The sequence below is a fragment of the Quercus robur genome, chromosome 6 (assembly GCF_932294415.1).
Source record: "Quercus robur chromosome 6, dhQueRobu3.1, whole genome shotgun sequence".
NCBI classification, from domain to species: Eukaryota; Viridiplantae; Streptophyta; class Magnoliopsida; order Fagales; family Fagaceae; genus Quercus; species Quercus robur.
The window spans coordinates 52,533,462-52,603,010 of record NC_065539.1 but is presented as its reverse complement, the minus strand read 5'-3'; the positions used below and the strand labels follow the sequence as shown (position 1 = coordinate 52,603,010).

The window sequence follows — 69,549 nt, the reverse complement described above, 5'->3', positions numbered from 1 at the left end:
GGGGTTTGAGCCCAATCCGGTTTTAGGACCAATCCAATTTCAGTCCTTATAATTGGCACCGTCTGTGGGAAGAGCTTGATCTAGGCTAAAGGAAATTCGGTTACAACGTTCATGATGGAGGAGGCAGGTCCACACCAAGCAGCAGCAGGACCGCACCAGATAGATGCTGACCTACACCAAGCAGAGTTAAGGGGTTCCCAGCATGGCAATCCGCACTGGAGCCTCGAACGGAGAGGGGGCCGTGAGGGAAGTGTGCGCACAACTCATACCAGTAAAAGTTAGTCTCAAGGGAAGAGTCATGTCTCCCATGCAAAGAATGACAGAGACATGCAACGTGAAATTAACGAGTTGAAAAGAGAGTTGCGTCACGCTCGGCGAAGATGTTCAACGCCTAGCTCCAAACCGTCCTCCGAAGAGACAGATGGTGCTAGTTATAGACGGAGATCCAGAACTCTGCCTAGCGAGACTTTTTCCTATGAAGAGGAGCACCACCATCGACGTAGGTACAAAAGTCTGCCTCGCAGAGGCTTAGGAAACAACACCATGAACAAGGCATTGAGTCAAGTTTCCAAATTGCCCTTCACACGGAACATAAAGGATGCGAGTCTTCCTCGGCGATTTCATCAACCTACATTCACCATATATAATGGTCGGACAGACCTAGTAGAACACGTTAGCCATTTCAGTCAAAGGATGGCTATTCACTCCAAAGATGAGGTCTTGATGTGTAAGGTCTTTCCATCTAGTTTGGGCCCGGTGGCAATGAGGTGGTTCAACGGTTTAAGGGCTAACTCTATCGATTCCTTCAAAAAACTCACCCGGGCTTTTGACGCTCGCTTTATTACCTGCAACAGGGTTCCTCGGCCTTTGGGGTTCTTATTGTCTATGTCCATGCGGAAGGGTGAGACTCTAAAGACTTATTCGGATAGATACTGGGAAATGTTTAATGAGATAGAGGGAAAGCATGATGATGTGGCCATAAGCACTTTCAAGGCCAGTCTTCTAGCCGAGCATGATTTGAGAAAATCTCTAACTGGTAAACCTGTTACTAGCGTACACCAATTGATGGATCGGATCGACAAGTACAGAAGGGTAGAAGAAGACCAACTGCAGGGAAAAGGGAAGGCTAAGGTGATCCCTCAAGAGATGAGGGATTTCAGGTCGGACCGGTACAACAATAATCGACCTCGGAAAGACTTTGTTGGGAAATCAGGTTCTGCCAACACCCAGGCTGTTAATGTTGTGTTTTGGGAGCCAGTGCAACAAGTAGTGGAAAAGATCAAGAATGAGCCATTTTTCAAATGGCCAAACAAGATGGCAGGAGAGCCTATGAGAGGCAACCGAAATCTTTATTGTCACTATCATCAGGATCATGGACACACAACTGAGAATTGCAGGAATTTATAGGACCATTTGGACCAGCTAGTCCGAGAAGGGAAGTTGAAGCAACTCTTGCATCATGCCAGTGGTCGGGTAAGCCAAGCAGGCTCTGAGATGCGGGGAGATGCTTCTTCGAGATTCCCCCTTGGCACAATAAACGTTATTTTTGCTGCCCCAAGGAGGACTGGATTTTGTCCTTCCAGAGTAATGTCAGTATCCCGATCTCCAGCCGAGGAGTATAGCTCAATGTCTAAAAGAGCCAGGATGGACATCCCGTTGGTTTTGAGTTTTTCAGATGAGGACAAGGTTGGAACCATACAGCCCCATGATGATGCTCTTGTGGTCACACTGAGAATTGGCGGGTACGATGTGAAAAGGGTGATGATTGACCAAGGCAATGTTGCTGATGTAATGTACCTTGACTTGTATAAGGGGCTAGGTTTGAAGTCTGAGAACTTGGCGGCCTACAGTTCCCCTCTGGTGAGTTTTGAGGGAAGACTGGTCATCCCAAAAGGTCAGATCAGATTACCTGTGCAAACCGGTACGAATGTGGTGGAAGTGGACTTTATTGTTGTAGATGTTTTCTCTCCATACACGACTATTATGGGCAGACCTTGACTTCACACTCTGGGGGCCGTCTCCTCTACTCTACACCAAAAGGTGAAATACCCATCTGGAGGCCAGGTTTGGGAGATAGTAGGAAGTCAGGCTGCAGCCCAACAATGCCTGGTAATGGCTATCCAACATTGGCCAGAGGCAAAGACCTCGGCTACTACCGATAATGGTTTATAGCAATCAAAAGTCCCAGCATTACAATTAAATGGACTAGCAGACGAGGCAAAATGCGAAGATCTGGAGAGGGTAATCGTTGGTGATGATCCGGAGAAATTCTTTCAGGTTGGGGCTAAACTGCCTTCGCAAAAGAAGGGGTAATTAATTGAATTCCTCAGAAAAATTGTTGATGTGTTCGCGTGGAGTGCATTTGAAGCTCTGGGTATAGATCCAAGCTTCATCGGTCATCAACTCAATGTTAATTCCTCCGTCACTCCGAAGAGATAGCCACCTCGGCGCCCATCAAAAGAGCACACCGAGGCTATCAGAAGTGAGGTGGTTAAGCTTAAGCAGGTAGGGGTTATCAAGGAAGTTTTTTATCCTCAATGGTCAGCCAACACGGTGGTGGTGAAAAAGAAGACTGGGAAGTGGCCAGTGTGTGTGGACTTCACGGATCTCAACAAGGCTTGTCCTAAGGACCCCTATCCTATGCCAAGGATAAACCAGTTGGTGGATGCAACAGTAGGTCATCCTCGGGTGAATTTTTTGGATGCCTTTCAAGGATATCATCAAATACCGTTAGCATTGGACGATCAAGAGAAGACAGCTTTCGAATCACAACTGGGCAGAAACATTGAGGTCTATATCGATGATATGGTTGTGAAGAGCAAAGTGGTGTCCGAGCATGTGGGAGATCTTACAAGCATTTTTGGAATTCTGAGAAAGCACAAGCTACGTTTGAATGTTTCAAAGTGTTCCTTTGGTGTAGGCTCCGAAAAGTTCTTAGGGTACATGGTGACTCACAGGGGAATTGAGGTGAATCCAGATCAGATTAAGGCCATTAATGACTTACAAGCACCTCGAAATCCGAAAGAGGTACAGAAACTGACAAGAATGACTACTGCCTTGAACCGATTTATCTCTAGGTCAGCTGATAGATGCAGACCCTTTTTCCTTTTACTGCATAAGTGGAAAGAGTTTGAGTGGACTGAAGAATGTGTCGTAGCATTTCAGCGGCTGAAAGAATACCTATCTCGGCCGCCTATCATGTCCAGTCCTGAAGTGGATGAGGTCCTGTTTGCCTACCTGGCAGTGGCTACTCATGCAGTAAGTTTTGTCTTGATATGAGAAGACAGTGGCGTCCAGAGACCGGTTTATTACGTAAGTAAGTCACTTCATGAAGCCGAGGTGCGGTACTTATCACTGGAAAAGGCCATCTTGGCAGTAGTGCATGCTACACGAAAACTCCCACATTATTTCCAAGCACACATCGTAGTAGTTCTAACTCAGTTACCGCTCAAGTCCATACTTAGGATCGCAGATTATACTAGGAGGATCGCTAAGTGGGGCATGATCCTAGGGGCTTTTGACATCAAGTATATGCCTCGCACCTCTGTGAAATGCCAAGTTCTCGCCAATCTAGTAGCCGAGTTCGCTGAGCTTCCAGAAGAAGCTGAGATGAAGCAACATGGCATGGATGAAAAGTCGGTTGGCCTAATCTCCACACAAGACTCCCCATCCTGGAAAGTACATGTCGATGGAGCAATGAACCAACGGGGAGCAGGAGTGGGGCTAGTTCTGGTATCCCCTGAAAAGATCATCATTGAGAAGTCCTTGAGGCTTGAATTCTTAGCTACGAACAACGAAGCGGAATATGAAGCTTTGCTGGTGGGAATGACTATGGTCCAGAAAATGGGTGGAAAGGAAGTGGAAATGTTTTCAGATTCAAGACTGATTCTCAAGATACAAGAATGCAGGAGTATTTGGGTCAAGTCAGGCGTGTACAAACAAAGTTTGAATCTTTTGACTTGTCACATGTCCCCAGAGGTGAGAACACCCATACAGATTCCTTGGCAATGCTTGCCACCTCCTCGGCACGGAATTTGCCCCGGGTGATAATTGTTGAAGACTTATACACCCCTACCCTGGCAAGGAAAGACTTGCTCCTGATTCATCGAGTCGACTTGGGGCCGAGTTGGATGGACCCCATACTCCTATTCCTCGAAAGCGATATATTGCCTGTGGAGAGAACAGAATCTGAGAAAATACGAAGGAAAGCTCCTCGGTTTTGGTTGTCCGAGGACAGAAAGTTGTATAAACATTCTTTTTCAGGGCCATATCTGCTCTGTGTACGTCCCGAGATGTCAGAGTCACTCCTAGAGGAACTGCATGAAGGAATTTGCAGAAGTCACACGGGGGGAAGGTCCCTAGCTCACCGGGCCATTACTCAAGGATACTGGTGGCCAAATATACAGAAGGAAGCACAAGAGTATGTTAGAAAATGTGACCAATGTCAAAGATTCGCTCCAAACATCCACTGGCTTGGAGGAATTTTGAATCCTCTATCCAGCCCTTGGCCTTTTGCTCAGTGGGGTTTAGATATTGTAGGTCCTTTTCCTAAAACATTAGGGAACAAAAAGTATCTGCTAGTCGGCACAGATTATTTCACTAAGTGGGTCGAAGCTGAACCTTTGGCTAACATCAGAGACGTAGATGTTAAAAGGTTTATCTGGAAGAATATCGTTACTTGATTCGGAACTCCCCACACCCTTATCTCGGATAATGGCCTTCAATTTGATAGTAAAGTCTTCAGGCAATACTGTTCTGACTTAGGGATAAAGAATAGATATTCTACTCCGGCCTATTCTCAAGGGAATGGGCAAGTTGAGGCTATCAACAAGGTTATAGTCAATGGACTTAAAAAGAGACTGGATGAAGCAAAAGGAAAATGGGTGGAGGAATTGCCACATGTCCTTTGGACGTATCGAACAACACCTCGACGATCAACAGGAGAGACTCCTTTCTCAATGACATATGGAGCCGAGGTCGTCATCCCTCTGGAAACTAGTTTCCCAACGTTGAGAACTAGTGCATTTACCTCGGACAGTAATGATGGGTTGTTGGAAAAAAGTCTGGACTTGATCGAAGAGCGAAGGGAGAATGCAATGGTCCAATTGGCTTATTATCAGCATAAACTCAAGCAAAGTTACGATACCAATGTAAAGCTGAGGCCGTTAGCTGTAGGAGATTTGGTGCTGAGAAAAGTTTTGGGAACCACCAAGAATCCAGCCTGGGGAAAATTGGGGCCTAATTGGGAAGGACCGTATCGGATTACTTCAGTGGCCAGAATAGGAGCCTACTACTTGGAAGACTTAGATGAAAAAGTTGTACTCCATCCTTGGAATGTAAATAATCTGAAGAGATATTATTATTAATAAAAGTAATCTTGTTTAGCCTTCCTCTAATTTATGTCAATCATACATCATGTGTTTCTACATCTATTGAAGTATTAAACAGAAACTAAGTTATGTCAGGTTCCTCAGACCACAAATTTAGTGGAAATTAATACCCTTTGATATCTATTGAAGTATTAAGCAGAAACTAAGTTATGTCAGGTTCCTCGGACCACAAACTTAGTGGAAATTAATACCCTTTGACATCTATTGAAGTATTAAGCAGAAACTAAGTTATGTCAGGTTCTTTGGACCATAAACTTAGTGGAAATTAATACCCTTTGACATCTATTGAAGTATTAAACAGAAACTAAGTTATGTCAGGTTCCTCGGACCACAAACTTAGTGGAAATTAATACCCTTTGACATCTATTGAAGTATTAAACAGAAACTAAGTTTTGTCAGGTTCCTCGGACAACAAACTTAGTGGAAATTAATACCCTATGACTTGTATTGGAGCATTAAATAGGTTCAATAGAAACTAATACAGCCTCTTGTTATTAAAATGCTAGTGCCACACAAACTTGGGCATTTCAAAGGAGTAAACCCTTAAGTCCCATTCTCGGATCACAGGGTTTTTAATTACCTAGTAAAGATATAAATCCCAATAAGCTTGTGAGCATCATTTAATGCATATTGAGGTGCTCTAGACTTAACTTTATCTGGCTTTTGAACGTCTTCTTAAGGTTCAACTTGTTAGAATGGATATAAATGTATCCAAATTATATCTATGTGATGTTATAGACTCAATGGTTATCATCCATTTTAGCTACCAATTAAAAATGTGTGTAAATTATGTTTTTTTTTTCTCTTATATAAACAAAGGGCAATCAAGATGAAATTACTCAAAACCAAAATGACAGAACGAATAACACAAAAATGGGATAAACAGCAACTCAAAACGAATTCCAAAAAGTAAAAATGCATACTTCATTAAAATATGTCTAAAAAAAAAAAAAAAAAACAACAACAAACAACAAAATCCCTTGCAAAAGTCCTAATTGTATTACAAAAGAAAGCTCATTTATTCAGCTTAATTTGAAGCTTGGAAGTTTTATTGGTTGGGTTATCTGCTTTCGAGGTAGTTGTTCCCTCTTTGTCTTTAGAAGCTCCCTCAGCGGGCATGATTGTAGAAGCCAAGTCTTGCTGAAAGCCTTGGGAAGCTGCCCCTACCTCCGAAACGGTTGCAGCCTTATCCGAGGATACTTCTTGGGAAGCATCGGTCTCTTTTGCTGGTCCTTGCTAGCTGGGAGGAGGAGGATCCTGAGGCAATACTTCTGGATTTGGATCAGCAGTTATGGAAGCCACTTCATCTTGAGTGGAAGGATCCGAGGCTCGAATTGCAGAAGGGTAAAACACATTCTCTGCTTTCCTCAACTCAGATGAAGCCTCAACCCCAGCTCGGTTAAGGGCTTCATCCCAAGTTTGGGCGCAGTAAATGTGGCACACCGCTGGGACCTCTGCCCTAAGAGTTTCCTTGGTCTCAGCTACTCCAAGGTCATAACCCTTCTGCTCGACCTTGTCCATTGCCTTCTTGGCCTCAACCCTTGCCTTCTTGGCCTCAACCTTGGACTTCTCAGCTTGATCCTTTAACCTTTGGGTTTCCTCCAATTGCTTTTTAAGGGCTGTCATTTGCTCCCTGGTAGCATTCAATTTTTCATTTGCCTCGCGTAGGCGCCTCCTTTGGTCCTCGGCTTGCCTTTCTGCACCTTCCAAAGCCGAGTCAGCGCTACGGCAAGCCTGCTCCTTAGCAGTCAATTTTTTCTTCAGCTTGGCAAGATTATGCTTAGATATGGTCAATGTTTGTATGGCGGCCATCCATTTTTTCCTTTCATCTTCCAACTGCTGGTAACAGTTATTGGTAATCTCTTCCAGTCTGAAAGTATTTTGGATAGCCTAAAAGGGAAGGATCAACACCATAGCCAATAAAAAGTACATATCAATAAATAATAATTATAAATAAAAAAAAAAGAGGGAAAAGAGTTAACACTATACCATTCTCAAATATCTTTTGCAATTAAGGAAGACTTCATTCTTCCTCATATTCTTCAGCTCGGCCATATCTCTTGGAAGCAACAAAGCCTCCTTCACGGCCGAGGCTACGTGGCACCCAATGCCACCATTGAAGTCCCTGAGTGATGCATCATCCTTCAGGGGCTCCCCACCGTGCATGGATGCTGGGAGCCAGGCTTGTGGCTCAGGAGGCTGAGTATCCGACCTCTCCAGGCCCCGTTGTGATGTGTGGCTGACCTTCTGCTGCTTTGCAGCTCGTTGGGCCTCTTTTTCCTGGGTCAGACGGGATCTTCCAGTATCAACCACATCTTTCCCTTTCTACTCCCTTCTCCTTTTTAGATCAGCAGCTTCAGGTCTGACCGGCTGAGGTTGGTGAGGAGCAGGAGGAGGAGATTTGGTGGGAGGAGGGGGAATCTGAGACTGTGCAGATCTCCCCGGTGCACCTTTCCCAGGCTGGTTCTCTATCAGCTCCATTAGACTCCTTTGGGGTTTCCTTTGGACACCCATTTCGTCGAAAGCGTCCTCAGAGTGTATAGTCTGATTAAAAACCTCGAATTCGTCCGAGGAGTCTGTCAAATTTACAACTTCCTCCGGATTTCTTTCTTCTTCTTCTTCTTCTCTTCTGTCCTCCTCTTCTCTAAGAACGAGTTGGGATGAGGATGCTCCTACTAAAGTAGTGGCAACGAAAAGTGGCTGGGTGCGGAGAGTGTCTCTAGGGAGTGGAACACCCTCTGGAACGACGAACTCCTGGTAGGCAACACTGATACGGCGGAGCCGAGGGTCACGAGCTTTGATTACGTATTTAGGAGCTTGGAAGGCGAACGAGAGAAGTGTGTATCCGAGGATTAAATGGGCTGCTCAGAGTTGACTGTCAGCTTCGTTCACATATATTTCGGCTTGCAATACCCTATCCAAGCTTGCTTTATTGACCAAGTTGAGTTTGGGTTTGGTAGAACGCCTATCTGTAAAATCATTGAATTAAAATGAGGTTTCATTAGAAACAAGAATATTGAGGCACAAGACAAAAAAAAAAAAAAATGTAAACTAAAATTCATGAATCTACGGCTATACCCCCACCTGGTTCTCCCTCCTCCGTTGGGCAAGGTAGGCCAGGCCATCGTGCCATTCCTCGGAAAAGATAAGGAAATCCTCCTTTAAGTTCTTGTTTAAAGTGGAAAGGCATTGGATTAACCTTATTGCGGGATACCTCGATTTGAGGTAATATCCCTGCCCCTTCAAATGGTACAGATTGTATACTCAATTCACATCATGGTGGGTCAGGTTTAGATTCATTCTCTCGTTTAAAGCTTCTATACTTCCCAAGACCCTAAACATGTTCGGGGCACATTGTGTGGGAGATAATCTAAAAAACTTAAGGTAATTCCTAATAATAGTACCCATGGGAATGGTCATCCCACCCTCTATGAAGGCAATCATGGGAATGACCACCTCCCCTGTTTTCCTAGCGCCGACCCACTCCCCTTGGGCTGCATACCTCACACCCACTGTTGGTGGGATCCTATACTTAGCCCTGAAACTTCTCATACCCTCCTCGGACTCAACCAAACATTGGAACATACCCATTTTTCTAAAAGGTTGCGAAGAAAATAAACAAGTTTAAGATGAAAACTAAAAAGGTTTTAAGAAGACTTACAGGTTTGAAAGAGGGTTCTTGGACAAAGTTCTAGTATTTGTAGACGTACAAGGAAATGAAAGAGAGAGAGAGAGGTTCAATGTATGAGCTTTAGGATTGCGTGATTGTTGAAAGTAGGAGAGAGAATTGATTTGAAAATCTATTTATAGTGGCATAGAAGTTACAAGCGGGAAAGTTCTCGCTCGCAAAAAAAGAAAAACCTTCCACCGTTAGATTTACATCTTACCGTTGAACGTGGGGGATAAGGGTGTTGCCAAAATTTAATGCTGGCACGCTCTGGATGCCAAAGCGTCAGGAGCGTGCCCTGAGCAGGCGAAAAGACGCATGGGAGGTCAGGAATACAGAATAGGACCAAATGCAAGATGGGCTAAGGATGTCAAAATCATCCTTTCCTCCCGAGGAGTCGAAAAGTAAGATTTTGAGGGGTTATTGTGGGGGCAAATTAATTAGGAAGTACTGTTAAGACATTGTTAACTGGGCCTATGGCCCAATCCGAGGACGTTAAACCATCCGAGGAGGTCCAGATAAGATTATAAGGAGAACGGAAAGAAGAGAGGAGTAGAAACAATATGAGATAGGTCAAACAAGTGTCCGAGGACAAAAGCCCTCTCGGCAACATGTGTCCGAGGTTGATCTGAGTGTCATATCATCACGGACTTACTTCGAATTTACATCATCACTAAGGGTTAGATGTCGGACAAAGGATAAGAAAGGAGAAAGGCAACAAATATCTTCAAAAAGCTACTACCTTCGCATTAAATGATTCCCAACCAACTCTCTGGACGCATTAATATGGAAGTGACGTCTAAACAATGATGAAGCAACCTTACAGCTACTAATTGATGGTTCTAGGAAGTGCTAGATGGGACAGAAACGAGTTCTCCGAATCTAACCTACACGTGTATGGTAGGGATGGCACTAAGGCTGGAATATATAACATGGAAAGATGTATTGAAAGGAAGGGAGGAAGAAATCAAGGATAAGGACTGGAACTCTTGTACAATTTTATTATTCAACAAAACCATATGATACGAACTACTTAATCTATTCCGATGATAGATTTTCTAATCTTACTTGTGTCAAACTATCTTGAATCGTTAAATCTAATCGTTTTTCTTCTGGGATAGATCTAGTTCTTCTATCCACGCTCTACAAATTTATTGTTTGGGCCGCTGGGGTTTGAGCCCAATCCGGTTTTGGGACCAATCCAATTTCAGTCCTTACAAAAGGAAAATTAAGAAATAAGAGACTAAGGACCTTCAAGCAATTGTACTCTTTTATTTATATTCTAAGATAGCTCCCTTTTTATTTATTTATTTAATGTGCATATGTGCTTACTTCTTTCTTTCTTTTTTTTTTCCCTTTTTTTTTTCTATCAATATACTTCAAGTTAGTTTTTTCTCAAAATTTGATGGGATGGTAGTAGATCCAATGCATGTATATGTTTTTACTTATCTTTAAAAAAAAATTGTACCAATTGGTTGATAAGTAATAGAAGTTCAATTGCCTACCAACTCATAGAATAGTTATACTTTGTGTTTACTCTTTCAACACTGCCATTGTAACTATTAGAACAAGAATTTTCATGTATTAATTTTTAATCTAAGTGTATTCTTTATTCTTAAATTTCAAAAACAAATTGGGTTCAAACTTTGGCCCCAAAGCTGAAATTTTGGTTCATCCTTATTTGTGTGTGTACATGCATATGTGTGCTCATATGTGCACTTAAGTGTGTGTGTTTTGGATTTCTTTTAACTATTATATCAATAAGTTGATCCTTCCAAAAAAAAAATTCAAAACTTCAATTTTGCCAACAAGCATCACACACACATGTGGTTATCCATGTTGCAAGAGTATAAGATCATTTTTACCTCAGTCACTAAATCTGACCCTTTCTTTAGGAATTAAGTATATTTTTGACTTTTGAGTACAAAGAATTGATGATAACTTTCCCACATGTAAAAGAATTCGAAAAGCTTTTGCTGCATACAAGGGTATGTGTATGCAAAAAGAAAAGGATAAGTGTCTAAGGTCTAACTAGTTATGTATATTGTAATCATATGCATTGCACATGACCCTTGAACACGTATCCCTTTCTTTTTATTGCCACATATCCTTGTATGCAATAATTGCCAGGGGCGGAGGTATGTACAAGGGTGGGGGGCCATGGCCCCTCCCCCCCCCCCCCCCCAAATTTGAATTTATATATATATATATATAATTATTTTAATGTTTTCAAAATTTAGTCTACAAAAATAAGTCCAATGATGCTTTAAAAAAAAATGGTTTAATAGTTATAGAGATATAACTTTATTTTTTGCAATTCTAATTTTTATTGTAAAATGTGTTTTTATATCTGTTAAATATTTGATAAAGTTTGGTATCAAACATGTTCAAATCTATCTTTTTCAACCCGTTATGTGACGATTAACAAGTCATTGATTCATTAAAAAAATCTTGTCACTAAAACTACACATGAAATGTGTCTTTAGTTGCCACATAATGGATTAAAGCAAGATAGTTTCAAATATGTTTAGAGCCTAAGTTATTCCTCCAAGTTTTGGATCATTTATGTTTTTGAGAATTTCATTAGTTGAATTGAAAGATTTTTTACTTACTTTAGTATAAAATTTGATAATTTGTGTTTAAAATGAAATTTTTTAATAATTTCATAATGAAAATGGAAAAATTGAATTTTATTTTATAAAAGATCACCATCAAACATAATTTTGATTGAAAATACTACCACTTGTATTTTCAATCAAAATACTACCAACATGAGTAACCTAAAGGAAGGCTTCTACCATAATAGTTACGGACTTTGGAAAAATGATCTAAATGGTTTAAGTTTCGATTCTCAATCCCTTAGAGAGTGGGTCTATTAAGAGGGAGAGAAAAAGTGGTCTATTGATGCATGCTTCTATTCCTACCACTTGTATCCCATTGGTTTTTTTGTACGTTCTTTCTTTTTCTCTATTCTTTCTTTTCTTTCTTTCTACCTCTCCTTCCTTCTCTTTGTTCTTTCATCCTCCTTCACTATTCGCAGCTACCCCTTTTTATACCATCTGCCATTGTGGGATTTACCATTTTTTGCCCCTTAACTGCTTTTGGCTCCTTATGGGTGTTCTTCCAAGACTGCCCATTAGTCTGTTGGCTGCCCAGCCACTACCTTTGCTCAGAATGTGTTGGTTGCACCACTCTCCATTCCTAGACAAAATTACTTGTCTTGTTTCTTACCTCTCTCCATTTTTCACTTCACTCATCCGGATAAGGATTAAGCCTCCTCATTACTTACCTTTATGACATGCATCAAGTGGTCTTAGCCCATACTTACCTCTTTTGGGTGAGATATCATCCCAGCAGGATATCTCTCCCAAAGAAGCTTAAGTGAGAACTCTAGAATAGACCCCTTTTTCTCCCTACCGCCCAACCACACCCTTTGAAAGCCTTGACCCGTGACCCACCTCTTATGTATTGACTGGGTACAAGTAGGTGGTACCCTGGCCCTTTGTGCATGCTCCACTCTGTCTGAATTTGTTTCTTTCTGGTATTCACACCATTTCTGCTGCCTCCGTGTTTGTTTGATTCTGCCGTATGTGCTAGTCGGTGTTTATCTTTTGTGGCGTGAAGGATATGTGGGCTTTTGGGCACGTATTCTCTGCCTTTTACCCCTTCTTGGACTTGGTGTTGCTTGGACAAAAGCCTTCATCTTCCTGCCAAGCTCATCATTTCCTTTTCTATGAAAGGCCTTTTGGCTACTGATCCTACCATATCACTTCATCGTGCCTGCTATAACTTTAACTCTCTTTTTATTTCTTGTTACCCCATAGGCTTGTGGGCTGATACTCCTGCCGTGCCAACCCACTTCTTCATCAATCTTTTGTTCAGGGCTTCCTTGGCCCACTTTCCACATCTTTACCTCTTTTGGGCTTTGTTGCCCAACATTCCTGCTATGCCAACCCATTTTACTACTTCATTTCTCGAGATTCCTCGACCCATTTACTCTTTCTTTACCTCTTTTACTCCTATGGGCTTTTTGCTAAATTCTTTGGACTTCCTTAGCCCAATTACTACATCTTTACCTCTTATTACTTTTCGAGCTTATTGGCCTTTAAGCCAATCCAATGAGTTTACTAATTCATTTTCCCGGCTTCCTCAGCCCATTCACTTCCTCTTTACCTCTTATTATTCCCATGGACTTACTACTTCATTCATTGGGCTTCCTCAGCCCATTTACTCCTTCTTTACCTTTTTTTTTATTCTTGTGGGCCTGCTAGCCATCAATCCTGTCATTTTAGCCTATCAGACTTGTTTCCTTATTCCCTTACCGTTTTCCCCTTCTCACCATCTCTATTGTTGGGCTTCTTCTGCTGTTGGGCTCTTTGTCAAAAATGGGCATCAACAAAGTTTCTCAAAAAAAAAAAAAAAGTGTGTATATATATGTGTGTGTGTGTGTTGGGGGGGGGGGTCTGTCTTGATAGATATATTAGTGTCGCAACTTAGCCGCCTCAAACAAAAATTTTTGGCTCTGCCCCTGGTAATTGCTGCATAAAAGTATGTAGCAAAACTTTTCCCAAAGAATTTTTTACAACGTGAAATAGCTTTTAGAAATACCTTTGCTTTCAGATGTACTCTACTACACGAAACCATACAAAGAAAGAAATGAATTATGTTGTAATATAAAGTTTTAAACTATGTAATAAGTAAATAGGTAAGTTTTTTTTTTTTTTTTTTTGGGATAAAAAATAGGTAATATATTGATTCTTCACTAATTCATGTAAATTTCGAAAAAACACCTACCCTCATATTTTATACTAGCTTTGTTTAAATACTATAAACTTATTATTTTTATTTTTATTCATAAAAAATAATGCGACTGAATGAACTTTGATGAGACATTGTTTCATCATAGTTTTTCCTTTAACTAAATGGTTATACAAGTGATTGCGTGTATATATTCAATAAATACTCTCAAAGGAAAGAAACAAGCTAAAACACATAATCCCACAAATAACAATAAGCAAGTGATTAAAGCTGAGATTTTGTCTAAAATTTTGCAAGTAACTCTACTTTATCAACAAAAAAATATATATATTTGGTTGTAAATCTTCAAATGTAAAGTAAACATATACCATTAGCATTGCCTTTCGAAAGAGGAAATTGAGCAATACCACTAAACTACAAATTTTTTTTTTAAACTTTCTTTAATGTTAGTGTATTTTATAGTATAAATGTACATGCATTGATTATCATATCTTTTTTTTTTTTTTTTTTTGATCTTCAACTTATAATTTCATTAAACCGAAATGGGAGCCATACAGCTTACATCATTTAGCACTTGATTAACAATCATAGGTGGGGTATCTTCCACCCATATATCACATTCGTTTACAAACTTGGCATATCTTGCATTAATATGAGCCGCTGAGTTGCAGCCTCTACGTGTGTGAGCCACCTCCTACACATCAAAACAGCGTAGTCCCAATCTTGTGCCTTCAATCACTTTTTGGATGCTACTTTGCGTCGGGCCTTGATTGCATAATGAGTTAACCACAACCTAAGAATCACATTCAATAACTATCCGACCCAGGCTAAGGTCCCTTGCAAATTGGACCCCTTCTTCCACAGCTTTTGCCTCTACCTCCAGCACTCCCAAAGGCATCTCCAGTCTTCTGCACAGAGCTCCCATGATTTGGCCCTTTTCATTCCTAACCACCACACCAATGCTGCAGCTTCCTGTCTCCCTGAATACTGCCCCATCCGTGTTGACTTTATACCAACCTTGCTTCGGTGGAGTCCACAGTTGTGCAGCACTTTGATGAGCTCTCCTCTGTGTTGTCTTCTCTCCTTTAGTCTCTTCAATATACGCAGCCACAGACTTGATTAGCCCCCCCTGCCCTTTGCTTAGTCCACCATGAATCACCATATTTCTATTATTCCACAAGCTCCACGCAGTCACAGCAAAGAGCACCCAATTAATATTTGGATGAGAATCCATAACCTCCCACACAAGATTCAAAAACTCAGGCACCGGTTCAGGCAGAGCAAGGAGTTTGATTTTTGTTCCACTCCAAACTTCCTTGGCAAATTTGCAATCCCAAAGGATATGCCCCGATGTCTCACTACACCCACACAAAGCACAGCAGTCCTCACAACTAACTCCCTTCCCCTTTAGCCTATTCCTAGTGGGAAGAATGTTCTTGCACGCCCTCCACATGAAATGTTTTATTTTGTTTGGACAATCCAACTTCCAAACCATTTTCCAAATTGCTTTCATCTTTGCATTATCCGAGCAGCTGCCTGGATCAGGTCTTTTTGGTCCCTCTTTTAAGCAACTCTGTGCTACCCCGTATGCACTCTTCACTGTAAATTTTCCATTTGAGGTCCAGGCCCATATGACTGAATCATCAAGCAGTATATAGCTGATTGGGATGCCCAACACTAGCTCTACTTCATGTGGAAGAAAAATGCTCCTGACCTTTGCTGTATCCCAGCACCTCCTATCAGCATCAATGAGGTCCGAGACCATCACCTCGTCGTCCTGGGTTCGCCGTGGGCTAATTATTTTAAAGGAGTCAGGACTTAGAATCCACCTATCGTCCCAGATGTGTACATTAAGTCCATTGCCAATGCACCATCGAGCACCCTTCATAATTATGTCTTTAGCTGCCATAATACTTCGCCACGCATAGGAGGGTCTCCTACCCACTTGAGCATTTAAGAATGACTCATTTGCAAAGTACTTAGCTTTGTAGACTCTATGAACCAGAGAGTTTGGGTTCTCCAACAATCTCCATCCTTGCTTTGCTAAAAGAGCTAAGTTGAACGCCTTGAGATCCCTAAACCCCATACCTCCCTCAGACTTTGGCTTGCATAATTTCTCCCAAGAAACCCATGCCATTCTCCTTTCCCTTCCTTTTTGACCCCACCAGAAATTACCCATCATTGAGTTCAACTCCTTGCACAAGGAGTCCAGAAGCTTGAAAACGCTCATCGTGTATGTGGGGGTGGCTTGTGCCACAACTTTTATAAGGATTTCTCTGCCTGCGTTGGATAAGAGCTTTCCTTTCCACCCCCGCAATTTTCCTTCCCACCTGATCCTTAATTCGGTTGAAGGCTTTCCTTTTCCCCCTTCCTATTAGTGGTGGAAGCCCCAAGTATTTCTCATGTTGTCTAATGATCTTAGCCCCAAACATTAGCTTGACCCGATTTTGCACTTCCCTACTTGTATTCTTACTAAAATATAAGGCTGTTTTCTCCTTGTTTACCTTCTACCCCGAATCCCTTTCATAATCCTCCAACACCTTCAAAACTCTCTCACACTCCAAAGTCGATGCCCGACAAAATATGATACTATCATCGGCAAAAAACAAGTGTGAAACACTCGAAGCACCTCTACTTACAGCCACACCTTTAATGTATCCTTCATTCTCTTCCTTCTTCAACATAGCCGACAACCCTTCCGCGCATAATAGGAAAAGATACGGGCAGATTGGATCCCCTTGCCGAAGACCTCTTGAAGGAACTATCTTTCCTTTTGGCTCCCCATTTATCAAGACTGAGTAAGAGACCGTTCGAACACACATCATCATAAGAGCAATCCACTTCTCATGAATCCCCATTTTCCTCAATGTAGCTTCTAAGTAAGGCCATTTGACCCGATCATATGCCTTGCTCATGTCGAGCTTTACTGCCATCAGAGCTTCCTTCCCCTTCCTTTTCTGGTCTATGCAATGCATTGTCTCAAAAGCCACAAGCACATTATCTGTTATTGATTTGCCCGACACAAAAGCGCTTTAAGACTCATCAATTACCTCCTTTAGAATTTTTTTCAGTCTATTTGCAAGCATTTTAGAGATAATTTTATACACTACGTTACATAAACTTATCGGTCTGTACTCTGTAATTTTCTATGGTGAAGCTACCTTTGGAATAAGACAAATAAATGTTTCATTAAGAGTACAAGGTAACACACCAGAATTTAAAGCTCCTAAAACACAGTTAACCACATTAGGTCCTACAATATCCCAATATTGTTAGTAAAAGATGGGAGACATACCGTCAGGGCCCAGAGCCTTTGTGGGATGCATCTGTTGCAGGGCTTGCCACACCTCCTCTGCCTTGAACACTGCCAACAGCTCCTCGTTCATTTCCGACGTGACCCTCTTCAAGATAGCACCCAAGCTCGCATCAAAATTTGAGGGATTATCAAACCTGAAGTCTTCGTGAAGTAGTCTAAGGTTATATTTTCAATACCCTCCTAATCATCTATCCACTCCCCTTGATGATTTTGCAAACCATCAATTCTATTTTTCCTTCTCCGTTGGCTCGCTGTGGCGTGGAAGAACTTCGTATTTCGATCCCCCCACTTCAGCCATAACGCCCTTGACCTTTGATTCCACATAATCTCCTCCCGAATTTGGATCTCATTAATTTCCTTTTTCAGCCCCTGAATTTCCTCCGCTTTATCCAGCATACCATCTACGGCTTCAAGCTGTTGAAGTTGGTTTTTTTTTCTGCTTCAAGGTGTTGTTAACATTCCCAAACACTCTCCAATTTCACCTATGGAGCTGCTCTTGACAATTCTTTAAGCGGTCCACAATCGTACAATCTGAGGTCCTCCACACCGGGTCCCATACTTCTTCAATCAACTCCCTACAACCAGCTTCTCTAGTCCACATAGCCTCAAAGAAGAATCTCTTTCTTGTCAGCTTACGTGGTTGACGCCGATGAAGGGACAGAGACAGCAAACAGTGGTCAGAAATTGACATGCTAAAATGATGAACACCTGCTTCTGGATAAATACCCATCCAACTCTCACTTGCCACTATCCGATCCAGTCTAAGTTTAGTTCTCCGTTCCCTTTCCCTTCCATTACACCAAGTGTACCTTTGCCCAACAAAGCCTAAATCAAATAGACCACATCTACTAAGACATTCCCTGAAATCCTTCATTTGCCTGGCATCTCTCTCTGGTCCTCCAAGCTTTTCGTCGGGATGGGTGATTTCATTGAAATCCCCGAACACCACCCATGGTAATGAACTCTATACCTTCAAGACTTCCAGAAGCTCCCACGAAATATATCTTTTGGCTGCGTTGGGTTGCCCATAAAACCCAGTTGCACACCACGGGGTTGGTACAGAACTATCATGAATCTCCACATCGATATGCGAATTAGAGCAGCTCTTAAACCGAACATCAATACCTTCTTTCCAAAGCAACGCCAAACCCCACTCTGACCGTCGCTTGGAACCGTAATACCTTGAGTGTATTCCAGCTTGCTTTGTATTCCTTTAATCCGACTCGTTCCGGTCTTTGTCTCTGATAGAAAAACCAGAAGAGGGTCCTTTGATCTCACCTCATCGGCGAGAGTCCGAACTACCAAGGACGACCCCAATCCTCGGCAATTCCAAGCTAACAAACTCATTTGGCTCGGCGGTGCTGCTCGGCGGTGCTGCTCAGCAGCCACCGCCACACCGCCAACCATATTCTCCTTTCCATTTAGTTCGTGATCTCCTACCTTACTCCCTTTCCTTTGTTTTAAGCTTCCTGAGTTTGGGTCAAGTTCCTGAAGAGGTGTTGGGCCCTCCCTTTTTCCTTTAGTTGGGCTTCCACTCACCTGAGTTTTCCCTTTATTACTTTCCCTAGCCAACCTTTTCCAGTGCTTACTTGCTGGGCCCAAAGGCTCAGCTACCCAGCCCTTTTTATCATCAAAACTCAGAGCTAATGGGCCTGGGGTTGGATTTTCAGAGGCTGGCCCATCTTCCTTCATATTAGCTTCGTTACTTGGCTTCAAACTTCCCTCTAATATTAGCTGGGGCACCTGACAAGTTACTGTTTCCCACTGCATCCCCTCCATAAAATCTGGTTTGGCTGTCAGCTTTTCCTCACCGAATCTCTCCAAAATGGGTACCTTCTCCTCTATCTTTCCTACCAACTCTTTGACCATACCTTCCTCATGCAAAAGTTTTGACACAGGCTTAGGGGAGGTTTCTGCCCCTACATCACGTATGGGATTGCTGACCTCTTGATTCGTCATGTCATTCACGTGACTACCTCCTTCCTCCACACGTTCCTCCGCCGAGTGTCGCTTCTCCGACTGAACAACCGGACTGCCCCCATACGCCCCATTGCGTTCCGCTGTGTCTTTTCTCATTCCCTGTGCAAATGCTTCCTTCCCTCCCCTTCGCATAGGCTCCCCCCTTAACCAGGCACCATACTGAAGCTAGCTTGCTCCCTCTTTATCACCTTGAGCTTGCCCTTCACTGCATTCTTTTAGGGAATGGTTGAGAAGCCCACACCTGTAACAGAAATTGGGCAATCTCTCGTATTTAAAATTGACCCATTTAGGCTCGTCTCCTTCTGTTGTGATTCTCTTCCCTCGTACCAATCGCTTAGTAACATCAACTCGTACTCTAACTCGGAGGCACTTACCCCACTGCACTCCAGATTCTGAAACATCCACATCAATCACCGCCCCTAAACACGACCCAATAGCCCAGCCTGTCTCTCTCGTCCTACTGTTCAAAGGCAGGTTGTAGATCTGGACCCAAAAGGGGGCCCATTTTACTTCAATCTCCTTCGGTGTCAACTTCCCGTCGAACTCTTGAATCAGTACTAATTGCTTTTCATAACTCCAAGGGCACATATCCAACACTTTCCTTTTGTCCTTCTCATCTCCGAACTCCACCAGGTATAAATCCTCCTCCAATTCAGAAATTTGCACCCCTTTATTCAGTTTCCACAGCATTCTTAAATTCTTCCTTAGTGCATCTATATTTATGCTTCTTTGGGATAGGATCTTCATTATAGCACAATACTTCCCAATCTTCCTTGCAGCACTTGTGCTACTGCTATCCAACTCTATACCCGTGTCTTCTTCCTCCGTAAATGTTAGTTTTTTCCATAGCTCCTCTAACTCATCAGCCATGGCTAAAGTTTGTTATCTGACTGCCTGTGTAGGGGCTTTTAGGAAAAAGCCCACCTTTTGAACCACCTAAAGGACACTGCGACGGCCAAAAACTACCACTACCTCACACAGGGGAAGGCACTCCAACTCTTGCAAGAAGCTGCAAGACTCCCACTTGCTGCTATGCGCCTAGCATGAGAGCACTGATGGATTTATTGATTATCATATCTAAATTTTACAAATATGCGAAACTCCCATCAAAAAAAAAAAAAAAAAAAACAAATATGCGAAACTAATATCACATATACTCAATAAGAATCCTTTAGTTCAACTGACATTTTCAAATACTTCAAATAAAACCGTTCAAATTTCAAATTTCCATTTTTCCCATTGTCATTGTTGAATAAAATAAAATATACTCATTATACACCATCAAAAAAAAAAATATATATATATATATATACACACACACTCATTGTACAAGGTACCACCTCAGCTATCCAAAATTTTTCTTTAAAAAAAAAATTAAATAAAAATGACCCAAACCCAATTAATAAAACAAAGGCCATAACGCAAAAATATTAGGGTTATTACAGTCATTTCATAAGAAACCTTATCTGTCCCTCCTTTTAAAACCGAATCTTAACAGTGGACCAAGGCTACAAGCCCAGATCAAATATGACCGTTGGGATTCAAATTTTGAAACCCCAAACTTTCTCGCATAATTAATAAAAGACTCCAAACTGACCAAAACCGAGTCCCAAAAGAAAACCCAACCAAAGACGCCATGAAAACTGTCCTTTCATCCTCATCACCATCAACAACAACAACAACAACAACAACAACCTCTGCGAAATCCAGCACCACCACGGCTACGGCCATAGCCATGGAAGACGAGCGGTCTGAAACTCGAGACAGCTGCTACTACCCTGGGTGTAGAAAAGATGCAAATTGCAACTGTGAGATTTGCTTGGCTAGCATCAATGCCACGCTTGATCTCATGCCCGTCAGTGTCCACAAAACCACACTCACAAAGCTCTCATCTTCTCGTGCCCAAAACAACGACGTCGAACGCACTCCCATCTCTTTCAATGCTTCGATTTTGTCCACACCCAGATCGAGTTCTCGCCCTGTTTTGGCCTCCCCGGTTCTCAAATCGAGTGCGAGATCGAATTTGATGGAGAGGATGGAGAAGAGTGAGAAAGAGTGGGTTTGGAAGGGTTGGTTTGTGAAATTGGTGGTGGGCTTACTCTTGATTTTTGTGGTGGAGTTTGGTTTTTCTAGTGGGGTTTGTGGGATTTTAAGACCAGTGTTGTCGCCGGAAATTGTTAAGCATGTTGGTGAGAAATCTTGGGTGGTGCAAGATTTGAAGGGAAAGCTGAAATTTGTGCAGAGAGAGTTGCAAGGTCTTGTTGTTGATGGGGAGGTTTCAAATTGCAGCTATGTTAATTCTATTTGGGAAATTGATCAGGTACCATACATCTAACTCTTTTTAAAGAAAGATTCAATCTTTGTTTTTTCAATTCTATGTGGGAAATTGATTAGGTGGCATATAGCAAACTCTTTTTAAAGAAAGTCTAGGTCTTGGTTGGAAACCACCTTTGGTATTGTTGTAGGAAGTAGAGCTTAGAGTGTTAGTAGTAGAACTTTGCAATATAGAGCTTGAATTAGAAAGTTTTTTTGCGTTTTGAGTGTTTGGTTAATTACAGTGAATAGTGCTATAAGTTTTGGATTTATAAAACATATATGGTGAATTGTAGAGATCTATATTTTGCCCTTAAAAACTCCAAATTTCAGCTTTAGCTTTAAAGCTGTTTTAGTGGGTTGCCAAACACGCGAAAGCTCTTTTTGTAGTTGTGTTAACTCATATATAATTGAATTTCAGGATGGTTTGCTCTTGAATTCGCGTTGTACATTGTACAAGACAGCAATGGAGGAGGTGAGCATATGGGGATGGCCTTTGCAGACTGCAGGATTGCTGAAAACTGGTTTTTCTTCCCGATCTTTCACTATCTTATCTGGCAGAGTCACAGAGGTAAACACGAATCAAAACACTCTTCATATATACTTAACTACGTGTGGCCTATCCTGACTAATTTGCTGAGAATTTATAGCCATGGCCTATCCTGATCAGTATTAATATAGGTATCACTAGCCATGGCAATTGACAAGGTTAAAATGTAAACACAAAAATTTCTTCTTTTGTTTATACAATATATGCTGTTTCCTAACTTCAATTCATGATTTTATTTTTTGTGTAAAAGTGGTCTGATGGAAGCGTTGGGTATATGATTCGGAAGGGAAACACTTCATGGGTGCACCGGAAGTGGGGTGCCTCAGTCGTGCAATTAAATCCAAATACATGGGTTCTTGAGTACCAGCGGAGCTCAATTTTGGATAACTCAAGATTATCTACAGCAGCAATAGAGTTCTTGAAGTATAGGATTTCAAAGAAGGTTGGAAAGGTGAAGAAAGGGTTTTGGCTCTTCTCTGCTTTTAAAAACAACCAGTTCAGTCAGTTTACAGCAAAATATGATACGAAGATCCCAACTTGAAAGAGAATGGATGGGATATGTGATGTGCCTCATCTTCTCTCAGTAGTCTTAGATCTCATTTCTTGTGAGAAGCTTATCTTTTGTAATTTTTTTTTTAATATATATTTTGTACTAGAGGAAGCCTTTGAATTAAAGTGTTATTTTCTTGTGTTAGTCATAGTGCTAGAAACTAGATATTTTAGTTGTGAAAGTGTATATGTTGCCTTTTTATTTATCAATGCTATTTAGACAGGAGTTCATTTCCCTCTCATGGTATTGTTTTTTAGAGATAGGTGGATGGTGGAGGATGGGGCAGTACAAAGAATGCCTTTACCACTTGGCTATCAATTGAATCTTGTCTCTCTTGGTATTGTTTTGTTGCAAGAATCTTAAATTCCTAAATAACAAATTTGACATATCAAACAATCATACACCATTGGAATCTTAATTCCTCTCACCAGATGCTCAGGCTTCACTTATATATACAAATCTTAGGATTTGTGAGGATATGAGAATATGTTACAATCTTACAAAATAGCATTATGATTACCAATAGTCTTTACAAGAACAGACACCATTCTGGCAATGGTGAAACCTAGTCCTATCTCTAACAACAATCTCTCTCCCATACACTTTTGATACCAACTTCATAAAAGTATGACAATCCTCACAAATCCTAAGATTTTTCACTATGCGAATGCAAGACCCTTTTGCATTACTAATTAGTCCATAACAAAGTGCCAACTTCTCACTATGACAGAGAACCATTTCCTTCTTTTCTTCCTCTTCTAAATCAACCATGACGCTGCAGGTATTTGGAGCATAACCAACCTGCTTCAACTCACTAACCACCTCATCTAATTTTTCATAGATTTGATCTGCTTGTTTATGATATCTATCTGCCATCAAAAACTCATGTACCTCATTATTTGATTCTATCCTACTATGTCCTCTCTCCTTGGAAATACCTCTATATTTCATGAGGTTCCTCACCTCACCAACATCATTCCATCTTCTTTCTTTGGCATAAATATTTGATAAGACGACAAGGGCACCATCATGATCTGGCTCCAGCTCAAGAAGCTGTTTTGCAGCAAATTCTCCTAATTCAGTCTCACCATGAACCTGACAAGCAGCCATCAAGGATCCCCATATGACAACATTAGGTGCCAAAGGCATTGTCTCTACAAGATCCAGAGCTTCTCTCAAGAGATTGGCACGGCTTAAGAGGTCAACCATGCAACCATAATGCTCATGTTTTGGAGTGACATTGTGCTCATTAATCATGGATGAAAAAATTCTACGGCCCTCCTCAACTAAGCCTGAATGACTACAAGCATAGAGCACACCAACAAATGTAACCCCATTAGGTTCAATCTTTTCATCTTGCATTTGATAGAAGAAGTTTAATGCATCATTTGCATTCCCATGAATGGCAAAGGCACTGATCATACTGGTCCAAGATATCACATCTTTTCTTCGCATCTTCTCGAATACCTGTCTTGCTCTTTCCAAGCTCCCACATTTGGCATACATATCAATAAGAGCATTGCTGATGGGCAAAGCTCTTCCAAATCCATTCTTGTCAACATATAAATGGATCCATTTGGCTTGGTCCAATGCACCAAGATGAGCACAAGCTGAGATGACACTCAACATGGTAACTTGATCAGGTTTTATTCCTAACACTTGCATTTCATTGAATAATTTAAGAGCTTCTTGAGGACGATCACTCTCAGCATAACCAGATATCATGGCACTCCAACAGACCAAGTCTTTCTCAACCAATTGATCAAAAATCATGCGAGCATTTTCAACCTGTCCAAGCTTTGAATATGCGCAAACCATGGCAGTGGAAACAATTAAGTTTTTTGTTGACATCTTATTGAACAATTCCTGAGCAAAATCTATAGATCCACAACTTGCATACATGGTGACAAGAGCACTCTGTAAATGAGGGTCTACCATAATATTATTTTCGGTAATGAACTCATGAATTGCTTTCCCATAGCTTAAATTTTTGGCATGGCCACATGCAGAAACAATTTTAGAAAGAACAATCTCATCTGGTTTCACATTAGATGCCTTCATCTCTTCAAAGAGCTGCAATACATAATCAAAAAGGCCACTCCGGCAGTACCTGTTTGCACATGTTATAAAGGTCAGCATTTCCATTATAGAGAAGAAGAAATTCTAAAAGTAGAATTTCACAGTTGATCACTATCTTATATGGAGTATCTCCAAAAGATATGAGCTGATTTATATACATGTGGCCGATGCTAACTAGTATGTTTAGTCTCCAAAACCGACCCCAAAATTTTAGGACTAAGGCTAGTTGTTGTTGACAAATGCATGTGATGGATTTTGAACCCATGACCTTAAACTCCATTTTGCTCTTACAAAAGGAGGAGGGACCCTTTGAGCTAAAGCTTATTCTTGCTGTTAATCAACTTGTTACAATACAGGGTAACTTAAAACCAAAACATGACCGGTGGAGAATGTGATGAAGTGGTGAGTGTGTATGTGGTGGTGTTTTAACTTTTAAGCAGTAGTAAACTCTATAAAACTGCAAAAAGCATCTCAACCATGACATGATTATGTAGTCTGTTTTCCATCTCCAAATTCTACATCTTTCAAAATTCTTTTGTTCTTCTCCCTCAAAAATTTTGTTTCTTGAAATGTGCAACGATATTGGTGCATATAGCAAGTGCACTACTCTCAACATTTCCCTTCCCTTCATAGGTACAAATGAATCCCAAACAGGCTCCAATTTATCTCAAAGCAATTCAAATAGGAGTGAAGGAAAAATACGTATGCTACCACTCCAACCAATAAAAAGATACTGTAAAATCCATACCCATCAATCATAATGCTCCACGTAACAACGTCCCGGTGAGACATTTTATCAAACACCAACCTTGCCTCCAAAATCCGCCCACACGCAGCATACATCCCGACCAAACCCGTCTCCACAAAAGGGTCCGAATCAAAACCCAACTTTGCCGCAAGCCCATGAATCTCCATCCCCTCAGCCAAAGCCGAAGCCTTTGACACTGCCTTCAGCAATGGTGGGAAGGTGAACCTGTCCACACCAAGTCCCTCTTTCCTCCTCATCCTCTCGTACACCAAGAGGGCCTTTTTGGGCTCGGCCTTGCGTGACAACTCACGCAGGAATGTGTTGGAAAGATGGGTGTGAGGGGTGGGAATTTGGTCGAACACGTGGAGGGCATAGTCGAGGTGGTGAGGGGATAGTGTGCAAGAGGAGAGAAGAAGTTGGAGGAGGAGGGAGTTGGAGGAGGGGTTGAGATTGGAGGAGCGGCGGAGGATTTGGGCGTGGACTTGTTTGAGTTGGATGAGGGTGGTAGTGGTAGTGGCGGTGGTGGTGGTGGTGGTGGTGGTAGTATTGGGTTTGGTGGGGTGGGGAGAGACGGCTAAGGTGTTTAGGCTGAAGCTTGACATGATGGTGTTGTATTGGTTGAGAAATGGAGGGAAATATAGTTGGAGAAGTTTCGGTGCTCAGGTTGATTTCGCAGTTTGCTCAGACATTTGGTTTGAACTTGAATTTGGAGCAGAAAATATGGAGGGAAACATAGGAGTCGTGTGTTTGTTAACAGTTAGGATGTTTGTGATTGTGTGTGTCGCTGACATATATACCATACTCCTGTCATGGTATAGAGTGGGAAAAAAAACATTCATGAAATTCTTATCCTAATTTTTGATAAAAACATTTTTGCCCTCGGTTAAAATATTTATAACTTTTGATTCGAGTAATAATAGAGTGATAATAGTATTTGTTGTGGCCTTATTTTTTGTTGCACATAATTTACCTATACAACAACTGAAATTATGATCGAAATCACGATTTTAAACTTGAAAAATCACGATTTGAAGTCAAGATTTCATACGGTGTATGTACGTAGACATAATGTGCAGCAATCCGTACTCATGTCCCATGTTTCTTAGCTCCACCCTCCCCTCCCCACTACTACCTATAAAAAATATATATATATATTAACAAGCACCGTACGATTCTTGTTAAGGTTAAAATAATGTGAGTCTCACTTAATTAAAAGAAGGAAAAAATTGAAGAAAACTGATCATAAAACTTATAAAGCTGACAAAACACTAACATAAACACAATAAGTTTGATACGAAGTACAAAATTTTTGGCACAAAATTTGGTGTTAACACAACCCATAAAAAAATATATCTAGAACAATTTTGGAGGGAGATGGGCCGGCTGGCCCAAACGAGATCACTCTGTCTAAAAAGCAAGGCAATTTTGGCCCATTAGCATTGATTTTTAAAATATTTAGGCTCGAAACACTGTTTGAGAAATATATAGCAATATACCACTTTTTTAGGTACTCGAGCTTGGCAAGCTCGAGTACCATGTTTTTTTAATCCACTATCGCCCCATATTCAAGGAACCCTATAGTGGCGTTTTTAAGCCCTATAGTGACGTTTTCGGGCCAAAAAACGCCACTATAGGGCCCCTTGAATCTGTTATGGGGACTTATAAAAAAATTTTGCAGGAAAACGCCGCTATAGGGACCAAAAACGTCACTATAGGGATTAAAAACGCCACTATAGGTCCCCTTGAACCTGTTATGGGACTTACAAAAAAAAATTTGCAGGAAAACGTCGCTATAGGTCCCGAAAACGTCACTATAAAGATTAAAAACGCCACTATAGGGCCCCTTAACCTATTATGGGGACTTATAAAAAATTTTTGCAGGAAAACGTCACTATAGGGCTTAAAAACGCCACTATAGGGCTCCTTGAATATGGGGCGATAGTGGATAAAAAAACATGGTACTCGAGCTTGCCAAGCTCGAGTACCTAAAAAAGTGGTATATTGCTATATATTTCCCAAACAGTGTTTCGAGCCTAAATATTTTAAAAATCAATGCTAATGGGCCAAAATCGCCAAAAAGCAATCCTAGTACAAGTTTCAAGTTACTCTTCATTTGTTTTCATTTTGCGAAGAAGCTAACAAGTTCCTCAATTCAAAACAAAACTCAGTGATGGACCATTCTCCACAAATTGTTTTGCTGCTTTATTTGGACTCGATCCACAACTTGGGATCCATTTGATTGATCCACAAATTAAACATGGGCCGGGCCCCAATCCATGACTTTCAGTGTCACTCTCATACTTCACCTGCATTACCATTTACCAGCACTCACCAAACAAAGCTGGGATTTTGCAGCTGCCAAATCACACTCACCACAAGCAGCCAAAAAAGACCCATAAATAATACTTATTCCTTTTTTTATTATCCATTTCATCGGTAAATTCCTCTGCACATTTGAGCTAAGCAAATAGGTGAAAAACTAGAGTGAAAATCAATGGGTGAAGCTCTATTCGAACTGGAACAAGTTCTCAGGTCCAAACAGGTACTACTTTCACACCCACCTCTTCAAACCCTTCAATTATTTATCTACTTTTTTTTCCTAGTTTTCCACTTCTTCTTTTTTTGACTTTTTTCTATATCTGATTCTTTTTTCCTAGTTCTCGTTTGGTTAGCGTTTTTTTTTTTTTTTTTAAATATAAATCTGTGACTTTATCGGTAAGAATTTCATTATTTTGCATATCAAGCACTTATAAGATACTGAATGGAAAATATTTTACCTTAGAAATGTGTTTTCAAAATGATATCTAATCTCAAGAGAAATATTAGAATTTGTAAAATACTATTGGTTAAAAAAGAATCCTTAAAGAGTTTGTAAATTTTAATGAACCACATTGTCAGTTAACGTGTGTGTGTGTGTGTGTGTGTGTGTTTCAGGACAAAATAACGCCTCAAGAAGCAAGTGTTCTTCTATCATGCAAGTCAACTGCTGTAAGGGATTTTAGCATTGGAGCTCTTATGGGTGCCGGTGTTGCGTGGGGCGGTATGTGTTTCTACTCATGTTTTGTGTGTGACCCTTTTGAGATAACACTTGCTTGAGTTGTATTTTACATTTATTGACAAGAAATAATACATAGGTATTGTGTATAAATGCATAAAATTTACTTGTCTACACTTTCTTTTTTGGTTCGCCATTGGTGTATAATCATATTCATTGAATACAGATGGCCAACTCTGACTAATTTGTATGGGTGTATAATCATAATTATATAATTTTTAGAGACACGTTGACTGTGGCGTACGTCCATGGATTTTCACTCAAATTGAGCAATTGAATCATTAGTTTTTTTCCATATGAAGACGTGTTGTGTTGTGTTGGGTTGTGGATTGTGTTTGTTGTGTTTTGTAATACAACATCCATGGAGAAAACCATGTCTTGGAACTGTTGTTGTTGCTATGATATGAAAGTTCTTGTCAACCTCAAAGCTAGATTTTTTAAGCATGATATTTATGTTGTTACGTTCTTCATGTTTCAATTAAAAATAAATTTGATTTTGATACACTGCATATCATGGGGAACACAATTTTGATACCAGACATTTTTACTTAATCGTGCATTGCTATAAAAGAATTTATCAATTTTGCAACTGGATTTACAAGCATTAGTGTTTATGTCTATCAATCAATTTTCTGTATGATTTGGAGTTTTGGGAACGCATATTGTCTTGGTCTGTTGCAGTTAGTTATGATGTTGGTTTATATTCCTAGCAACCAAACAGGCAGATCACATCAATTAACTTTCTAAAAATGGTTTTGCCAAAAGGTATGTGATTTTTTTTTTTTTTTTTTTTTTTTTTCCACTTGCAACAAGTGAGGGAAGGGGATTCGAACCCATGTTCTACTCATATTAAAAATAGGAAAGTGCCACTGAGTCATATGGCTCTTGGCAGATACATGAGAATTGATAGCTTTGCATTCTTGCAGCCTCATGGTCTTTGTGTAAATCTTATTAACTTGAAGGATCTTTGGAGAAAAAAAGTTAAGAAAATTTTCACCCTGTATTTTAGCATAAACACCTTGTAATCTGTTTTGTTGTGGATTATTAACTTAAACCATCCTTCAGTAATTCCATACATAAACTATATGGGACAAAGTCTAATGAATTCATGTAGCCTCCCTAATTAGGAGAATAAAGAATTTATTCAGTTGGGTCAGCTTGATATCAGTTCTGAACACAGAGTCAAATTTATAGAAGAATGTGAAGCTAAAGCATTTTCTGAAGGTTTTAGAAACCAGTGATTTGTTGATTTTGTTCTCTTTGCTATGGGACTTGTTAAGTTGAGCAAAGGGAATGTTCTTCCACATGGTAGAATTCCTCAATAAATGGTCAGAATGAGTAAATATTTTGCTTTTTAACTTGTATGATTAGATGATAGGTTCATAGCTGTCTAAATATGGTTTGACCTTTTTTATTTTTGGCATATTGATGTTGTTGCACTCGCTTTATATATATATATATATATATATATATATATATATATATATATATTATAGTTCACTTTATAATTTCAGTCCTTTCCTGACAGCAACACGGAGACTGGGTAGGTTTTCTCGAATCAATCTTTCAGGAGGTCAGATAAACCAATTTTCTCTCTCTTTCTCTCAACATCGGTATTGCTGATGTTATGCATCTACATGTCTTTCCCCCCTCTTCTCTATTTTATTAGACCTTTCTTTTTTGCAGGAGCTGCCATTTGCTTTGGGTTGTGGAGGTTTGGTAGGTCCCTTGATTCATGTGTTGATCAAGTTCTTGCAATAGATGGAAGTCGGATGCAGAAGGAGTTGGCAAATATGTAGGTCTCCTCCGCCCATTTGCTTTTTGGTTGTGAACTTTTCCCATTTGTGCAATATGCTAGTTAAACTGATTACCGGTATTTGTTAAGACGCATGTCAACAGACTATGGTCGCTGTCCTAAGCTAGTTAATGAGCCTTAGCCAATGTAGCTTAGATTTTTAGTTTATTCTAGATATTTGTGCATCATTTGTTTCTGAAGTTTTAGAAATTTATCTTCATATTATTATCAATATCCAGAGTAATCAATTCTTTAGTTAGAACTAAACCATTAATGGAGTCTCATGGGGCTGAGCTGAGTTTGTATGAAAGTTGGACAGTCAATGATTTCAACTAGCTCAGCTAGTAAATAGGTGTGTGAGATAGTGTTGGTTCTATGTTTTAATCTTACATGTAAAAGTAAATAATAAATATATAAAATAGTCCAATTAACTCAGGGGAGGGATCTAGCCTGTAACTAAGTGGTGGGCTGGCATTTAAGGTGGTTAGTTATTGTCAAAGTATTCAATGATGTTTTGACCTGTTCGCTTCATTCAAACATCCTGATTCTCTAAAATTTCTTTCAAACAGTTAGAAATTTCAATCGTATAAATTAGTATATATGATACTTTTTACCAGTATCAACATCTTTAGATTTGAAACTCAATGTTTCTTATGTAAGATTTTTTTTTTAAATTAATATATATATTTTTTACTATTATTTCTTCTTCTCTCTTGCTTCCTAGCCCCTGCCCCGATTTTTTGTTTCTCTTCCTTAAAATTTTCTATAATCTGTTTATGGCCCATAGACTAGACAGGAATCACGGATAAGTTCAAAGTGCTTTATATCACATCACAGCATCACCCATTTCCTCAAGGTTTGTATACACTTAAAGCGGAAAGAGTGCCAAATTTGCCTAAAATTGAATTGATATAAATTCAGTTATCCTTTAATGTATTCTAGCAATGCAAGAAAACCTGTTTATATCATGTGTGCATGCAGATATCTGTGTGGCTAAACTTGAATTGAATATTATAGTTATGACATATATTTCAATTGACAGAATAGTGACAAAATATCGGGATGATCCTTGGAGAATGCAGCTTATCTCTAAGCATTTCTATTCTGAAGAAGTTTTTGATGATTCAACAGCTGATCGGCCAAAAATAAGGTGGCGTTATAGAAATTTCTTTAGTGATAATGTTGTACATGGTCAAAGGACAAATGAGAGTGACTCTCCCAGCAACTCAGAACGTAATTCCCACGAGTCCTATGGTGACTCACACAGTGATTTCCACAACCAAGAGCATACTGACTACCACAATGACACTGACAGCAAAAGGACTAATTTTGAGTCCAAACAAGTTCCTGTAAGTATACTTGGTTTTTTTTTTTTTTTTTTTTATTATTATTATTTTTTATTTTTTATTTTTTTATCTTCATAGAATTATTACACTTCCAATGGAATTTTTCTTAAAACTAATGATTGAATTGTGGAAAAATTGGTATTAGTTACGGTGCAACAGACCTTCTGGTGCCTGCTTTCACATTTCTTGGGAATGAAAATTGAATTGTCTTTTTTTGGGTTTGACTATAATCATATGTTTGGCTTAGCTATAGATGCTTGTCACTTAAGGCTATTAGCTTGATGCTTAAGAAGAGCTTGACAATCTTATTAAGTGAGAAGGCATTTTGATTTTTAATAGAAATGGAATCACTTGTTTTTATCCTTGCCATTTGGGAGAAGTCCCTTCATTTCTTTCATGGCATTTAATATAACTTTCCCTTTTGCCTGACCTATTTTATTGTTATAGAGGAACCCTGGCATTGATGTGATGGCAGACCCTTTCGATTGCGTTTTTGGTAATCTGGCTACAATGGATGAGATTCATCTCCCTAATACCTCAAGCAAGCCAACGCCACCTAGGGGACATACTCGTGGCCATAAAAGATCTCACCGTAGGCGTCACATGCATCATCAGGATGTCCCATTAAATTCTCAACATGTGTAATATAATTTGCATGTCATGATGTCAATAAACAGCAGGAGAATCAGAGAAGAACTGTATAAAAGAACTATGAATTGTACCTATCAAAAAATAAAAGGAACTATGAATTGGAATTTGAAAAGAGGTTTATTTTCTAGTTTGAATTTTGGCAATGACAGATGTTCTAAAGGACTTTATCAAACTCAGGGTATGTTATGGCCATTTCTTTGTGCTATCTCGACACTATTTGTTTATATTACTGTAAATGCTCCTGTGCATAAAAACACATATTTGGTTAATTCCTGAATTTGTATCCAATGACTTTACTGGGAAAGGCAGTGAAGGTTGGGTAAGGCATTGTAAGCAATGCTGGCGGCTGTGGTGTTTAGTCACTATGAGGTTATGTGAGTGCTGAGGACAAGTTGTTGTGGATGGCAGTTCTGGCTGCACAAGAGAGTGCGGTACTGCATTCATTATGAGGTTATGTGAAAACTTTTGACCTAAGTGGTGGCAAGCCTGAAACACCTCTTTTTCTAAAGTTGGCAAGCCGGTGGTTCCATTGATCTGATATGTTGAAAGTTTGTGAACACCTTTTTTATGGCTATAATTCCACTCAAGAAACTTTTGTCAACTCTTAGCCCTGTAGTTTTGCTCTAAGTAAACTCCGAGTGTGCTATATAGCTCATTCTAAAAGTTTTAATAGAAATATGTAGAGTTCAAATCTTCCTACCCTTCATTTTCAAATTATCTAAAATAAAATTTGCTCGTAGTAAACTTACCATGTGTGTGAACTTACCATGTGTGTGTGGTAGTTGGATTGCCAACAAACTTGAGCCTGCTCAGCCATGCTGTGACCATTGCCAAATGCGCTGGTTGTGGTAGAAGAAGCTATTCAGAAGGGATTCTTGCAAAGCTCAATGGGAAATTCGCATGATAATCCATGACATTGAAGCTTTGATCGACTCTAACGAAGGAATTTGTATTTTATTCAACTGGGTTAAAAGAGCTTGTAAGTTGTAATTCTTTAGCCCATGCATATAGCAAGTGGGCTCTATAGCTCGTAGTTTTGCTGGTTCTGTACTTCTGTTGCTCCATGTTTTGTATGGGGTGTTCTTTCTGGGATAGTCTGTGTTGGCTGCAGTTGTTGAGAGTTGAGACTGACCACTCAGCAAATGAAAAAACTTGAGCCTGCTATACAGTGAAATTTCAACTATTTCACTCAAAAAATAAAAATAAAAATAAAAACATTAATTATATCAACCTATTTTTTTTTTTTTCCTTTTTTGGGAAATTAACAACCCAAGAGTTGGGTCTACATGCACTTGTGTTTATGCCGTGTAATACATTATAAATATTTACTCTGAGCGAAACTTTATTATCGAATTTCATATTAAATTTAAACAGTTATAACTCTAGTACCAAATTAAAAGTTTTTAAGAAATTCCGAAGAAATTTTATTGTATTTTAAATTGAAGTTTCACTATTTATTTTAAAAGAATTTAATTATTTATCATAACTTTTTATTTTGATAAAAATAGCTTTACACAATTTGTTTGTTGAACAAAACTTTTTAATTTTTTCTTTACAATCTTTCTATTTAATCAATTTTGAAAACATTATGAAATTTTTTCTGATTATGCTTTTTAATTAACATATTCTAAAAGCTCATTTTTCTCAAAAAAAAAAAAAAAAAAAAAAAAAAAAAAAAAAAAAAACTCATTCTAAAAGAATAATCATTCTCAATAAAAGTAGTAGCTTTTTTTTTTTTTTGGATAACACAATAAAAGCAGTAGCTATTTTTGTGAAATAACCATTGCATTATAAATTTATGGGGATTCAACAACTTACATGTGTCCTTGAAAAAGAAATATGTCCCATTTTTGGGCCATAGAGCACAGTATGCTAAATGGTTTGGTAAGTGATAACACATGAAATTTGTGGGGGCCTTCAAATGCCCCACCACCTATCGTTACAACGAAAATGTTGCAGAAAACAATGTCTGCTTCAACACCTAACAACTCGTGAGTCGTGACGCCACAAATGAAATAAGGACAAGACAAAAACCATGTCCATGTCCAAGTTTCAGAGTTTATTGGCTCCCATGCATTATAAAAATGCACCCTTTTAGTTCTCATCCTTTCCAGGAAGGATCATAGCAACTTCCATCTCTGTCTCTTTTTTTTTTTTCGGCTGAACCATCTCTGTCTCTAGACTTTAATAAGTTAGAGTAATGCATGACCTCAATTTCTTGAATTTCTTAACTTTATTCAAACAGTTATGCAAAATCATTTTAAATTTTCACTAATCCTTATATTTCCAACCACCACAATTTTCTGGTATCTATGGTGATCTTCAGGGGCAGAGTCAGGACTTTGAGTTAAGGGAGCAACTCTAACCTCTAGCTTGGTAAATTCTTAGCTGCTGAGGGTTTTTTTTTTTTTTTTTTTTTTTGAGTTTTTGATGTGTGCCCCTGTTGGATAAAGGCAAAATTATTCTATTTAAAACTTTTTAAAGGGCCAGTTGTTTGTTTGAGTAAAATTAGTTAATTGGATTTAATTTTTTTTAGCTTTGCTATTGGTGATTTTTGTTGTTGCACAAATATTTTTGGGCTAGTATATGTTGTTTTAAATTTTAGATCTATAAATTTTTTTAATGGCCTTTAAAATGATGATAGTGCTAGAGGTATATTTGTTGATATAGTGAGTGATTATTGGTAAGTAAAAAAGTTATGTAAGTAATAGGTTCAGATGCGAACCAATAAGAATTCGTACCTCAACAGTTTATACAAATATTGTAGATAAGTTTGTAACTGTAAGGTTACTCTAAAAAGAATCAAAGATATTGTTAAAGGGGCAAAATGTAATTTTATAGAATAAAACTACTAAATTTAATTCATATATATACTAATATTTAAAAAAAAAAAAATTTGGGGGGGGGGGGGGGAGGGGTCAATTAATGCCTCCATCCCTAGTGATCTCACTGTAATGTTTTTTTTTTTTTTGCTTATTTGGAAAAGGAGGGAGGAGCGGGTCAAAATCTCGATATTGGGTTAAGTGTCAGTTGGACTACAAGCTTATTAATATTAGCATTAGTTATTATAATGTTAACTTAATTTATAAAGTTTTTTATCATCGAGTAAAAGACACTAAATTGAATCTGTCTACACCAAAAAGAAATCAATTGTTACTTTGACATATCAGTAAGAATATTATTGAAACGAATGCTATAAATTCAAATATTATCCTACCTAAACAATATGAGGTTTTGAATATTATTACACATATAATCATTCATAAATTACGTGCATTGGCAATCCAAGAGAGTTAAAATCTTAAATTTAGAGTAAAATACACTTAACACCTTGAAGTTTAGGCTAATGCCAATCAAGTTTAAAACTTTTCAAAATTAACCAACCTAATTCTTAATCACCTTGAGAGAGAAGAAAAATGAATAACAATTTAGGGTCCAAGTTGGGTTTTGGAACCAAATTAGTCAGTTTTGAAAAATCTTGAATTTGACTGACATTAGCCCAAATGTCAAAGATATTAATTGTATTTTACCCTTAAATCTATAATTATTTTGCCACAAAACTCCAACCAATATATTCATTCTTCCCCTCAAATGCCTTGTCATTATAAGATGTATTAGTAACGATTAGAATAATTTAATTTTGTCGCTTAATGAATAGTGGTGAATGAGGTACGATCTTCTCAAACTTTCTTTTCCCTTTTTGTCTTTCTCCTTCAATCAAACTTTTTTTTTTCAATAACAAATTAATTCTTTGAATTGTGACTTTGAACCCAACGCACGCGCTTTATGGAAAAGTAACAGTTTACAATTAAGGAGACTTTTGCTAACCATGGCGGTGGTGGATCTTGCATGCAACTTTCGTCTAACGTGTTCCAGGTTGAAAACAACCGCGTAATTGAAACATATACTCGTTTTCTGGTGGTTCAACTTCGAAGTCAGATGAACTTTTGAGCCGAAAGATCTTTCACATTCGCTCCGGCATAAATTTGAATTTATTTTAGTATAAGAATCTACCATTTTTACTATTATACATACTCACTTTTTAAAACACTCATATCCGACTATCTATTTTAAACCATATTTCATTAAAATATCAATATTTGTTTTCAATTGTCTCTATTTTTTTATACATTATAACTATCATCCACTCTTTTCTTTCATTTTTGAAGTATGTAACAAAAGAATAAAAATAAATAAATGTAAAATGAATAGTGTAAATTTACAAAGTTACGGTAACAATCATGTATTTTTACACAACTTTACATAACTTGATTTAAGTAAATTTTGGACTTGATTGTCTAAATGTGATATTTTTTCTATTATACAAGCACTTATGCAAGTGTTCTAATTGCTATCAACATTGAAGCAAAGTTAAGAGAGGTCGTTTAAAGGTGTGATTAGTACTTTCTCTTTTTTGACTTGGAAGGAAAAATGACTTTTAGTGTTATGATTTCCCGTATTGCTAAATTATTTTTGGCAACATCATCTTTCTTAGGCTTCACATTGCTTTGTAAGAAAAAGCAATTTCTTAGACTCATGCTAACATGTTAGAGAAATAGAAAGTTAATCTATAACATGCCGATTTCTTAGACATTTCCTTTTTTTCTTTTTTCTTTTTTGAGAAGATTCTTAGACATTTCCTAAATAGGGGGAAAAAGAAGATAAAATCAATCTCCATTTTTAAAATATGCATCTCAAAATATCCTCATTTTATATTAAATTTATTTTTTTAAAAAAATACTAGGCCAAAAAAGTAAAATTTTATATTTCAAATTCTTAAATATTAGTGCCTAAAATAGGCGGAGTGTAATAATTTGTGACTAATTTTCAGTCAAAGTGTAATTTCTAACTGTCTACAACTTTGAAGATTATCTAATAAAAATCTGATATCCAACTTGTCAGTTAATTTTTAAAATTTGAGTAATTCTACAAGTACTATAAATTTTACTATAATAATCTTACAAACTGATTTGTTACCAGTGAGACAATTCAAATTTTCAAATATGCAGTGATTGAAACTCGTCAATCATATTTATTGTTACATTAGCTTGTCAATTCTATGTTGTAAAACTTGGTAGTCTTTAATATTTTCCTTAAAATTCGAGAATTTGTTGAACTCCACTAAACACAAAAACTTATGTCTATGAGGTAGGTTTTATAATATTTTAATATTTCAAGTTCATTATTTTCCTTTACAAGGTACTGTTACTTACATGTGTATACCTAACACATTATAGACCATTACCCTAAAATTTAACTATAATTACAATTGAAAAATATATATATATATATATATATATGAATTGTTGCACACATCTGTTTGTACATTATTTATAAAACTAGTTATAATTTTTTTTTTTAAATACATCAATAGTTATAATAGGAAAAGAGAATTTTAATCTCAAACATATCCTTTAGAAACATGAAGTGGTGTTAGATGAACTATAAGACTTTTACCAATGATATAATATTAATTCAATAGGTTATGAGTTCTCATAAAAACTTTTTGGGGACCCCCCAAAAAAAATCAAAGAAATACTACTTCCACAATTGTTTTTGTTAATATGTGGTATTGGGAGAGAAAAATAATAAAAAGAAGAAAGAAACTCCAAATAAAGAAAATTCACACCCTACACGCTACATTTTACTCTGTTGAAGATTTTACAATCCCTTAAGATATTATTATCTAGGGGTGGAGTAGCCCATTGTTTTTAGATTTGATGCATGCGATGTATTTTTGACAGAAAATTATTCACAAGGTGGTTGTCCTTATTCTTGAAACTAAATTACACATTTATTACTCTTTTTTTTTTAAGGTAACTAAGGATATAGATTAACGAAATAAAAGAAAATTATTAGGTACTCCCAAAGTACCATAAATGTGTACTTCCTACTCTCACATAAATGGTGGATAGTGGGACCCACTATTCATGTAAGAGGAAGGAGTATGCATTTATGGTACTTTGGGAGTACACAATAATTTCCCTGAAACAGTAACTACAAGGCTATGCTAACATCTACCAAAATATCAAAATCAACATAAGTATTAATAAGTTAATACTAGGGAACAAAGTAAAACAAAATAAAATCCTTGAACTATGTTCTACCTCAAAATAGGCAATGCATGAGTGCATCTATTCCTTCCTTGAACACATGTTTAACTTCCATGTCAAGAATCTTCCTCAAGAGCAACCTACAATCATCCACAAGAGGACTCAAACTAGGATGAACTTTGTCCACATTAGTATGAAAACAAACTATAAAAAGTGCATCCAATTCAACACACAATTCAAGAGAGAAAAAACAAAATCCATAGAAGATGCAAGAGATAACCCATCTCCAATTCAACACACAACTCTTGTGGCATCTCCCATATGTGAGAAAATCCACGTACCCAATTCCCCTAATGACCTCTACTCTCAAGTATTAATCTGACCACCACCTGCTTGGTTTGAATTCTCTAACAAGGGGTCATGTGTATTCATTTTAATCACTAGCCTACCTATGAACATATCTAATTTCACAATATGTTTAAATATTAACTTGTAATTGAATTACATTACTTACACATGAAACTACCACAAAAAGAAATTATTGTACATCAATAACAAATTGACATGTAAACATATTAGAAAATTGAGTGTCCTTATAACTTTTCCTTAACCATCCTTTGTCTGTATGCTTGCAACTTAACAATGGTAGAATTCAAATTATAAGGCTTATGGTCCAAACCCAATGAAGAAAAGAATTCAATGAAAACAATCATCCACAAGCAAAGCTTTCAACCGTTTCCTTTTCAAGAATTATGCCCAAATCATACACTTTTGTTTTCACATAAAATCTTTCACATTTATTACTTGATTTGTATAAAAGAGGGATTAGTATATTTCATTTAAAATTTAGTTCAAATGGCAAGGGAGGGTCATTGACTCATTGAATTTTTAAGCCTATATGATTAGGAAAAAAACAACCTTTGTTTAAAATTTAATACTCCGTATACGTAACAAGATTTATATATATTATGTGTTCATCTATTTATTATATAAAAGAAAAGCGTGTGGTCATGATGTAAATCACTGATGTCTACAAAAAAAAGAAGAAGGTGTGTTACAGTATTTGCTTGCTTGCTTGGACACGCATGCAAAACCACGCAAAATGAACAAACCCCCATAATTTGATATTAACAGTAACCAAATATATAAATAATAAAACAAAAAAATATGGCAGCTCTTGTAATTTCCTAGAAATACAGGGCCTATTAACATTCCTTTCGCCTCTTCTTTTTATCTCCGCAGTGATTCCCATTACCACTCTGCACAATCCCAAAAAAGGAGAGGTTTCCATTAACAAACAAAACCCATTTTTCTTCCTTCTTCTATTGCCTCCAGAATTTCATTTCCAAAATTTGCAATTCCCAGTTCTTCAAATTCCCCATTCCTTGTTAAAAAAACTTCAAAATAAATCTCACACCCACAAAGAGGGAATTTGTTTTCCTTGACACTTGTTAGGCCCTTCTTTTGTATCTCTTTCCATTAGGTTTTGTCTAAATTCCCATCAAAACTCAAAAACCCATTATTATTTCCAATTCCCCTTTATGATTATTCCTTTTCCACCTCACAATCTGATGATAAAGCCTTAAGATTCCCATCCAAAATTGGGTCTTTTTTTTTTCTTCTTCTTCACAAAGACCATCTTTTCTTTTTCACTACTAGTATATAAAAATTCAATCTTTCATTACTTTTCTCTTTATTTAAGCATCGAATCCTTAAGGGAGAAGAAAAACGCAAAATTCTTCAGCAAACATGAAGGTCCACCCTATGCCAAAGAAGCGAAATATCACAATCCAATACAACATCAATTCAAGAAACCCACTCTCCGAAGCTCAAGCTCTTCTGGGTCTGTCTTCAAAGAAGCTAAGGCGCTTACCCCATGTGTTTAGCCGAGTTCTCGAGCTTCCATTTCGGTCCGATGCTGATGTGTCGATTGAGGAAAAACCGGATTGTTTCCGATTCATAGCCGAGACGGATGAGAATATCGGTGAAGTGAGGGCCCACATGGTTGAAATCCATCCTGGGGTGACAAAGATTGTGGTGAGGGAAGGTGGGTCGCTTGAGTTGTCTCTGGATAGTTTGGAGCTTGATATGTGGAGGTTTCGGCTACCCGAGTCGACTCGCCCCGAGTTGGCTAGTGCGGTTTTTGCTGATGGAGAGCTTATTGTGACTGTGCCAAAGGGTGATGAGGAAGGTGTGGAAGGTGGTGGGGGAAATGGAAGTGATGGTGGAGATGAAGAGATTTGGAGAGATGGGAATGGTGGCGGCTTTAGAGGAGGTATGGGAGGTAGGCTTGTGCTTGTACAGTAATTATTAAAAAAAGAAAAAAAAAAGTTTTAAATTATTCGCTCTTATTTTGAGTTGGGTTTTTAGTTTTGAAGTTAGTGGGGTGGGTGGTGGGACTAGTTTATGTATGCTTCTACTTCCTTTGTTGTTGAATCATGAAATGTTGTTTTTGTCACATGGAAAGTGTGATGGCAATGGCAATGGCAATGAAGAATGAATATGATCGTTGAGTCTTATTATTGTTATTACTTTTTATAGAGATGATAGAATTTGAACCTGTGGCCACTGCTTTATGATGATTGCCCGATATCGATAGCTCAAAACATCAATTGGTTTTTGGTATAAGTGGAATTCGAAGCCAATTCCGTTATTTGATTTCAAGAGACTTCATCAGCTGAGCTAATTAGAATCCACTGAATGTAAATTTTGTACTAGTTCATTGATGTCGCTTTACTTTGGCATGTTTTTGTTTTTTTCCACTGACATTTTGTTTTGTAGGTTAGATGGTTCTTGATGTATTGTAGGATTAGTTAATTTGGCTAGAGAGTGGTGTTGAAAGTTGAAGCACTTTCCTTTTTGTGTTTACTTTTGAATAAACAAAACCTTATGGTTGTCTGATGAAAACTTTGTCTTCTTCTTTTCTTCCTTTCTTAGGCCTTTATACTGTTGCTAAGTAAAAAAATAGAACAGAGAACATAGTTGTGTCAGGTATTATGTTGTTTGCCTTTCTAAGGTTGAAGATTCTTAGTCAAATAGTGGTCACTGTTTTGAATACAATAATTGTCTTTATGGGATCCCAGAAGTTTTGAGTGTTTCTACTTTTTCCCCTTGCAATTACCTGGTGATTGACTGGAACATTATAGTCTGGTCTGAATTTCTATGCCAGTGATTCTTGTAATCCACCAGGTAGGAAAATTCACTTCATAATTCATGATAAATCAAATGCATTATTTTATTTTATTTTTGCCGAGAATTGATTCCTTAGTTGCTCCATGCATTGTAATGAATATATGCTTTTAGCCCATTAGTAGAAAGCCATCTAATCTTAGACCTAAGCATTTCATTTTGCCTTTTACTTTTAGTGATTAAAATATCCCTTTTAGCCTATCTAGATTTCACTAAGTGATGAAAATTTACCTTATCTTACAAGGCCACTAGGTTCTTTGATTTCTTTTTTGTTTTCCTTAAGGAGTTAAAGTCTACTTTTCCTCTCTTTTTCTTTTTAGTCCCAATTGACGTGATCCCTACTGTTGTGTTTGTATTGCAGTCTTGGCATTTGAACTTTTTTAGTGGGTCCACCACATCCCCTTAGTCTGACATTAAAGATATTCATTGGCAATATTATGATCAGATTATCTTGTTCCTCCCAAATCCTGCTTTATGTTGCTTGACTTTCTACACGCTTTCTTTGGTCTACCAATTACAATATCATTTTTCTCTTTCTTTTCTAAATTACTTAACTATCTGTGATAGTGCAGCAGTCTCAGCCAAAGTTCTTTCTGATGCTTGAGCAAAGATTTTAATTTAAATATTCTGGAATGAGATTGGAGGAAGAATAAATTTTCTGTTTGATACGTTGCTTGCCACGAGAGATTTCATTATAGTTAGATTCCTTTTCAAGCGTTAGGGATTTTGCTTTCTCTGGAAGTGAAAGACCTGTTCTTTGGGGAGTTTAGAATTATGGATCACTTTAGAGGTCTAATTGCATTTCCCTACATTACAACTTTTAATATAAGTCCTCCTGTCTTTAGCAATAGAGCTATTGTAGGGCTGTTTAGAAATTTTGAGTTTTGACGTATGGTGTCATTCAACATTTCTAACTTAAATCAGATCTTTCATAATTCTCATGAATTCTGTCATTCTATTAAGTATTATTATGCATTTCTAACTTAAATGATATCTTTCATAATTCTCATGAAATCTGTCATTCTATTAAGATATCTTTCATTATGCATTTAGTGCTCTACTTGATTAAGGTATTTCATTGTGCCTGTGTGAAATTTTTACGATGAAATTTTTCCTTAACCTGGAATGGTTACTTACCTCATTACAATGGTGTCATTCGGTTTCCGATTAATTCAGAGGAAAATTAATGGTAGTAGTGCTGTGTCATGTTTGACTTGCAGATCAATAACCAATGTAAGTTGAATGCTTCCTTTATGCGTATTAGTGACTTGAAACTTCATTCAGTAAACTGCAAATTAAGGAATGCAATCTATGAGCATTTGTATAAAAGAAAAGGTAGATGCAGAAAAACCAGAAAGGAGTCATGCACTAATGTTCTTTGTTTCAGTTCTTGAATGGCTTATTTTAGAATGAAGTTTTGTTTTTGCATTTTTTTTTTTATGGTTAACTCTGTATTTTGTCTATTTTAAACCAACACGTGAGGCACATGGCCCAGGTAAAATCTTTGAATTAGTCAACAACGAATTTTGTAGTCTAGTCATTTTGATTTGGGAAACGAGTCTTTTCTTGAATGTTAATTTGAGTAATTTTTTTTAAGCTGATTTACCTTGAAATGGTACTTACACTTCAAATAATACTAAACTTTCCCCTCCTACAGTAATGGTTGGAGGGTGAGATTGATAGTTTAAACGAGCATTCAGCTGTAGTATTTTGTTGAAAAGTATTTTGTTTATTTGCTAGAAGTTGATTTAAGTATCAACTCTTAAGTATAGTTATACCTGAGGCCTTAAAAGTCGTATAGATAAGATAAAAATTCAAGGAACTATTACAACAGACATTGTGTAATTTGCTAATTAAAATAAATAAATAAATGATGTGACATGATATACATCTTCTGTAATTAAAACTTTTATCATATCTTTGTCATAGACTCCATCCATTTGGTCTATTTCAAAAGGAAATAGAAAGATATACCTTTACCACGTTTTTAAATGTTCATTGTTACGTTTTCAAAAAAAAAAAAAAAATGTTCATTGTTACAAATGCATGCCAGGACCTTAAAACACGTATAAAGAGACAGAATCTGGTAATCCATTTCTGGCCTCCATCACATAAAGTAAATGCAGGAACGAATTTGTGCTTGCGTTTCCGATTCCCTTCGTAGCAATGGGCTTTTGCATTGCACTCTCAGTCGTCAGAAAAAGTTATTCCAAAATTGTCAGCTTACTGCCGTAAACATGTTTGCTTTGATGAATTCAGATCAGATTGCGGGAAATTATTCCTCTTGATGCTATAATTAATCATATCTCCTATATTCAGCTTACATCAAAGATCACTATTTGCATAAATATACAAAGAATAAGAAAGTCTCTCTTGCAGCAGTGCTTTGAATAAAACTCTTTTTTTTTTCTTTTTTTCTTTTTTAACAAGATCAAAATTTTCAATTTCGGGTATTAGTAACACAGCTTTTGAGGTTACTCTATCGGAGACTTTTGTTTGGTAATCCTACCAGAGACATCCCATCCCATTAATAAATGTGCACCAAACAGGAAAAAGAAGGGGGAAGTTGAAATTATAGGAACAAATTGCAATTCATTCGATTTGATAAGTTGCTCCTAAGAACATGCATCCATACCTCAAAATATTGTTCCATGGGAAAATTTGTCTAATGAGACACCATCACAGAATGTGGATCCCACAAGTGTGTAAGACCCACTGAATGTGAGAATGTGTTTCATGAGACGGTCTCATGAAATACTTTCTCGTTCCATGGAAGCATAAGTTGCAACCCAATCTAATGTATACAGATACTACCTATGGCCACCACAAGCTGTTTACTCAAGAAAAATGGTGACTAGTTAAACTGTGAGGGAAAAATTCATTGAAAGTCTAACATGGCCAAAAGGATTTGAATCCAACCGGTTTTTTAATCTAAATGTTGTTTTAATATATCGCAGGTAATCTTTTCACAATCCCTTTGCCAACTCTTACACTGTTTTTCTGCGGATCCACCACTGTTTAATTAAGCATTAGGGTAGTCAGAAGCTCCAAACTGAATTCTCATCGCTTTGATGTGCTGTTATCGCTGCACAAGCAGATTCTGCAGTATCTCTGCTACATGACCCCACCAAAAACTGACAGGGTGTATATGCTCTCCAAATATACAGGTGATCAGTTCAAGATCAAAATTTGATGAACAGATGACGAATTAAACTGTATAGTTTTGAGGGTTTAGTTCTGAGTTTCCAAACCGAAGTGTTCCTTAAGGATTCCTTTAGAAGTCTTCCCAAAGCCATTGGCCACCCTTTCCATATCCTTGAGTTTCCTCAGTTCCCGTTTTATCTGATCTACTCTATTCAAGACAGCATCGAGCAAGGCATTTGGGTCAGCTGATGATGCGCAACGTGCTAGTTCAGACCTCTCTTTCTCAAGTTGCTGATACAGATTAAGAAGAAAATTCTTCTGCACATGAAGCCTTTCCTCTGCCATTTTAAATTCAGAGTCCTGTGATTTTCGCAGTGCCTGTAGAACTTGTTCAATCTCATCCTCAAGCCTTAGAGATTCTGATTGATGGTCAAAAGCAATGGACAAAGTGTGCCCTGAGCTTGTTCTGACATTTAAAGGGTCTTCGTCATTCATAACTTCCAGGGTAGCATTTCCATGATCAAAGGCACCTGCTTGTGAAAACAAACATCCAAGGCTGAGAGAAGTAGAATGGTTTAACAAACATCTGTATTTATAATAACAATGTCAGAGACAGTGGTATGACTTGATTCAAAGCAAAACTGTTTCCAGGTCGAGAGACGTGCATGCATCAGCCATTAAATTCACGGATCAACAAATTTCAGCATTTGCAAATATGGTTTTCTAAAGTTTGGCCAAATGTAGGTAGACTTGTTTCATAAGAAATAAGTTGAAAAAACCTACCATTTCCATAAGAGAGGGAGATAAGAGAGTACAAAACTTTGGGAGGCCGTTTCTTATACTTGTATGACTATATGCCCATAGAAAAACCTTGAGCAGAGTTAACCCAATACATTTTCATGCAGTGTCCAGCTAATCTTAAGTTGTTGGCAGAGTTTGCTGATTAATTTGAATTATTTAAAATGGAAAATTACCTGTGGAAATTGCTGAGAAGCTGTCTTCCACTTTCCAGATATCTTCAAGAGAAGTCCCACTTTGAAGCTGATGTAAATATCAAATTGTCAGACTGCTGGTTGGTTTTACACACCCTGAAAGAGGGCCGGGATAACTTCTTTAGAAGAAAGCTAAAAACTTCAATACCTAGAGATCAGTTTTACCTTTGCAATGGCTGATTCAAAACGAATCAGCAACCTCTTTGCACTGGTTTTCTGTGAACCACCCAAGATGCAGACACCAACACTTAAAATCTTCTCTATGTCATCACGAGAATCAATAGATTCACAAGTTTGTAAAAACCTCGCAGCATGTGAAACCAGATCTGTTCTAGCATCACAACGACGGCAATAGTACTCGGCATCTAATCCAATGCTTCCTCCTACTGTCCCAGCCATGTAACATCGAAGAGCACAGTCAATGTGAGCAATATGCCCACATATATAACCCTCATCCACCACCGCTTCACATTTGATGTGACTGTAGCCTCCATGCTCTGAATTTATAAGCTTGCTACATAAGATACAACAACAATCATGGCAGAACCGAGGTTCGCTGCAGCAAATATCACAGGGCATGGCAGCTAATGGTGGTTTTTCTGATTGCTCCAAGATGCTGCTGCACATTTTATTGCCAGCCTTACAACCCCCAGTATCAGTTGGGGAATCAGACACACCATATTCTGCCATCTCTTCAAGAGGTATAGTCAATAAATTTCGCCGTTCCACATGACCTGTAGCAGGGCAACATTGTTAAAGAAGAACAAAAAAGATTAACAAGTGTTAAATCTAGACATCCATATTTACAGTGGTATTAACTTTAAGCATTTAACATTATTCTAAATACAGTCTCAAAATTACTGCATTGATACTGATCATAACTGATGTACTATCAAATAATTACAGGTAATAAAGAATTTTAGAAAAATGGCAAATAGTTGACGGAAGTGTAACAGAGGGGTCAACTTGGTCAATTTCTGTATACCTAAGGGGTTTAAAATTCAAATGGATAGTAAAGGGGTGTGTTTGAAAATGACCCAAACCTCATGGGGTGTTTTTGCAATTTTCCCTTTAATAAACCAAAATAAAATATTATAAAGAACATATATAAGAATGCATAATCATGAAACAGTCTTGAAGATAATTCAATATGAAGGTCCACGCTAGACCACCCAAAAAACAGGAGTAAAAATCCAACAGGCAAGGTGACAAATGATCTCTGAGTTATCAATTCTGTTATCTAATATATAAAGTACTCCATGAACAAAATTGAAAATCCGAAAGTTTATTGATGTTCTCAAGATCCTCTATGTAAAGTCAAATGGTAGCATGGCATTTTGAAAACTGGCATCATTCAACTATTCACTAAATGTGATTATCACGATGACTTTATATATAGAAGGTGAGAATTTAATCAACCATTGGCATAACAACAACGACAACAACAATAACAACTAAGCCTTAGTCCCAACATCTTAGATTAGATATGGATCATCAGCAAACTAATTAGGATTGGCCACATGTATTCTTTTTTGCCATTCTATCATATCCATAGTTATACCCTCCATTATCTCTGTTATCTCCTTAACCTTTGCCCTCCACATCTCTAGCTTTTCTCGTTCCCCCAAACTCTTCCTTACTGTTGTATTTGTTGTATTAATTGCTCTGCTCTGCACATGACCAAACCATCTCTAGTGACTCTATCATCTTTTCATTTATAGAGGGGATTTTCTCATTTTATATCCTATCTTTCCTTGTATTTCCATTTATCCATCTAACATTTTCTTTTTTAGCTACAATTATTTTTTGAACATGTAGCTTCTTAACAGCCCAACATTCTACAACATTGTGCATAGCTAGTATTATAGCTATCTAATAAAAATTTTCCTTTAACTTACAAGGTGTTCTACAATCACACAGTACTTCTATTGCACTTTGCCACTTCATCCACACTACCCTTATCCTACGATTCGCATTCTCTTCAATCTCTCCACTCTTATGAATTATTGATCTAAGATATATCAAAAGCTTTCACTTTTTAGAATCTCTTGACCATCACATTTTACAACCCATTCATCTTTATTTCTACTTTTACCAAACCTACATTCCATATTTTGTTTTATTTCTACTTAGCCAAAATCCTTCAAATTCTAGAACATCAGTCCAAATTTCTAACTTAACATTAACTCCACTTCTAGTTTCATCAACAAAATCTAAAGACATCAAGGAATAATAAGAAGAACAAACATTAATCATTTGAATATTGATGAGTCTTTTGATAGGCTTTAAATTGCAACTAGCATAAAATAGAAAACACCAGACCAATCATGAGCTTTAGGACACTGATCTCATGGATTCAGCAACAAGATGCCAATCATATGTGTTGCCTGAAGACATATAACCTCTGGAACCAGTGTTAACTACAAGCCTGTTTAGTACAACTTATTTTTCAGCTTTTTGAAATTGGACTACTTGAAAAAATTGCACATATAAATAAGTGAGGTTTTTAAAAAAAAAATGTGAAATACTTTGAAAAGGTGTGGTTTTAAGAGATTGTACTTTGAAAAAGCACAATGTTAAATGGCTACACCAAACGGGCACCTAACCAGACTAGAAAATGGCTCTAAATTCATGATTCAGCAATGCTGGCTACACTAGCAACTACTAAATTGTAACATGAACATAACTAAAAAAAATTTAGTATAAAAGTATTTGTTCAGGGGACAATGCAAAAGATGATATTTAATAATATCAAAACAGAAATCTCAAGTTTACGACAATAGAAGTGAAAAATAAATTTTTGATAAGAAAAAGTTTTGTTAATTACAGCTGACCATTTGTCAATGCCGATTTCTTTGCCGGGATCTTCCAGCTGAATGAGTTGAAAAATGCTTCAACGTCAGCACCAGGGAATGCTGCTCGGATATACCGTTCAAGAGAAAGTTTGCTTGCAAAACCATGTTTCCTACGTGATGAGTTTGATGAGCTCTCAATACGACGGCAAAGGCGCTTTGGAAGATAAAGGTACCTGTCCAAATAGTGTCCAGTACTAGCAATTCTCTTCCCCACCCTCCAAGTCCAAGTGTCACCTCGATTGGGCCAATTTACAGGAGCATATGGCAAACCCTCACCAGAATCATCAGGTGAAACCGGCATTAGAAGAGAACCATTTTCATTTGTCCCTGTTGTGCTTCCGTTATTTTCATCATAAAAAACAATCTCCATATGTATCTTTTTCCAGCTGACAACTGGCTGTGCCTGCTGAGCTGCTCAATGCCATTTAGATATCAGTGGCAGTAAAAAAATTACAGAACCTACTAAATTGCAAAAGTAAAGCCATTTTGAAGGCTCCAGACCTTACTGGTTCTGACTTAAACTTCACACACACACACACACGCGCACGCCAAAAAAAAGGAAAACAATGCATATATTCAAATATAAACTTTGTACATTGAGGCATATTAATCAGAAAACACTAAAAAAGCAACTTGCTCCTCGAAAAGAAAATAAGACACTATAAAGATAAGTGCAGCAGTGCAGCCACCATCAGTGTTGTTAAAAGTGCGCTTAGGCACGCTTAAAGCTCAAAGCCCAAGGTCTAAGAGCTTCAATTGACCGAATGTGAATCTCATTTAATAAAGTATCCTTTTCTTCCTTCTGGTGCTTTTTGAGGATGTACAAAGCATGCCTAGGTTTGCTTTTCAAATCTTTTGCTAGATATATATGAGTCATTATAATTGATCGATGGATCTCGAAAGTAAAAGCATGAACCATTCATTTATTATCCCAACACCATATATAAGGTGTTGTACTACACAAACAATTTTTTGTTTACATGTTAAAAGACACATAAGGATAATTTACCATTCTTGTGCTTTTTGATCTTTGTCTTTTGGGAAATATTTTGATTGAATCATATACTTCATTTTGATCATATCTATAACACTTATGTATTTTTATAATGCACAAGAAAATTATATAATGATTTTAGTTTAAACTTTATATTACTGGTTTATCATATTGTCCAATGATAATTGTTCTCAAAAACACTTTGTACGTCCCTTTTTTATTTCTAAAACTCTTTAGGATCTCCCATCTAATTATTTGTAATTTTTTAAATAATTTGCGTTCATCATCATGAACATGAAGTATTTCTCATTTTTAAAAGGCAGAGTTCGTTGGCTTCCTAGGATTTTAGTGTTAGTTCATGTCTGCAACAAACAAAAGTCGTACTCCTTTTCACCTATCCAAAAATAAATAAAAAATCCTACTCCTTTTCTTAGAGATATTTTGTAGATGAGACAAGAAATACTAATTAATAAATCCCATTTAGGTATCCCATAGGTACTTAAATTAGCCCATATAACTTATATAGATTTCTACCAATTATTCATCAGGAATGTTTGAAATGGAAGCCCATTTACATACTTGTTAGTAATAGTAACTTGAAATAAAAGCAGATCATGAAATCATTAAATTGATCCTGCAGCATGAATTTCCATATAGCCTCAATTTCCTTTTCTTTTCTCACTACTTCGCTCTCCACCTTGCTCTTACAAAGGGAGAACGCGCCATTTTAAGCTAGAGAAGTCGCGCCTCAATTTACCCAAACAAATAGATACATCCATTTCTTCAAATCCCACATAAATTAAACAGATCTACACAAATTACATAAAATAACAAGAGAAACGCACATCACAGGTTTTCTTTGTCACACCCGTACTCACAAAAGACCAACCAAGAAATGAAGACAACTTACATTACCAAAAATTTAAACGCCGTAAAAATTACTATTAGCCATGAAAAATTACAATTCTCATTCAATTAAAAAAAAAAAAAAAATTGCATGTTTCTTTTTTTAGTATGTTCTGGAAATTTCTAGGTTCCAAACAACAAATAAAGTCAAACATAAACACTAATCCTACATAGCTCGAAAAACTCCCAAACACCCGAACGAAAACGATGTTATCTAGAAGCGCCACATACATACATTTTAATTATCGAATGAATCCAGAACATTGATTTAATTTTAAAACACAGTTAATTAATTATAATTATTACAAGTTCAAATAATTTAACCAAAAAAAGAAAAAAGAAAAAAAAATCACCTGAAACTAGCTGTGTTCCTCAGATTCACAATGAAAAGGTTTCCGATCCCAACGAATCAAGCTCGTTAAAGAACAACGAAGCTAAAATGAAGTACAACGAGGTTTGGAAATGAATTTTTTTTTTTTTTTTGAAGTGTTCAAGAAAACAAAATTTCTGAAACCGAAATCAAAGAGAGAGAAGAAACGTTGTTGTTGTTTAGGTTTAGGATTTAAGGAACAGAACAGAAGGATTTGCGGAAACACAGGTGAAAAAGCAAAGGTACAAGAACAAGAAGAAGCGAAGCCCTAACTAAAACCCCAACACAGAATTTTAGAGAGAGAGAGAGAGAGAGAGAGAGAGAATCTTAACAGCAAAGATCGTCGTTGTGGACATTTTTGGAATTTAAATGGATGACATGTGGGATCTTGGGGGAGAGATTTGGAAATGACGCTTTTGCCCCCCTCCCCTCCATCATCTTCCAATCCATGTTTTATTTTTGTCCTAAATTCACCTGAAATATTATATTTTTCCTTTTTTAAAAAAATATTATAAAATAATTTTAAATATATATATTTTAAATTATTTAATTTTTAGTCATAGTATGATTTTTAATTTTTAGGTAACTTTGGTTATAGAGTTTATCTTAAAGTAAAATGTGTTAATAATTTTATATTGCTTCTTATTAGTCTTTTTTAGATGTGCTAAGGTTTTTTTTTTTTTTTTTTTTTTTTTGTTATTGAATATTATGGCATTCTTAGAGCATTAGCAGTCGGGGATGCAAAAAAGTTTTATTTTGTATCCTCAAAAGTCTACTTTATCTATTTTACAATCTTATTTTACAATTCTTTCAACATCCCAATTTATATTTTTACATCCAACTGATTAAAATAATATAAACCATACAAATATAATAAAAAAAATTATATCTCTTCCATTCCTCTATTTCCTCTCTTTCTCTATCTTTATCTCTTCGGTTTGTCTCTATCTCCCAAGCAAACTAATCACAACCACCACTGCACCAACACACATGCCCAGCAAGGTAGCGACCACCACCACCACACACTCCAGCAAGGCAACAACCACCACCACCCAACCATCACACACACCCCACCAAGGCAGAAACCACCAACAAAACATAAAAGAAAGAAAGAAAAAAACCAGCAAATACCAATCACCAATCATAACAACCACCCAAACACCAAAACCACAAATCTAGCCACCCAATCACCATACCAACATCGATTCGGCCACCTAAACACCAACCCACAGCCCATCCCACGCCTACCACGATCCACCAAAACCCATAATCCATCCAACCCACAATCCCCACACCACCACCATCGCATCGCCCACGACCACCAGAAACCCACAGATCTCGTCTCCACCACAGCCCCATCTGATCCACAACCCGCAACCCATGTCTCCACTACAACCCCACCCGACCCACAACCCACAACCAAGAAAATAATATCTCCAAATCAAGAGAGAGAGATGAAAAAAGAACAAAGAAGAGAGAAGAGTTGGAGAAGAAACGATAGGGATCGAAGACAGAGAGTGAGAGTGATTGAAAAAGAAAAGAAGAAGAGAGAGAGTCAGAGATTGAGAAGAAAGAGAAGAGAGAGGAAAGAAAAAAAATATTATTTTATTTATCCATCCTTGGCTATAGTAGGTTGTATATATCCATACTTAATGTAGCAGGTTGTAAAATTTTTTTAGGTTTTCATACCCAAATGGAGCTCATTTTTATGGGTTTAGTGTGTATAATAGCAACTGGGGGGTGATTACACCCCCCACTACTAATGCTCTTAAGTTGCAACGACAAGTCGTTATAATTTAATTGTAAAATATATGTTCTAGTCTTATGAAATTTGGTATTTTCTTTTACTTTTACTATTTTATAGTTTTTTATTCTTTTTTTATTTTATTTGGATGACAGTATAATTTGATAGATAATTCAAAAAATCTCAATTTACTTTTATGTATTTAATTTGTTATATTCTTAACTTATTTTCAACTAGGTAATAGAATTGTTTTTAAAAGTATAGAAGAGTGAACACTAAATATTTTATTCCAATTATAAATTATATGTTGTATAACTTATAGTACTTATATTGATCTATTTCATGCAAATATGACGTGTACGACTCATCTTTTATTATTAACAAATATATTAAATTACCAAAATATTAAAAAAAAAAATGAGGCCTCTTTGAAATTTCTTTGAATTCTTGGTAATATAATTTTAATTTAAGAAGAATTTTTTAAAATTTACCAATAGAGTTTCACTTAAAGCAATTAAAAACTTCAATGGTTTTAAATTAAAATTTTATTTAGACCTAAAGGTAAATATGTAATTAACTGAATTCGTTACTGAAGTACAGCCACTTTTTTTTTTTTTTTTGAGAAAGAAGTACAGCCACTTGAGAAAGTGTAACCACTTGCCAAAAAAATAAAAACATTTTGTATAACCGCGTTTGGCTCAAAGAAAGTGTAACCACTTGCCAAAAAAATAAAAACATTTTGTATAACCGCGTTTGGCTCAAAGAAAGTGTAACCACTTGCCAAAAAAATAAAAACCATTTGCTATAACCGTGTCTTTTGGTATTCAACTTTTAGGTTTAATGTATTATTTTATATTTTTTTCCTTTTTTGGTGTCATCATTTCTGCCACAAGTCAATCTATTGCCACAAATCATTCTATCTATTTAGATATGCACATCCAGTGGAAGTTAACACCGGATATGTTTGGATTCAGATAAGTGTTCAAGAGTAGTTACATGTCTTTAATTCAATGTGTCCAGTGATAATTTTCACTGGACACAAGCCGCCCTCTGCATATTTTTGTTTCAAAAAAGAAAAGAAAAGAAGATACGCTTATTTTTCAACTTATTTATTTTATTTAATTTATGTACAATTTTTAAAAATCTTACTATTTTAAGTGCAACGTATTCTTATTTAATTCTCACACTCTATTTTTTTTTATACAAGATAGAATTTTTACTCTAAACCTAATTTAAGTGTATATGTGTGTGAAACTTCCTCCTAGAGACTTGAGCCCTAACTCTTGTCCTCCATACCCTACAAGCATTTATACTTATGGCATAACTCACAATAAGTGTTTTACGTTATGCATATAAGCATACATGCACGTGCATAAGTCGTATTCAAGTTAATTACTTGAGGATGGATGTAATTTGGTTAATATTACATTGCTTAATTATTAAATTTTAATTAAATGTGTCTATTAACAAATCAATTATCAAGTTACATTATTTTTTAGTATCCTCTATTACTTGCAAACTTTCAAAATGATTATTGTCAATAACTTTCTCGTATATAAAATGTGGAATAACCATGTACAAGATCCTAAAGATATGTACTCTTTTCTTTTTTTCACCCACAATACATGATACGATCATAGTTGAAACAATCTCCTTTCATTACTCATAACCACAAATCATGTAGAACATTTCATTGAAATTGAGATGATTACTACTGGGGAAAAAAAGCATTTATTTGAATCACATGAAATGCATCAGTTCTAAATAACATTGCATTAGTTCAAAAAAAAAAAAAAAAACATTGTATTTGCACTCTAATATAAAAATAAGGCAAGATTTATGTACAGTACTTAGATGCTGTTCTTTAGGTTCACTTTTTAAGATTTTGCCATGTGAATTTTTTCTTATGAGATGGAAGTATATTTTTTAGTTAAATAGCTATAAACCAATCCTAAGAAACAGCATTTAGGGTACTGTATCTAAATTTTGTTTATAAAAATAAGTATATATATTTTTACAATTTAACTATTTTAATAATATAATATTACATTTTCTGTGAGGTTTAAAATGCCTTTACAATATGGCTAGGCGTTTATTGTGAAAACCTTGGCCTTTTTTGCCTCAAGGATCTGCAAGGTTAATTATTGATGAGTGGAGTGAACTTTTAACATGAATTTTGTCTAGGAGTTCTGATTGTATATAAGCTTAAAATTGAAAGCCCACAGTTTGGTTCTCTGTGAAGATATCTTGGAAGATATAAACAATAATCTACCGATATAGTAGTCACAAACTTGTGTCAGAGTTAACCAAAAAACTAGACAGAATTACCAACAAGCACCAGTGGTCTAGTGGTAGAATAGTACCCTGCCACGGTACAGACCCGGGTTCGATTCCCGGCTGGTGCAACTTATTGTTTTTTCAATTAAGTTTTGTTAAACTGCTAAAATAGGACTTGAAGCACACAATCTCTGTGTCTTTAAGGCCATTATGCAACATGAGTTCCCCGTTTTATTTCTTCATCAACTTTCTTCGACCCTAATTATAGCTGATTTGAGATTCCTTGTCATCTCACTTCTTAGTTTTCTTGTCAAAAAATGAAAAATAAACTTCTCAGTTTTGCATTTGATTCAGAATCTACATACAATAATACCAAATTAATTCAAATGAACACAAATACTAAATTCTTTATATTTTGGTAGAATATTAAATATTTCAATTGTTAACCAAATTAGTTGGAAAAGATTAAAGAGTGATTGTGCACCACCTCAATCACCTATATGTTGAGATTAGACAATTAGCAGTGCGTGTGTTTTGCAGTGTACTGGATGGTCAAGGCTTATGGCTAAAGGTACATACTCATGCCACAAGTGAGACTGTCAAACTCTGTGATTGATTAGATTATAAGCTAGTTTTTTGCTTTTTACTTTATATACACAGCTTTTTAAAACTTCATTTTTTTAAAGTACAAGTATACTTTAACACATTTTTAATAAAAAATTAAATAAGTTGTTTCCAAATAGACAATTTTTCTAAAAAGGGTCACTTTATTGAGGAGTTCCCATGATAATTCCTTTCTCATCGAGAGTTTACAACAACTGAATCTTTGACGCATCAAACTCAGCTGAATGAAGTGGACGATAGAAGTAAAATGGTATCGCAAAGTGTAGGATGGAATTAAAGTCACAGTCGCAGCCTTGTTTTTAAAAGATTAAGGACATGTAGGAAGATATCAAAGAATGTGAAATATGAAAAATTAGTTTCATGACTTGTTCATGTGTTGTGAACAAATAAAAATAAGATTATGGCCTGAGGGCTTAAGACTCAATCAGATATTTTCTTTAGTCACATTCAAACTTGGCTGTTCCATTGCTTGAGAATGATGAAAAGAAAGTTGATACAAGCAATTAACCTCATCCTCTTTCCATTTCCTTACTAACACGTTGTCCCCATTTCATTCATTAGATTAATGAGGGTTTAACAATTTTGTTAGTTCTTACCATTTTGCTTTCTAACACCTACATTAAAAGATGTAGGGTGACAAGAGTGCACAATTTGCGTTGGCATGGGATGTGGTCATTACAGAAATTATGAATGAACTAACACAAAAATTTACAAATCGAAAGTCTCTACACTATAAGAGCTTGATCTTCCAGCTGACTGCTTTTGGACAATGACCTGAAACTTAATATTTGAAATGGAGGACTATTCACTCAGACATCTCCTACAAATGCTGGAACACGCTTTTCATTCCCTGTTGAGACTATTCTTATTATCTTGAAACCAAACAAGATACATGATGCATTAATTCCTCTTTGAAAATCACTAATAATTATCCAAAAGCAGCTTTTTGTATTTAGTTTATATCCATTAAATAAACCCTATCAGCTCTATATTATCATAATTGTTTCTCCCTTTGGTATGATATGGGAAGATACATTAAAAGATTCCAATAACTGATCACAAAATAGAGATACTGCACCGTGTATATGACTCACACAATAACGATGACTTCACTGGGAAATAAGATGCAACCATATATAGGTTACGTGAATGTCATTATTTTGACATAACTTGTTTTAGCTGCTGGATTTCAGAAATTTTATTTGCTTAATTCTCTATATCATCCAGATCCTGTAATACATAAAAGCGAAAGAAGCACTTAGCATAGAACATTACACATATGTGCACTTCAATATTGTCAGCAGCATGTGGATAAAATTCCTACTAAATAGTTCATTTACCAATGTTGGAATGTCAAAATACAAGGGATTGAACACAATTTAGTGCATTTCAGTATATATATATATATATAAAATAAAAAAATAAAAATTGGGTCCTTGGCATTTTGAAGTAATTCCAATTGTTCTTGTTTCGGCAATAGGCAATTAGCTACCATCCATCTTTGCTTGTGCAGTTGTGCTGCTTCACTGATTATCGAGGCTTCTATATGTTGCGCTCAACCAAAACTTATGCACCAAATTTCTACTTTCAATACCTCACCCCTCTTCTTCCATCAAAATTTCTTCTGAGTGCCTGATGTATGGATAAGTATAGAATATATTTCAACTCAATTCCTTATTTGCAAGTTATTCAATTCATATCAATTTTATTCGGATGCACATGGATATCACTGAAATAAAGAAATTTAATTTTAACACTTTCTGAAATCAAATATCATGTTCAAATTTAACTAATATTGATTCATAAAGTATCACTCTATTCATTATTGAATTTTTAATGTTTTGAGGGCATGAATTTTCAGTCTATCTCACATGTGAACTTGTGTCTTTGTCTGTGCAACACTGATGGCACATATACGCACATGTAGAGGAAAAATTAAGATAACAAATCTTGCTTATACTTAGCTGTTCAGAAAACATTCCTGTGGAGTATCAATAAAATAATTTCAGGGATCTTTTTATGGTACATAATACATTCCATGCATCAATTGCTATCTCTTTCTATACGAAATTATAACAAGAAGTCTACAACTAACATGGCATCAAAACTTTCTTATTTTTCCTAACATTTATTATTAATAAAGGTCACTCTTAGGGGGGGAAAATATGAAGGCTTAAATATGAAGAATGAAGCACTGCTCCGTATGGCATGATAAGATGCATTGACAGACATGAAGCAAAGATTTATTTAGGCTGATCGCTATAACCATGGTTACCTGTCTACTTTGAGGAAAAACTTCTGACTCACAGCTGAGACCCCTTTAGATATTATATTGTCTATTGAATTATATGCATGTATTCTTCATGCATAACCATCAACTGTTCTGCCACCTGCTTAATTAGCAATAATTCAATGTATCATACAATATCCAGAAGATTTAGGGCCTTTAAAGCTTAAATTCAAGTTGTTAATAAACAATCGTTAGCCAAAGGAATTCATTTCATTGACCAGTTTCAGATGAAATTTTGCATTTAGAAGTCACACCCAATTTCAGATGAAATCTACCTTTCTTAAAAATAAACTAGATAAAAATTATAGTTATACCTAAAAGAAAAGCTCAAAAAAACTGTAGCCTGACAAAGCAGCTACATACGGGGTTTACTCAGATATATAAAATTATTCTGTTAAGCAAATATGCATTCCTAAATCCTTATAGACAATTAGTGTTTGCAAAAAATTATAATTTATTTGCGGTTTAGTAATTAATGTTAATGCCAAGCACAAAATTTAAAGCTTAAAAAGTTTTGACTGCTATAGCTATATAATTAGATATTTTGACTCCAGTCCTAAATTAATCCAAACATATCAAACATGTTCTTCAACTGGGGTTCAAAATTCAAAGGGTGTATATAATACGTTACCTCCTCAATACTACCATCTTCAATCTCCGTGTTGAAGGAGAATAGCATGCATTCATGGAGCAAGTTCTCTAAATCCTCCACACAAAGCAGTGCTGTAAATCAAAAGAGACATATATAGGATTTCAAGAAAAGGGCCGAGAGAACATGGATGAATCATGATGTGAGCAAATGTAATAATAATATATGACCTTTGGGTTGAGAGAACCAGGAGAAGATATCGGTTTCGAGCTGGTGGGATTTCTGGAGAGAGTCATGGCCACCCCACTGGTTCTGGATGGCCATTTGGAGACCATTCCATCGAGAGAGAAGCAACGAGATTGCCTCTAGGAGATGACGCTGCTGCTGTTGCTGCTGCTGCTGATGATGATAATGATGAGGATGAGGAGGAGAGACTCCCAAAAGGGACTTACTGTGCCGAGCACTAGTAGTAGAAGGTACCATGCTAATCGACTCCATCAAGCAAGAATTAACTTTTACTTTAATTTGAAGGACCCTGATGATCAAAGCCTCCTGTTTAAGCCTTCTCTTCTCTTCTCGTCTCTCTACAGAGAGGACAGAGAGAGTGAGGGAGAGAGAGAAAGATAGATGGGAAGGGGGAGTTGGGTTTTGGAAGATGTCAGCATGGGGAGAGACAAGTACGGATCAGAGGAGAGAGTTTCGGGGAAGATTTTGAAAGAAAGCTGTTGACTTAGGCGGTTCTATTTTTGCACTTTGTTTTTTTTGGGATACATTTAACTCCGATATTAAACATACAAAGTTGTCACATATGATTAAAATGGTCTCAAGAGATTAGCCTAAATTTGAAATAAAGACAGTGAAATTTTATATGGATTCTTTCTTCTTTCTTCTTGCATTTTTTTTTTTTTTTGCCAAATATTTAGTTTTTACAAAAACATATTACTAAAACGTTTCTTTCCAAAGTTTTTTCAGTTCTGTAGCCCATTACATGAGTTTACTAAACTCAATTTTTACTTCTTTTCATGTAGATCATAGTATTTTCAATCAGACCATGGTTATTTGCCTGGAATTAAAGTTTGCTAAATTCGATTTTCACTTGAGTAAACTTAAATTTCAAAAGGGACTGCATGACAAAATAATTTCGAATAAAAGCTTTTTAATAATGTTTTTTTGTAAAAATGAAATATTTAGCAAAAATAAAGCTGCTTCTTCTTCTCATGGTTTTAAAATCCGGATCGAATTGGTTAGTTCAATGGAAAATCAAACCCCCAAGCCTCACCTAATCGTGGTTTTTAAAACCATTAAAAAAAAAAAAAAAATCAATAAAGCCGTTGGCCCTTTAGCCTTTGCATAAAATAGAGGCGCGCGAGAAACAAATTTAAAAAGTGGAACATTCTCTTCACTTTTCTCTCAGACACTTCCAATTCCTAAAAAATTCACCAAACAGAACAGAACCTCTTCTCTCCTTTTATGTAACACTGCAAAACCTCTTCATGGTTCTTCAACAACAACCATGACTACTTTAATTATCAACCAATACCATGCCTTTCCTCGCTCCCACCTCGCTCGCCGCCTTAATCGAATCGTCGATCTCGACTCGCTCCTCTCTCCTCGGCCGTGCCACCCATGCCCAAATCATCAAAACCCTCCTAACCCCTTTCCCTTCCTTCCTCTCCAACCACCTCATCAACATGTACTCCAAACTCGACCTTCCCAACTCGGCTCAACTCGTGCTCTCTCTCACCCCGTCTCGCTCTGTCGTCACCTGGACCGCCCTCATTGCTGGGTCGGTCCAAAATGGTCATTTTGTTTCTTCTCTCGTCCACTTTGTAAACATGCTCCGTGAAAATATTCATCCCAATGACTTCACTTTCCCTTGTTTGTTCAAAGCCTCGGCCTATCTTCGAATGCCCTTTGTGGGGAAACAGGTTCATGCCATTGCGGTTAAGGATGGTCAGATAGCTGATGTCTTTGTGGGGTCTAGTGCTTTCGATATGTACTGTAAAACGGGGCTGAGAGAAGAGGCTCGGAAGGTGTTTGATGAAATGCCTGAGAGGAATTTAGTGACGTGGAATGCGTATATTTCTAATGCAGTGCTTGATGGGCAACCGAGAAATGGGGTGGAGGCGTTTATTGAGTTTCTACGTGTGAGTGGGAAGCCTGATTCGATAACGTTTTGTGCATTTCTCAATGCGTGTTCTGATGCTTCGTATCTGGAGCTTGGGCGACAATTGCATGGGTTTGTTATTCGGATTGGGTTTGAGGCAGATGTGTCTGTTTCGAATGGGCTGATTGATTTTTATGGCAAGTGTTGGGAGATTGGATCATCTGTGATGGTTTTTGAGGGAATGGGTCGGCGAAATGATGTTTCTTGGTGCTCTTTATTGGCTGCACATGTGCAAAATGATGAGGATGAGAAGGCGTGTATGGTCTTCTTGCAAGCTAGAGAAGAAGGCGTTGAGCCAACGGATTTTATGCTTTCAAGTGTTGTGAGTGCTTCTGCTGGTCTTTCGGGTCTTGAATTGGGCAGGTCAGTTCATGCACTGGCTGTAAAGGCATGTGTGGAGGGGAATATCTTTGTTGGGAGTGCAATTGTTGACATGTATGGGAAATGTGGAAATATCAATGATACAGAGCGAGCCTATCATGAAATGCCTGAGAGGAACTTAATCACTTGGAATGCAATGATAGGAGGGTATGCACATCAAGGGCATGCAGACATGGCTTTGGCATTGTTAGAGGAGATGATGTCTGGTGGCAATGAGGTGGTACCAAATTATGTAACTTTGGTTTGTGTATTATCGGCCTGTAGTAGGGCAGGAGCAGTGAAATTGGGCATGGAAATTTTTGACTCAATGAGGACAAGATATGGGATTGAACCAGGGGTAGAGCATTATGCATGTGTAGTGGACTTATTGGGGCGAGCTGGGATGGTAGAGCGTGCCTATGACTTTATAAAGGAAATGCCAATTCGGCCAACAACATCAGTTTGGGGGGCTCTTTTAGGGGCTTGCAGAGTGTATGGGAAACCTGAATTGGGGAAGATTGCTGCTGATAACTTATTTGAACTTGATCCAAAAGACTCGGGCAATCATGTGGTGCTTTCTAATCTTTTTGCAGCCACTGGCAGGTAATAACACTGTATGAAAACAAAGCCAATCATGTCTTTTCATACTAAGCAGTCAAGAGGTTCCACAAATTTATTACTTCCTCAAAATTTGATTAATCAAATTCACTCCCATTGACATCCATGAACTCCTTAGGCAGTTTATATCTAGATAATAAAAGAATTGGTTTAAAGATGTCATCTTTCATACTGATATGGTTTATCTAGGAACTAGAGACATTGTAATGCTTTCGCTTTTGTGCACATATATGCTTTCTTTTGCAGAGTTTGAGAGAAATAATTGGTAGGCAGTCTTAACCCCAATTTGGTATACTGATTATATTTAATAAATAATTAATGCAGGTGGGAAGAAGCCACTCTTGTGAGAAAGGAGATGAAGGATGTTGGTATAAAAAAGGATGCAGGCTGCAGTTGGATCTCTGTAAAGAATGCAGTCCATGTCTTTCAAGCAAAGGATACTTCCCATGAAAGGAACTCAGAGATTCAGGCAATGCTAGCTAAACTAAGGAGGGATATGAATGAAGCTGGCTATGTACCTGATACTAATTTTGCTCTCTATGATTTACAAGAAGAAGAGAAAATATCAGAAGTTTGGTACCATAGTGAGAAGATTGCCCTTGCATATGGCCTCATAGCTATCCCTCCTGGAGTACCTATAAGAATCACAAAAAATCTTAGGATTTGTGGAGACTGCCACAGTGCCATCAAGTTCATCTCTGGCATTGTTGGTAGAGAAATTATAGTGAGAGATAACAATCGGTTTCATCAATTTAGAGATGGCCAGTGCTCTTGTGGAGATTATTGGTGATAGCTTAATATTTTCAAATTTCAACAATTTCGTATGGGACAGAGCTTTCTGACAAAAATTATTGAGATTCTTTCTATACAAGACATGGTAGTTTTTAAATTATTGGCGGGTAGGATATGATTCCCAAGTTTAGAGGATTTAATTTTTACTTGCCACCTTTTGAGTCACTTTGTTCTATAGTGTTGATTGGTCACACTTGTATTTCAAAATTTTACATGGATGTATAAATCACAAGTAGGCTGTACCTTGAATGTGTGTTCCCCGCTACTCTTCTCTTGAGGACATAGTCTGTACCAAATCATAAATGTCCATATTAGTTATTACACATTTCCATTCATAAGTCGTACCAAATTAGTGTTAAGTAGCTTGGTTATTTCACCATTTACTTACTATGCAGTTGTTTTGTTACTCAAAATCATTAACCTACCACAACTCGATCTGACTTGGATTGTTTTGGGTTAGTTACTCATGGGGAAGGTCTCTTGTTGACAATTTGTTGGTGAATCAGGCCAAAAAAATGGGGTAATTTTTTCCGGTTGAATAGAGTGATCAGGATTCAGCTATAACAATTTTTTTAAAAAAAATTTATAGGTAAATGAAAAAAGAGTGAGGTGTGTTTGAATCCTAGACATCAAACACAACTAAAGATGTTAATACAGCACACCAATAAGCTATAAATTGAATTCATGACAAGTTTACCTAAACATCGAGGATATTTATAGTGCTTTCAACCCCACTAGGTGTCAAATGCTGAGAAGATAAGATTTATTTTACACGAACCTAACACGATTCGAATACGTGTCACTGATGCACTAGACCTAAATTTAGCCCGTTTTGCATAAATAGCATATACGATAACAATATTTATAGTACTTTCAACCCCACTAGGTGTCAAATGCTGAGAAGGTAAGATTTGTTTTGCACGAATCTGACACAATTCGAACATGTGTCACTGATGCACTAGACCTAAACTTAGCCCGTTTTGCATAAATAGCATATACCATAACAATAATATAAGGATTTATTCCATGTCAATAATCCAACATTGGTACTAATTCAGTTCTTGTATTGTTCCTATTAACTAATAAACCATGATTATCATTTGGACGGTTGGACCGCTTGGTTAGCCACACTCCACAACTCTTTGACCCAACTGATTGCTGACAAGTACAACAATATTTTCTCTACATATCACACATCCCCATGGACCCCAACAATGCATTACTAGCCTTTGGCTCAAAGCCCCTCAACTCCCATCTCCATTTTCCACAACCCCGCCAAAGTACCGAACCATTTTCCACAACCCCACCATAGTACTGAAACAAATACTATTGAACACACACACACACACCCCAAAAAAAAAAAAAAAAAAATGGCAGCATCAGTGGCCACAGGAGTGTCCCTCAACCACATCTCCAGAGAATCCTCAGATATCAGACGCCTTGCCAACTTCTACAAAGAGGTCTCCCAAGAAATCTCATCCCAAAAAACCTTTGTTTCTATTACAAAATCTCTTTTCTTTTTTATTTTTTTGTTTCTAAAGTTTGATTGTGTTTTTGTGCAGATTTTTGGGTTTGAAGAGATAGAGAGCCCCAACTTTTTGGAGTTTAAGGTAATATGGTTGAACTTGTCCTCAGCTTTCCAACTCCACCTCATCGAGAGGAACCCCAGTAGCAATCTTCCAGAAGGTCCCTGGAGTGCCACGTCTCCAGTTGCTGACCCCAGCCATCTCCCTAGAGGTCACCATATCTGCTTCACTGTCTCCAATTTTGAGTCTTTTCTGCAATCTCTTAAGGTAAAATATTCCTTTCTTTTTTTCTTTTCTTTTTTTACCCTTCACTTATTTAGGATATTGCTGTTAGTAATTCTTTTTGGGGCAAATTAGGTTGTTCTATATTAAATAAACTAGGTTGTTCTATATTAAACAAACTAGGTTGTCATCCTTGTTTACGCATGGAACATTCAACAGTAGTGTTGTCATCCTTGGTTACGCATTGAACATTCAACAGTAGTGACAATGATCTAATCTAAGTAGGGTGGTCATCTTGATTTTTATGCTAACCACTATGATTTGGTAGTACCAAAATTAAGACAATTAAAATGGACCTTAGGCACAAAATTACACTACAGTTATACGCTAATTTGGATTCTAATCGTGCTTCGATTAGAATTTTTAAATTAAACCATGATGTTTAAGACAGTTGCAAATTGAACCTAATGGTTTCATGAGCTTCAAATCGAATCATGGACTTTTTAAATAGTTTCATTATAAAGTTGAGCTTTTTTTTTTTTGTTTTGATTTGGGGTTTGATTGATAAAGTTGATTGCTTTGGTCCCTTAAAAGTGATCCTTTTTTGGTATACAACTATTGAATCTGCAAGTGATTGTTGTTATAGGTGTCAGTTTTTGGTGGACTCAGATTATACCTTTATTTTTACCATTTTATGTGATCAAATAGTTGGTAATTTTAGAATTTTAGTGAGAGTTTTACCTTGATGAGCCGATGAGGATGTTGAATGGGGTGGGTTTAAAATTTTAAGAAAAATAAGCTTAGAGATGTAGGGCTTGAAAATAGTTTTTGTATCGATTATTAATACTTAATATTTAAGACTGATGAGCACAGTTACTGCCTCTAACTAAAGGGTAAGATTGTGAAATCAAGCCAATGGTGTGCTTGGAAAGTTAGGTGGTCACTGGTCAATAGAAATTTATACTTTGGAAATTGGCTTTGTTCATTGGGAAGTAAACAGCAGAAATGTGTTTTGGGGCACTAATCACATGCATAATCTGCTGCGAGCTATGTGATAGTGTGTGTGTTTTTGTTTATGGTGAGGCAGTGTGTCTTGAACCTATAACCTCATTCCCACCATATTATTGTGGGTAGAAAGTACCATCTGAGCTGGAGCTTATTGGCCTTATGGTTAGTGTTGGAGAATAAATCTATTCTTTGAATGAGTTTATTTGGGACCTTAAGAACTGTATGTTCCATATATTGGTTACCTTGTTTCACTCTTAGAAAACTCTTGTACCGTTAAGCCAAAAGAATTGAATAGGGGAGTGTGAATTGAAATGGTGTCTGATGGTGTGTTCTTCATTTGAGTCTGCATATGGCAGAAAATGAGAAGTGACTGGAAATGCTGAAAATTTTAGCAAAATTTTTGAGATACTCTGCTTGCTCCAGCATTAATCATCGCAGAACAGTGGTGTGTGTGTTTTTTTTATTTTTTATTTTATTTTATAGTAATTTTTTTTAAATATTAATTGCTGGCTAAAGTTTAGTTGGTGCTGCAGGAAAAGGGAATTGAAACTTTTCAAAGGTCCCTTCCTGATGGGAAAGTTAAGCAAGCCTTCTTCTTTGATCCCGATGGTAAGCTTTTATGTTGACAATGTATTGCCTAAGGGGTTTGGGGGAAAAATAAAATTCCCCCCAGACACACACTAATGTTAGGGTATTACAAGTTTTACCATATAAGCTTTACAAACTAAAGTATCAATTTTAAACACACAGCAAAAAAAAAAAGACACAATTAAGTAATTAATATTATGTTGTTAACATGGCACCAATTACATAAGTTGCCATGTTAGTTTGTAAATATTTTGTAGTAAAATTAGTATCTTTAGTATTTTCCAAATATTTTAGTATTTCAAGATGGCAGTTTTCATGTGTCTTGATTGCTGTGAATCCTCATCGTACAACATAGCAACTGAAAGTTGTTGCACTTAGGAATTAAGGATATACTTTATTAAGACCAAGAAAACGAATGTACATTTGAAAATTGTACTGTAATGTTCAGGTAATGGATTGGAGGTTGCATGTCCGGTTCCGCAGCAGTAAATATGATGGCTTCTGATCAAACTGGAATTTCTTTTCTGACAATAAGCTACAGTGAAGAGCCGGGTTTACTCTGTCATTATTTAATCCTTGCTAAAATGGTGTTATGTAACAATAATATTGGAATTGTGTGCATATACCTTTCAGTGCTGTTTCATTGAAAACATCAATTGGTATCTTTCAAGTGCCTGATGTGTCATTGAAAAGCTGTAGCATGGCACCAAAAGGATGAATGGCAAACATGATGAAGTAGTAATGGAACATATGAGATTCTTCCTCTCATGCTCTTTTACATAGATTGCATTTTTTCCATAAGCAATTCGGTGGATTGGTATGAATTTGTGACAAATGCAGGTTTTTCGTTGAGTATAGCTTATCTTGGAATATTTATAGCGTCTTCTTATGCTGAGCATAAAATGCAAATAGACAGGAGTTAGTCACAGAGATGATATATGTCCAAAAATCATAGACAGTTGTCCTATAGATGATTCATGACGCTGATTCCTCTCATGCTCTTTTACCTAGACTGCATTTTTCGATATTATTTTGCAGAGAATGCAAATAGACAGGAATTTGTCTTCCATCCAGTGCTTCACATGTGACATGAAACCGATACTTGTCCAGAAATAGGATTCATGCATATGTGTGGTTCAATCAATGACCCGCTGAGGCTCCTATTGCTAGTAGTCCTCTATCTTTCAAATCTGTTGAAGGGAAAGTAAAAGGACATTCAAGAAGCAACTCCCATAACAACCTCTGAGTGTGGTCAGACTTCTAATGTTAAACTACTTCATTGCTTATTGCTAGAGAATTAGTGTTTCATGAACCAAGTTTAGTAAAGGATATATTGTTAGGCACTGTCATTGCATTTTTTTCCGTTTGGCACTTAAAAGCCTATTTTCAAGATCATTATAATCCAGAGCTGGCAGTATGAATCGTGGAGGCTGGGGGAGAAGCAGAGACATCCCTCATGCTAAATTCATCCCAGTGCGTTATGGGGATCTCAATAATGAACCATGTGTTATGTATGAAGTACTTTTTGTGATATTAAAGTACTTGCAAGCCTTTATCTGACACGTCGCTGTTGCAAATAAACCGACCATGATGTTAATTTGGTTGTTCTTCTACATATATGCTTTTTAACGCTTATAAAAGTAGTCAACAACTGTGAGTAATATATAATCACTTTCATATGGATTCAATGATCGACTATGAGTAGTGGACAATCACTTTCACATGAATTCACCGCATTTTTTTATCACTCATGATTACTTATTTTAGCAAGTTTTGGCTTTAGATTTTCTCTTAATTTGATGACTGAAGGGCCACCCTAGGCTCAAACTAGTGAGCCCATGGATAACCTCAAGCCTTAGCAAGAAATCTGGGTTTTGACACGCTAGGACTCATATAACTATTAATTGTAGCTTACTGACCTACAATCATATTAATGAAAATTCAACTTGTCTTTAGGGGGAGGCGACAGTTGCCGCCTAGATAGAGATCCCATTAGCCAATCATCAAATTCCTTAAGACATCATTAGAAAAGCTGGATTTCAAGGAAGGAACAGGAGAGGAGAGAAGAAAAGCGCCCCCCACCTCCCCCCCCCCCCCCCCCCCCCCCCCAAATAGCTACGTGAATTCTAAGACAAAATAGGCAAGTGAATATACATTTTTAGCTCTTTAACTTAATTGGAGTGACTTTTGTCATTTTCCACTTATTGGACCTTTGACATTTCTTTGTGTTGCTTTTGTCAACCATGATTAGAGTGGCAGAAACAAATACCTAGATGGAGATTGGAGGATCCTCCAACCCTGTTCTTAGGGAGAAGTTATACCATACATTAGTAATATGTTTCTTCTCTCTTACAATTGGTGGGTCGTACTCCTTAGTGAGATCCACCAATTATGAGAGAAAGGAAACATATACCCAGTGCAAGGTATATTTTTCCGTCCTTAAGGTGATTCCCATCCTTCCAAAATCCATCCACCCATAATAATCATGACAATGACCACATTTCCCAAAAGATGTTCAAGAATTACATAAATATACATATGTACATATTTGTACTTACAATTTTTTTTTTTTTTTTTAAACCCACTTGTTAACTTCTTCAATCTTTTATTTGTTTGTTAATCTCCCATGCATGGTTTTAAAAACCAAACCGGACAAAGAACCGTTTTTTTTTTTTTTTAAATTTCCGGTTCAACCCCGGTTTTTGACCGGTTTTTGGCCGGTTTTTCGGTTGTTGACCGGTTTAGGGGTTTTTAACCGGACCGGATTGGCTCCCGGTTCCCGGTTGAACCGGTCGGACCGGCCGGTCCGGTCCGGTTTTTAAAACAGTGCTCCCATGCCATTATAAGTTTTTAGTGGATGGCAAATGCACACTTCACTGGATTCCTTTACATGGTTGTCACCGTGAATTTTCCCCATATTTTAGTTTCCTTTTGTTATATCTCAAAAGATCCATTAGTCTTTTATGAATTTTCCCCACTTCAAAACTTGTTTGTAAGTATTTCAAATTTACTTCATTATTTTGTTCTATTTTACATTTTATTTTTTATTTTTCTATTTAATTTTCTTTAATTATCAAGCTCTAATTATTACACTTATAATTTTGGTTTTTATAATTGATACACCTAAAATATTTCGGTTATACTAAAATTTGAAAAACAATCGAAAAGTTTGTTTTTATAATACACCTAAACTAGTTTGTTGCACAAACTGGTTTCTACAATTTTTAGAAGAGAATGATGAAAATCTAAATGTCCACACCTTGTTAAAAAGGTTTCACAGTAACTTAAGCTATTCCTATAGAATATAGGCTGTATTTTTGTTTATTCTCTTCAATTCAAGATTTGTTAAGTAGTTGAATGTCCCATTTTTATTTGTCAATAAAATTATCTGTTACTTTTTTGACAATGTAATCAAATAAATTAAGATCTGAAACTTAAACCATTTGCTAATACAAACCATGAAAAGAAACAAAAGAAGAGAGTATAAAAAAATTAGAGAAAGCGATTGACTCAGCTGAGAGAGTAAGGCCAAGAAGCTGGCATGTGTAAAAGCAAGAACAAAACTCATACATCTCTGATCTCACCAAAGCTATCTAGCTGCCATTTGTACCACTAAACTCAAACTCTGTCACACTTCTTCAACAGCCACGTCTCCCAAAAGCCACGTCTCCATTCCCTTCCAAACTTCTATCAGTTCTACGACCCATATATATATATATATGGAACACTCTCATTTCTTAAACTCCCACCAACTCAAAGATATTCCAAGTTGTTTTGAACGTACATACACAACCAAGATGAGCCAAGAACAGCCAAGGAGGACGCATCAAGAACATGAGAAAGAAGAACAAAAAGAACCCATCAAATACGGCGACGTTTTCAAAGTCGTTGGGGAGCTGGCTTCCAAGCCTATTGCACCACAAGACGCTGCAATGATGCAGAAAGCTGAAAACATGATTTTGGGTCAGACCCAGAAGGGAGGACCAGCTTCAGTGATGCAAGCCGCTGATACTCGAAATGAAAGAGCTGGTGTTGTTGGTCAC

At 37.0% G+C, this 69,549-nt stretch overlaps 10 protein-coding genes and 1 non-coding gene across 12 annotated transcripts in view; 7 read left to right on the top strand and 4 right to left on the bottom strand.

The window, feature by feature from the left end:
• Positions 1-19,276: 19,276 nt before the first annotated feature.
• Positions 19,277-19,981, bottom strand: LOC126690361 (uncharacterized protein At4g02000-like). Its single transcript, XM_050385467.1, has one exon. The coding sequence runs from the start codon at positions 19,979-19,981 to the stop codon at positions 19,277-19,279; it is 705 nt and encodes a 234-aa protein (XP_050241424.1).
• Positions 19,982-20,641: 660 nt separating this feature from the next.
• On the top strand, positions 20,642-22,865 carry LOC126689434 (uncharacterized). The gene is made up of 3 exons (XM_050384626.1): positions 20,642-21,431; positions 21,846-21,995; positions 22,225-22,865. The coding sequence occupies exons 1-3, from the start codon at positions 20,748-20,750 to the stop codon at positions 22,513-22,515; spliced, it is 1,125 nt and encodes a 374-aa protein (XP_050240583.1). The 5' UTR covers positions 20,642-20,747; the 3' UTR covers positions 22,516-22,865.
• A 146-nt stretch (positions 22,866-23,011) lies between these two features.
• On the bottom strand, positions 23,012-26,196 carry LOC126689433 (pentatricopeptide repeat-containing protein At4g14820). The gene is made up of 2 exons (XM_050384625.1): positions 25,352-26,196; positions 23,012-24,634 (listed from the first exon to the last, which is right to left on the bottom strand). Exons 1-2 carry the CDS (start codon positions 25,951-25,953, stop codon positions 23,041-23,043), a joined length of 2,196 nt encoding a protein of 731 aa, XP_050240582.1. The 5' UTR covers positions 25,954-26,196; the 3' UTR covers positions 23,012-23,040.
• Positions 26,197-27,688: 1,492 nt separating this feature from the next.
• On the top strand, positions 27,689-32,403 carry LOC126689432 (uncharacterized). The gene is made up of 6 exons (XM_050384623.1): positions 27,689-27,893; positions 28,286-28,391; positions 29,935-29,979; positions 30,093-30,201; positions 31,244-31,550; positions 31,995-32,403. Exons 1-6 carry the CDS (start codon positions 27,846-27,848, stop codon positions 32,190-32,192), a joined length of 813 nt encoding a protein of 270 aa, XP_050240580.1. The 5' UTR covers positions 27,689-27,845; the 3' UTR covers positions 32,193-32,403.
• Positions 32,404-39,482: 7,079 nt separating this feature from the next.
• Positions 39,483-40,770, top strand: LOC126689431 (uncharacterized). The gene has a single exon (XM_050384622.1). It carries the CDS (start codon positions 40,001-40,003, stop codon positions 40,556-40,558), a length of 558 nt encoding a protein of 185 aa, XP_050240579.1. The 5' UTR covers positions 39,483-40,000; the 3' UTR covers positions 40,559-40,770.
• A 3,261-nt stretch (positions 40,771-44,031) lies between these two features.
• On the bottom strand, positions 44,032-51,040 carry LOC126689429 (protein OBERON 2-like). Of its 2 annotated transcripts, none has more exons than XM_050384620.1 (5): positions 50,685-51,040; positions 48,411-48,842; positions 45,742-46,310; positions 45,559-45,625; positions 44,032-45,114 (listed from the first exon to the last, which is right to left on the bottom strand). In XM_050384620.1, exons 2-5 carry the CDS (start codon positions 48,799-48,801, stop codon positions 44,672-44,674), a joined length of 1,470 nt encoding a protein of 489 aa, XP_050240577.1. In that variant the 5' UTR covers positions 48,802-48,842; positions 50,685-51,040; the 3' UTR covers positions 44,032-44,671. The 2 variants fall into 2 exon arrangements, with proteins under 2 accessions (XP_050240577.1, XP_050240578.1); XM_050384621.1 differs by having other exon boundaries at positions 48,411-48,837.
• A 3,739-nt stretch (positions 51,041-54,779) lies between these two features.
• On the top strand, positions 54,780-54,850 carry TRNAG-GCC (transfer RNA glycine (anticodon GCC)). Its single transcript has one exon. It is a non-coding gene; the product is annotated as a tRNA-Gly (tRNA).
• A 2,832-nt stretch (positions 54,851-57,682) lies between these two features.
• On the bottom strand, positions 57,683-58,866 carry LOC126690360 (uncharacterized). Its single transcript, XM_050385466.1, has 3 exons — positions 58,456-58,866; positions 58,268-58,359; positions 57,683-57,736 (listed from the first exon to the last, which is right to left on the bottom strand). The coding sequence occupies exons 1-3, from the start codon at positions 58,721-58,723 to the stop codon at positions 57,683-57,685; spliced, it is 414 nt and encodes a 137-aa protein (XP_050241423.1). The 5' UTR covers positions 58,724-58,866.
• A 721-nt stretch (positions 58,867-59,587) lies between these two features.
• On the top strand, positions 59,588-62,511 carry LOC126689428 (pentatricopeptide repeat-containing protein At4g14850). The gene is made up of 2 exons (XM_050384619.1): positions 59,588-61,355; positions 61,695-62,511. The coding sequence occupies exons 1-2, from the start codon at positions 59,767-59,769 to the stop codon at positions 62,158-62,160; spliced, it is 2,055 nt and encodes a 684-aa protein (XP_050240576.1). The 5' UTR covers positions 59,588-59,766; the 3' UTR covers positions 62,161-62,511.
• An 872-nt stretch (positions 62,512-63,383) lies between these two features.
• On the top strand, positions 63,384-66,288 carry LOC126689427 (glyoxylase I 4). The gene is made up of 4 exons (XM_050384618.1): positions 63,384-63,622; positions 63,725-63,955; positions 65,452-65,527; positions 65,955-66,288. The coding sequence occupies exons 1-4, from the start codon at positions 63,533-63,535 to the stop codon at positions 65,993-65,995; spliced, it is 438 nt and encodes a 145-aa protein (XP_050240575.1). The 5' UTR covers positions 63,384-63,532; the 3' UTR covers positions 65,996-66,288.
• A 2,352-nt stretch (positions 66,289-68,640) lies between these two features.
• The window catches only part of LOC126689426 (late embryogenesis abundant protein D-34-like), a 2,756-nt gene continuing 1,847 nt past the window's right edge, over positions 68,641-69,549 (top strand). The window contains exon 1 of the mRNA XM_050384617.1: positions 68,641-69,549. This exon is cut by the window's right edge and continues 96 nt beyond it. Within this exon, the coding sequence (XP_050240574.1) occupies positions 69,226-69,549 (324 nt within the window). The 5' untranslated portion in view covers positions 68,641-69,225.

Bases quoted from the DNA above. Each gene is read 5' to 3' on its own strand.
- LOC126690361 (XM_050385467.1), bottom strand. From the start codon at position 19,981: ATGGCTGATGAGTTAGAGGAGCTATGGAAAAAACTAACATTTACGGAG.
- LOC126689434 (XM_050384626.1), top strand. From the start codon at position 20,748: ATGAAAACTGTCCTTTCATCCTCATCACCATCAACAACAACAACAACA. The intron at 21,432-21,845 runs GTACCATACATC...ATTGAATTTCAG, and splicing joins CTATTTGGGAAATTGATCAG to GATGGTTTGCTCTTGAATTC. The intron at 21,996-22,224 runs GTAAACACGAAT...TTTGTGTAAAAG, and splicing joins TATCTGGCAGAGTCACAGAG to TGGTCTGATGGAAGCGTTGG.
- LOC126689432 (XM_050384623.1), top strand. From the start codon at position 27,846: ATGGGTGAAGCTCTATTCGAACTGGAACAAGTTCTCAGGTCCAAACAG. The intron at 29,980-30,092 runs GTCAGATAAACC...TCTTTTTTGCAG, and splicing joins TCGAATCAATCTTTCAGGAG to GAGCTGCCATTTGCTTTGGG. The intron at 30,202-31,243 runs GTAGGTCTCCTC...TTCAATTGACAG, and splicing joins CAGAAGGAGTTGGCAAATAT to AATAGTGACAAAATATCGGG.
- LOC126689433 (XM_050384625.1), bottom strand. From the start codon at position 25,953: ATGTCAAGCTTCAGCCTAAACACCTTAGCCGTCTCTCCCCACCCCACC. The intron at 24,635-25,351 runs GTATGGATTTTA...ATGTGCAAACAG, and splicing joins TGGAGCATTATGATTGATGG to GTACTGCCGGAGTGGCCTTT.
- LOC126689427 (XM_050384618.1), top strand. From the start codon at position 63,533: ATGGCAGCATCAGTGGCCACAGGAGTGTCCCTCAACCACATCTCCAGA. The intron at 63,956-65,451 runs GTAAAATATTCC...TTGGTGCTGCAG, and splicing joins CTTTTCTGCAATCTCTTAAG to GAAAAGGGAATTGAAACTTT. The intron at 65,528-65,954 runs GTAAGCTTTTAT...TGTAATGTTCAG, and splicing joins CTTCTTCTTTGATCCCGATG to GTAATGGATTGGAGGTTGCA.
- LOC126689429 (XM_050384620.1), bottom strand. From the start codon at position 48,801: ATGGAGATTGTTTTTTATGATGAAAATAACGGAAGCACAACAGGGACA. The intron at 45,626-45,741 runs GTAAAACTGATC...TATTTACATCAG, and splicing joins TTGAATCAGCCATTGCAAAG to CTTCAAAGTGGGACTTCTCT. The intron at 45,115-45,558 runs GTAATTTTCCAT...TTTCACAAGCAG, and splicing joins CTTCTCAGCAATTTCCACAG to GTGCCTTTGATCATGGAAAT.
- LOC126689428 (XM_050384619.1), top strand. From the start codon at position 59,767: ATGCCTTTCCTCGCTCCCACCTCGCTCGCCGCCTTAATCGAATCGTCG. The intron at 61,356-61,694 runs GTAATAACACTG...TAATTAATGCAG, and splicing joins CTTTTTGCAGCCACTGGCAG to GTGGGAAGAAGCCACTCTTG.
- LOC126690360 (XM_050385466.1), bottom strand. From the start codon at position 58,723: ATGGAGTCGATTAGCATGGTACCTTCTACTACTAGTGCTCGGCACAGT. The intron at 58,360-58,455 runs GTCATATATTAT...TTTGATTTACAG, and splicing joins CTGGTTCTCTCAACCCAAAG to CACTGCTTTGTGTGGAGGAT. The intron at 57,737-58,267 runs GTAACGTATTAT...CTAATTAAGCAG, and splicing joins AAGATGGTAGTATTGAGGAG to GTGGCAGAACAGTTGATGGT.
- LOC126689431 (XM_050384622.1), top strand. From the start codon at position 40,001: ATGAAGGTCCACCCTATGCCAAAGAAGCGAAATATCACAATCCAATAC.